The sequence below is a fragment of the Rutidosis leptorrhynchoides genome, chromosome 3 (assembly GCF_046630445.1).
Source record: "Rutidosis leptorrhynchoides isolate AG116_Rl617_1_P2 chromosome 3, CSIRO_AGI_Rlap_v1, whole genome shotgun sequence".
Classification (NCBI taxonomy): domain Eukaryota; kingdom Viridiplantae; phylum Streptophyta; class Magnoliopsida; order Asterales; family Asteraceae; genus Rutidosis; species Rutidosis leptorrhynchoides.
Genome location: NC_092335.1, coordinates 545,385,050 through 545,457,138, shown reverse-complemented (window position 1 = coordinate 545,457,138; position 72,089 = coordinate 545,385,050). Strand labels below are relative to the sequence as shown.

The 72,089-nt window shown below is 31.2% G+C and overlaps 2 protein-coding genes across 2 annotated transcripts; one reads left to right on the top strand and one right to left on the bottom strand.

Annotated features, from left to right (window-relative positions):
- The first annotated feature begins 37,703 nt into the window (after positions 1-37,703).
- LOC139902006 (uncharacterized) lies at positions 37,704-46,127 on the top strand. Its single transcript, XM_071884665.1, has 5 exons — positions 37,704-37,821; positions 41,565-41,897; positions 42,422-42,765; positions 43,756-43,881; positions 45,921-46,127. The coding sequence occupies exons 1-5, from the start codon at positions 37,704-37,706 to the stop codon at positions 46,125-46,127; spliced, it is 1,128 nt and encodes a 375-aa protein (XP_071740766.1).
- An 18,709-nt stretch (positions 46,128-64,836) lies between these two features.
- Positions 64,837-65,340, bottom strand: LOC139902005 (uncharacterized). The gene has a single exon (XM_071884664.1). It carries the CDS (start codon positions 65,338-65,340, stop codon positions 64,837-64,839), a length of 504 nt encoding a protein of 167 aa, XP_071740765.1.
- Between the last annotated feature and the right edge of the window lie 6,749 nt (positions 65,341-72,089).

The window sequence follows — 72,089 nt, the reverse complement described above, 5'->3', positions numbered from 1 at the left end:
AGAATGCGTAATCAAATTTGGGTGAGAATGGTTATTTTGATTTCTATACAAGAATGTATATTGTTGTGAGATTTTGAGAGTATAGTTGATGATTTGCTTAATCAGATTCGAAAAATGTAATATATTAATTGTGAATTTATATATCTCTCGGGTATTACCTACCCGTTAAAAATTTTTCACAATTAATATTTTGTACAAAAGAAGTTTATTACAGTCTTTATGAAAATATATGTGTATATTTTCTTTAGATGTAATATAGATTTAATGAGTTAATATTAAATTAAACTCATTTGATTTACGGTTGAAACTAGAACTGAATAATCCCTAAAGACTTTAGAAATTACATAACTTTTACGGAGTATTTATTCAATAAAATTGAAATTATGAATTAATACTTCGTTATTTGTTGGTGTTTGTAACCCTTACACCATATTCTCTAAAGCCACTACTCGAGCGCAAGCTCGTTGACTTCTTCTATTACATCGGGGTGATTGTCGGTTCGGACGAGCGGATAAATAAAATCTAGAATTTGATGTAGTATATAATCGTGACGAGATACTCTGAAAATGAGAGAGAAAATGGTGTTTCAGACCGGTTCGCTGGTAAGTGCTTCAGGTTCATCACCAAGAGGGCAATGTGGTGGATGGAAGGGATCACCTTCTTCTTGTCTCCAATGATTAAGGAGGCTACGAACCCATCCTCAATTCATCCAGAATAGATGATGACTAATTGGTTGATCCATTCCGGTCACACTGCTTTCGGAACTTGAGTGGGATTCCATATCAGAATTCGAGGGACTTGAACTAATGACGAATTCCATTTTGTTCGATTGAATAAAGAATTTTTCGATATGAAATGATTTTTCGGCTATCGGGTGGTATTCTAATTATATAGAGCAAAAGGTTTCGTAGATTACGGAGGAATTTACGGAATATGTCAGGCAAAGTTTACAGTAACAGATATGCTAAGATATGAATTAGCAGATACGCTAAGATATGAATTTTGTCTATACACTATTCATGCAATCAATGCAATAAGATGTGTCTAGACTAAGAATGATAAGCAGGTAATTTTTGACAAGAATGATGAGCAAAACTTTTGAAATGCAGACACGGTTGAAGTCCAGACTCACTAATGCATCCTAACGACTATCAGTTAGACACACTAATGCAGACCTGGTTCGCTAAGACCACCGCTCTGATACCAACTGAAAGGACCCATTCATATATATTATAAACGATTCACAATAGTTGATTACATCGCGAGGTATTTTGACCTCTATATGATACATTTTACAAACATTGCATTCATTTTTAAAAGACAAACTTTCTTTACAACGAAAGTTGACGGAATGCACACCATTTCATAATACATCCAACTATAATTGACATAATAATAATCTTGATGAACTCAATGACTCGAATGCAACGTCTTTCAAAATATGCCATGAATGACTCCAAGTAATATCCTTAAAATGAGCTAATGCACAGCGGAAGATTTCTTTAATACCTGAGAATAAACATGCTTTAAAGTGTCAACCAAAAGGTTGGCGAGTTCATAGGTTTATCATAACAATCATTTCAATATATTAATAGACCACAAGATTTCTGTTTATAAATATATGTACACTCGCAAGTGTATAAAAGTATTCTATAAGTTGTAGGCACCTGGTAACAAGCCTTAACGTTCATGTTTTACCCTCTGAAGTACACCAGATCAGGTGTGTTTAAAATAACCTCGAAGTACTAAAGCATCCCATAGTCAGGATGGGGTTTGTCAGGCCCAATAGATCTATCTTTAGGATTCGTGCCTACCGTACATAGACAAGTAGTTTAATGTTACCAAGCTAAGGGTATATTTCTGGTTTAAACCCACGTAGAATTAGTTTTAGTACTTGTGTCTAATTCGTAAAACATTTATAAAAACAGCGCATGTATTCTCAGTCCCAAAAATATATATAAAAGGGAGCAAATGAAACTCACAATACTGTATTTCGTAGTAAAAATACATATAACATCATTTAACAAGTGCAAGGTTGGCCTCGGATTCACGAACGTATCAATATTGAGATTCAATATTGCAGGAAAGTACGTAGACGCAACGGAGATGATAAACACTAGATTGACCTCACGAGCATACCCATGAACCATACCCATCACCTCCATAGCTATAACCCATAATTTCCTTAGCTTCGACTCATTCAAAAAAACTATTTTGAAATCACTCGGACATCACTCCGTCGTAATATTTTATGTATACTAATAATATCTTGAAATAATATAGAGCAAATATATATATATATATATATATATATATATATATATATATATATATATATATATATATATATATATATATATATATATATATATATATATATATATATATATATATATATATATATAAATCGATTGAGAGAGTTTAGAGAAATATATTTTCAAGTTTCTATGAAATAATGAAACCTATTGAATTCTATTTATAATAGATTTTTGAATTATTAAAGTGAATTATTAAAGTATAAATTATTAAAGTGAATTATTAAAGTATGAATTATTAAAGTGAATTATTAAAGTATGAATTATTAAAGTGAATTATTAAAGTATGAATTATTAAAGTGAATTATTAAAGTATGAATTATTAAAGTATGAATTATTAAAGTGAATTATTAAATTTAAAGTAAAGTAAAAGTAAAAGTAAAATAAAGGTATACTTAAAGTATAGTAAAAGTATAAAAACTATGTATGTATAATACGCGTATAAATATATATAATATTAATTTAAATCATTATATATATTTAATGAAATAAAATATAAATATCGTTATATTTATTATACTGGTTAAGTAATGAGTTGTCAAAAGTGATTCTAGATATTTATAAAAGTTATATACGTTTTAATAATAAAGTTCTTTTTAAACTGAAAATGTTTTTGTACGTTTGAAAATAGATTAATAGAATATTATGGAAACCAATTCTCCAATAGCTTTTGTCTAACTTTCGTAAATGACACTTTTTATTTTTATTTATAAATAGCTTTACAAATTATTCCGAATATCGTTAAGAGGAATAGATTTCTCAAATCATAGTGGACCTCTCAACAGAGACTTGTAATCATAATTCGATGTTTCTGATAATTCAATCATTTAATATATTTTTTTTTAATTTCGTCGATAATCATATTGAAACAAATACATTCATATAAAGCATTATACTTTTAAATACTTTGTTGACATTTTCAATTTATAACATATACACATATACATACATATTCATATATGTTCATTTAATGGTTCGTGAATCATTGGAATTTGGTCGAGGTTTAAATGAATGTATAAACATAGTTTAAAATCCTTGAGATTTAACTTAACAAACATTGCTTATCGTGTCAGAATAATATAAAGATAAAGTTTAAATTTAGTCAAAAATTTTCGGGTCGTCACACCCGACATCCACCTGATATATGATTTTTGATAAAATACTTCCACTTTGTCTAAAATCATGAAAAAATTACTGGAAGTCTTAATTACATATATTAACATATTTCCAAAGTCTTAGGCTCGAACTCAAAGTCTAAGATAGGTTTTTAATTCCCAACCCAAAACAGCCGCTTTTTACCGAATGGAGATTAAACGATATATGTTAAGTTTCAAGGTGTTCTTCATATCTAAAAGTTACAAGTTCTTATATTAACTTAATATAACATCATAATACATATAAATAAGTGTTATTAGAGTTAAGTTAGAAAGATTAGATTAGTTTTTCAAACAAGTTTAGAATCAACTAAACTATGTTCTAGTTTATAAACTCTTATATAGATAGCTATAAACATATGAATTGAACAAGAGTTTAGGCAAGGTTAATACCTTAATTTTGAAGCTTGAACTTGCTAAAATTAGATGAAGAACAAAGAAAGGGATACTAGAACTAGAGAGAATATATGTGTGTAAGTAAACTTAAAGTAAAAATTAGAAAATGGAATGGTAAAATTTTGATCAAATATGGTGTCTTTATATACTAGTTGTAATTTTGTTGTTTTGTAAAAAATATCTAGTATAAGTTAAAATCCATTAGGTCATGCATGACATAATACATCAATAATTGTAGATTTCTATTCGTATATACCAATAGTAAATACTTCTAGAAGCTGCGTATAATACGCGTATAAATACCGTATAAATACATAATTTGTAGATTTCTATTGGTATATACCAATAGTAAATACTTCTAGAAGCTGCGTATAATACGCATACAAATACCATATAAATACCGTATAAAGACGAGTAGAATTCTTGAGAAAAATGAATGGAAATACGAGTATAGCTATCCCTTATCTGTATTTGTATATTATTAAGTGTATTCAATACTTTTAAGGATGTATTTATACTCATAATACATTGTATGTAAATACATTTTAACATAAGTTAATTACGTCGTTTAAAAAGTAAAATATATATTGTCCGAAAACTCTTTAAATTAGTAGTATGAAAATGTATATATAATACCTTGTTAATATAATTAATGAGATATTTAATTATCATATTTTCAAGTTAAATATATATATATATATATATATATATATATATATATATATATATATATATATATATATATATATATATATATATATATATATATATATATACATACATACATACATATATATAATTAATACAAGTTACGACGTTCGTGAATCGTAGGAATAAAAGGGTGACCAAAAGCTTGTGTAAAACTCTTTTCGGAGGTTCAAGACTTATTAAAATTCATTGCTTATCAAGTCGGAATTATTAAATCAGGTAGATAGTATAATCAAGTAGTCGAAAAAATCTGGGTCGTCACAGTACCTACCCGTTAAAGAAATTTCGTCCCAAAATTCAATAGAGGTTGTAATGGCTGATAATAAGAATGTTTTCATGACGAATATGAGGTGATAAATAGAGTTTTATCATCATTGAGTAATATGGATAAAATAATTCGATTACTCGAGGCGTATGAGAGAAGCTATCGCAATGTGTGAAATAAAGAAATAGGGATTCGTCTTAACTTTTGACGTAGTCACGGTGGATTTTCGGAATTCAAGGAATTTAAAGAAAATCTTCGTAATCTATATAAGATCTGATTCTTCGAGATTTAAGGAAATTAGGATCCTCTTTAATTAAATGCGATAATCTGCCTTGATTGCTCTGTCTGATATTTCCACTATAAATTAACCTCTTCCGTTCCATTATTTTTCACTACTCCTACATTCTCTTCCTCAATTTATACTTCTAAAAGATTGTGAAAATGCTCAATCCAGCTGTGGTTCTTGACATTATTCTGACTATTGCCACAATCATCCTTCTTTTTCAACTCCCACCGGAGGAATATGTTTACTTCTACTATGCTCTAGGGATTATTGTTTTTTATCATTCTCCCGTATCTTTATATCGCTATACTTATTGATATACACGGTTTGTAATCTCTATGTTGTTGTTGTGTTTATATTTTCCTTTAATTTTAGGAGTTCCATGCTTTTGTTTTCTCTTCTCTACTTTAAGTAAAGCAGGTAATAGTCCAGAATTCGTAGGTATGAAATTCGGAATGAACATAACTAATGTTCTAAGGAAGAAATTGTAATAGCACGATGTGATTTGTTAAATTACCAGAAATCACGGAATAAATAGAAATATCAAGAAAATATTTTCTTGGTATGTTTAGAGGTTAAATAGAATGAAAGAATCGTGTTACATGGTACATGATGAGGGTATGATCTGTGAATCATCACGTTCCATTAGAAATTCAGCATGACTTACTGTAATATAACCACGTTGATCAGGCGTCATTATATTATACTAACTCATGCTTCAATTCCCAACACTACTTCAATAACATTCATAATTTAACCTCGAATTTTATAGAATGTAGAAACTAAATTAGTTTCCTTTATGATGTATTACAGATAGCAAGAAGTGATAAATAATTTCAGACAAGGATAGTCATGGAGATATCTTCAGAAATATCGAAGATATTTATAATGAAAGATACGACGATATCTTAGAATATCTAAAGTTGAAGGATAATGAGGAAAATTCTTCCGTAAGGGTTTAGAATGCGTAGAGAGATCTTTTATGATTTCTATCAGAAATCGAATATCAAGATTCTTTAGGTATAGGTTTAGTTCTTGTGATTTGTCCACAGCCTCCTTCACGATTGGCTCAATCCGCTTTTCTGAGCTTTTCCACCACATCATTATTTTTTATTTTTTTTATCATCAAACTTTTGACTATTAAGGTCGTTTACAGTTTTTGCTGCTTCTTCCGTATTTTCAAAATTCAGAGAACTAGTTCGCAGGTTGGGGTGCTTTTCAGAATTCCAGAATTGAAGTACGTAAGTTCAGGAGATAGACGTTATATGTATATATATATAACCATTGACGTAGAAATGCTGCGAAATTTGAGAATAATGATTGATGCTTCTCGATAGTTGGTATGGCAATTGTCGTTACATGATGCAGATGAGTACATAATAGGGTTTCAATGAATGAATATCGTGATTTTTTCGGAGAGACTTACGCCAAAGAGTAATGAAGCTGCTGATACATTTATTGTTAATATGGTGGAATATAAAAGGTTCCCCGGTAACAAAAGCAAAAAGGCAAACGTATATATCAAGATTATAATAGGGCTAATCCAAACGAGAAGTCGAAGTTGACTTGTTGGAAGTGTGATAAAACTGAATACTTTGAAAAAGGATTGTAAGGTTATTTTTGGTAATAACAATGTCAAAAGATCTAGTACAGATACGTGATAGGCTGTTATTTAGTTACGAGAGTTTTCCAGGTGTATGAATATATGTGTAAATCTTTTTTGTAGATAACGTGTGGTTGGTTCATCCTCTTAATTGTTCATTAGTTGAAGTGTTTTCAAGAATCACGAAGGGTTTGAACGCAGGTTGTAATCGTCAATAAACACATGATGTTCAAGATGAAATCATTTAGAATTTTGAATGAAATGAATATATTTATGGGTTTTATGAATAAGAGTGACGTTCTATTGCAGTTTTGAATTCAAAGTATGGTTTTGGAAAGATGTAAGGATCTAAGAGTGATGTTATCTGTTATATCTTGACTTGAATTCTGATCTGTCAAAATCAGAATATGTAATTGAATTTGGATGGGAATGGTTGTTCTGATTTCTATGGAAGAATATATATATCGTTGTGGAAGTAGTGAGTATAGATAATGATTATCGAATAATTGAAAAGTATACAGTGTAACATATTAATTGTGAACTTAAATATTTCTCGGGTATTACCTACCGGTTAAATTTTTTTTTTCACAAATAACATTTTGTACAAGAGAATTTTTATTACAGCCTTTATGAAAATATATGTATGTATATTTTCTTCAGATGTAATACAAATTTAATGAGTTAATATTAAACTCATTTGATTTTTGACTGGAACTAAAAATGAATAATCTCTAAAACTTTAGATAATCTTCGTAGAGTATTTTGCTAATGTAATCAATACTTCGTTATTTAATCTTATTGACATTCCTCAGTGAAAGATGTTTATACTCGTGGAATTTTTGTGAACTTCGCAAGGCACGAATGATGTTTTCTAGAAGGTTTCAAGTACATCGGAAATGAAAGTGTAAAATAAAACACATAATTGAATAATACACTTGGTTTATCATGAAATAGAATTTATTGAGCTGAAGCAGAGATTATAGTTAATGATTGTTAAGTTGTTAAAGAATGATGTACATCATAGCATATTAGTAATATGAATTAACCGAGTAGTATCTACCCTTTAAAAATTCATACGTAATAGTTTAGTACAAAAAGATAAATTATGGTTTCAAAATTTATATATATAAAATATACATATAAATTCCTTGAAAAGAATGAGTTAATATTTCAAAACTCGGTAATACAATATACTTAATAATGATTGAGGTGTTGATATCTGCTGTAGCGACCCGACAAAATCGTCATTGACGGTGCCGACTACTTAGGTCCCGTTACGTGGTCGTAAGTCTTTAAAAATAACGTTTGACCAAAAATATGTCGCATTCATTTCAAAAGTAAAGATTGTTCCCAAGTTTACAAGAATTGTTCATCCAAAAGTTACGTTACAAAGTTATAAGTACAAATGAAACCTATGCGACACAATTTAAAAGTAGCCAAAATACGCTCCATGTATGCATGTATACTCGACATCCAAGCAAGTATCAAAAGTAATGATCGGAAGCATGTATCACAAAACGTTCAATGACCTGAGAAAAACATAGAAATCTGTCAACGAAAACGTTGGTGAAATCATAGGTTTAAGTAAGTAAGTACTAATGAACCACAAGATTTATAACATTTCAATAATAGTAAACCATTCCAAAAATTGTTATCACGAGCACCCAATTATCAAGGCTTAACTTTCCTTTCATAGAACCCCATCACACACTGTTTCTCGAAAATACATTTCATCCGATATAACGGTAGCGAACCGTTCGAATGAGGGTTTGTCAAACCCATATGGCCATATAACATAAGTTCTCGCTTACACCCGGCAAGTGTAACTAATGATAATCGAATTGAGGATTTTGTTCTAAACTCGCATGTAGAATGTTTGTTTTCCTGTACTTGTGTTCACTTAGTTAAAAAGAAACGTTTGTGTTTTCTCATCCCAAATGTAAGTTTAAAAGAGTAAAAGTGGGACTATTATCTCACCTTGAGTGCACGTATGCAAAAGTACTTCAACAAGTAAACGTGTGCAAAGAACAATGCTAGTCTTGACCTAAACAATAGGTTGTATCAATAACGGTAAACATGATAAGTCAAAGATGTTTAATTAGTCCTATGGCTCGTTACAACTCGATTATGTAGCATGTGAATGAATTTGTCAAGTTTCATGTAAGATACAAGTATAGAAACAATTTAGAAAGGTTACATAAGTATTCGGTTAAGTTTGATTAAAAGTCAAACTTGGTCGGGTCAAAGTCAACGAAAAAGTCAACACGTTCGGGTCGGGTCCCGAACTATTTCACTGAGGTTTTTAATCATATATGAGCATGTTAGAATAAGTTACATGTGAATCGGAGGTGCGTAGTATACTTAGAATTAAACGAAAAATGACCAAATCAAACAGAACCTGTCAGTTCATCTGGACGGCGTCCAGATTTGCTGGACGGCGTCCAGTATTGAAGGACTGGACGGTGTCCCAATATCTGGACGGCGTCCAGTATTGAATGACTAGACGGCGTCCAAGAATCTGGACGATGTCCAGATCAGTATGCAGGCCCTGTTTTGCTGCAACACACAAATGCACGAACCAAACTTCAAACATTCACAATTTATGATTTGTAAACAATCAAAACATGTATCATATATCATCGGAAAGGTATTTTGACGAGGAAAACGACTAAACACGTTTCATCAATCACTTTGACACTTACAACAACTAAAATCACATTAAATGCTCAACATTTATTACATTCAAGTTCATAAATGCGGTTTGGTGATTTGGGAACTTACTACCTACATACAATACGCCGTTTCGTAGGTAATCAAGCATACAATCCAACTAACCACTTACTAACAACAATTCATGGCATGCAATACATCAAATGTTCACATTTAGGTCTATCAAACCCTAACCAACATCATCAAAATCAATAACCAAGTTTATGAAGTTTTCTAAGGCAACCTACACATCAAATTGAAGCTAGTGATACTAGTAACACAATTAAAACATGAACTTTTAACATCTAACAACATATGATCATCCAAAACTCAAGAACAACACACCAAAATTCAAGTTCATGCTAGTTACTTTAAAACAACAAGATCGAGCATACAAATCATATATTCATGTTAGACTTGAGCCATAGACACTAATTAACACTTTTATAAGTTAAAAACATCAAGAACACAAATCGAGTGATTTTAGAAGGTTACCCAAATGAGATGTAATCGGTATGGATTCGAAGAGGAAGATGCAAGGATTACAAATATGTAATTTGTTTTGAAGAACGCTTGCTAGATTTAAAATGGATGATGATTCTTTGTTTGGTTGTTTGAGAGAAAAAGAATGAAAGAATTAGAGAAGAGGGGATGAATGAATGAAGGAGGAAGGGTTTGACCCCTTTGACCTAGTCACCAAATTGGCATCTTGGCAAGTTTAGTCCCTCAAGTTTGAATCGGGTGCGTGAATTACCTAAACGAGATAATTTAAAACGCGTATTAACGAAAGATGTTATAAACATATAACGGACTTTAAAATAGTTAAACAGAAAGTAAACGGAAAAAGGCGGGATGTTACATTACCTACTCCTTAAAAGAAATTTCGTCCCGAAATTTAAGTAGGCGTAGTAGTCGTTGTTTCTTCCTCAGGGTCTTGCATTTCTGAATTTGCGAATAGATGAGGATATTTCTTTTGCATTTGATCTTGTCTTTCCCAAGTAAACTCGAGTCCCCTTTTGGCATTCTAACGGACCTTGACAATTGGAATTCTACTTTGTTTTAGTGTCTTGATGGAGGTGTCCACAATTTCAACCGGTTCCTCCACAAAATGAAGTTTGTCATCAATGGTAAGCTCCTCGAGAGGGATGACGACATCGGGTTCGGCAAGGCACTTTTTCAAGTTGGATACATGGAAAGTAGGATGAACGGAGCTCAGTTGAGGTGGAAGATCTAAACGATAAGCAACGGTTCCAACACGCTCCAAGATTTCGAAAGGACCAAAATACCCCGGATTTAGCTTCTCGCGTTTCCCGAATCGAATTACACCTCTCCAAGGTGCGACTTTTAACATTACACGGTCACCGACTTGAAATTCAAGGTCGTTGCATCGTTTGTCGGTATAGCTCTTTTGACGACTTCGGGCCATCCTAAGCCTATCTCGGATTTAAACGACTTTCTCGGTTGTTTCATGAATAAGTTCGGGTCCGGTGATTTGCTTATCTCCTACTTCGGCCCAATAAAGAGGTGAACGACATTTTTGGCCATATAAAGCTTCGAATGGTGCGGCGTTAATACTCGCGTAACTATTGTTGTAGGAGAATTCGGCGAGGGGCAAGTGCTTATCCCAAGCTTTTCCAAAGTCGATAACACAAGCTCGTAGCATGTCTTCCAAAGTTTGAATTGTGCATTCGCTTTTTCCGTCGGTTTGTGGATGATATGCGGTGCTCATGTCTAAACGCGTTCCCAACGCTTCTTGTAAAGTACGCCAAAATCTAGAAACAAAACGGCCATCTCGGTCAGAAATAATCGATAAAGGCACACCGTGACGGGCAACGATCTCTTTAATATAAAGTTGTGCAAGTTTTTCCATGTTGTCGGTTTCCTTCATGGCTAGGAAGTGCGCGGATTTGGTGAGTCGGTCAACAATGACCCAAATAGTATCATAACCGCCAACCGTCTTTGGTAGTTTGGTGATAAAATCCATCGTTATCCTTTTCCACTTCCATTGCGGGATTTTAGGTTGTTGAAGTAGTCCGGACGGTCTTTGATGTTCGGCTTTGACTTTGGAGCAAGTTAAGCACTTTCCAACATAAGTAGCGACGTCCCTTTTAATGTTTGGCTACCAATATTGTTCTTTGAGGTCGTGGTACATCTTATTGGCACCGGGGTGAATCGAATATCTTGACTTATGGGCTTCGTCTAAAATAAGGCTTCGTAGGTCCCCATAACTAGGTACCCAAATTCTTCTGGCGAAAAATCGAAGTCCGGTCTCCTTAACTTCGAATCGAGAGGTGAGGACGTTCAAGTGTTCGAGAGAGATGTTTTCATCCTTGAGAGCCTCGTCTTGGGCTACACGAATTTGACTATTGAGGTTGGTGTGAATGGTGATGTTTAAAGCTCGGACACGAAGAGGCACTGCTCTTTCCTTTCGACTTAAGGCATCGGCTACTACGTTTGCCTTCCCGGGATGGTAATGAAGCTCGCAATCGTAATCGTTCAAAGTTTCAATCCACCGTCTTTGTCTCATGTTTAGTTACTTTTGATCGAAGATGTGTTGAAGGCTTTTGTGATCGGTGAAGATAGTACTCTTGGTTCCATAAAGATAGTGTCTCCACATTTTAAGTGCAAAGATAACGGCTCCGAGTTCGAGATCATGAGTCGTGTAATTCCGTTCATGAATTTTTAGTTGTCGGGAGGCATAAGCAATGACTTTCTTTCGTTGCATCAATACACACCCAAAACCATGTTTGGAGGCATCGCAATATACAACAAAATCATCATTGCCTTCGAGAAGTGACAAGATAGGAGCGGTGGTTAGCTTTGTCTTCAAGATTTGAAATTCGGATTCTTGTTCGGTTGCCCAAATGAATTTCTTTCCCTTGTGAGTTAATGCGGTTAGAGGACGTGCAACCAAAGAGAAGTTTTCGATGAATCTACGATAGTACCCGGCGAGACCCAAGAATTGACGAATGTGAGTAGGAGTAGTAGGAGTCTCCCATTTACTAATGGCTTCGATTTTTGATGGATCGACCTTAATACCTTGATCACTTACAACATGACCAAGAAATTGAACTTCCTTCAACCAAAATTCACAGTTGGAGAATTTGGCATAAAGTCGTTCTTGTCTCAAGAGTTCAAGCACAAGTCGGAGATGTTGTTCGTGCTCTTCTTCATTTTTAGAATAGACCAAGATGTCATCGATGAACACAATAATGAATTTATCGAGATACGGTTTGCACATGCTGTTCATAAGATCCATGAACATCGCCGGTGCGTTAGTGAGACCAAATGGCATAACAAGAAATTCATAACTACTATAACGAGTCCGGAAAGCATTTTTGGAGACATTTTCCCCCTTAACCCTTAATTGATGATAACCCGAGCGGAGATCGATTTTCGAATATACACAAGACCCTTGTAGTTGATCAAAGAGGTCATCGATGCGAGGAAGAGGATATCGGTTCTTAACCGTCAATTTATTTAGTTCACGATAATCAATGCACATTCGTAGGGATCCATCTTTCTTCTTAACGAACAAAATCGGAGCGCCCCACGGTGAATGGCTAGGTTGGATAAAACCACAGTCAAGTAGTTCTTGGATTTGACTTTGCAATTCTTGCATTTTGGATGGAGCAAGTCTATACGTTGCACGTGCTATGGGTGCGGCTCCCGAAATAAGATCGATTTGGAATTCTACCGGTCGATGAGGTGGAAGACCCGGCAATTCGTCGGGAAATACATCGAAAAAGTCACTAACAATTGGCACATCATCGATATGCTTCTCATCGGACTCAACTTTCTTAATGTGGGCAAGGATCGCAAAACAACCCTTACGGAGTAGTTTTCTAACTTTAAGGCACGAGACGAGGTTGAGTCCGGTGCAACTCTTATCGCCATAAACAATCAAAGGTTCACCATTCTCGATAGGAATTCGGATTGCGTTAAGATCGCAAAGGATGTGAGATTTCGTTTTGACTAACCAATTCATACCGATTATTACATCGAAGCTTCCTAGTTCCATGGGTATCAAGTCAATTTCAAACTCATTACCCAAAATGTTTAACGTACACCCCGGTAATATATGTCGGCACTTAGTAGGTTTCCGTTGGCCACCTCAATGGCATAAGTAGTATCTAGGGGTAGTGATGGAGTGTAAAGAGTATGAGCCAAATACTTGGATACAAAGCATTTCTCGGCACCCGAATCAAATAAGCAAGAGACATAAGAATTGTTGAGAAGAAACGTACCCGTGACTAGTTCATTGTCATCCCGGGCTTCCTCGGTGTTGATGTTGAAAGCTCGGCCGCGTGTATTGGGATTTTCTTTCTTCTTTTGGCATGCATTTCTATAATGGCCCGTTTGGCCACATTCGTAACAAGTGCCCGTCTTTGGTGCATTGGGCCACTTTCGAGCGACGGGAGTGGCACTTTTACAATCGTTGGCCTTATGACCAATTCCTTGGCACCGATGGCAAATTAGCTTACTACATTCGCCAAAGTGATGTTTGCTGCATTTGTTGCAAAGAGGTAGATTTTCGGCATAACCCTTCTTGCCGTCGGAGGTGAAAGATTTCTTGGCAAAGTTGTTGTAGCTTGATTGGGGAGCTTCCCATTTTCTCTTGTTGTTACCCGACTTGTCCTCAGCTTTAGGTGCCGGTACTACGATTTCGTCCACCGTTTCTATCAATTTGCGGCCATGTTTAAAGCTTCTTGATGATTAGGGGGTTTGGATGACATTACTCCATGTTTGATGCTCTTTGGAAGACCATCTATGTAAAGTTCAACCTTTAAAGACTCGGTGTTCACAAGGTTTGGGCACATCAAGGCTAGTTCAGAAAATCGTTGATTATAAGCCTTGAGGTCGTTTCCTACCGCTTTTAGAGTTCTTAGCTCTTGTTCGAGCTTTTGGGTTTCCTCGCGCGGAAAGTATTCGGTGATCATCTTTCCTTTCAAATTGGACCAAGAGAGAGAGCGTGGGTTTCATCGGTACCGACCGATTGTACATAGGTGTTCCACCAAGTGAGAGTGACGCCGGCGAAAGTGTGAGTGGAGTACTTGACCTTGTCTTGGTCCCGGCAACCGCTTATGCTAAAAACGGCTTCCGTTTGCTCAAACCATCGAGTGAGAGCAACCGGTCCTCCGGTTCCATCGAAAGTGTGAGGTTTACATCCCATGAAAGCTTTATAGGAGCATCCCTCGTTTGAATTACAGGCTCCATTGTTTTTGTTGTTGTTGTTGTTGTTGTTGTTGTTGTGGTTGTTGTTGAAAGGACACGTCCTAATCTATCCGGACGAAGTCCATATCGATTATAAACGATTCACAACAGTTGATTACATCGCGAGGTATTTGACCTCTATATGATACATTTTACAAACATTGCATTCCATTTTAAAAGACAAACTTTCTTTACAACGAACATTGACGGCATGCATACCATTTCAGAATATATATCCAACTATAATTGACTTAATAATAATCTTGATGAACTCAATGACTCGAATGCAACGTCTTTTGAAACATGTCATGAATGACTCCAAGTAATATCTCTAAATTGAGCAAATGCACAGCGGAAGATTTATTGCATACCTGAGAATAAACATGCTTTCAAGTGTCAACCAAAAGGTTGGTGAGTTCATTAGTTTAACATAAATAATCATTTCATAATTTTAATAGACCACAAGATTTCATATTTCCATTTCTCATAACACATACGTCCCATGCATAGAGACAAAAAATATCATTTATATGGATTGAACACCTGGTAACTGACATTCACAATATGCATATAAGAATATCCCCATCATTCCGGGATCCTCCTTCGGACATGATATAAATTTCGAAGTACTAAAGCATCCGGTACTTTGGATGGGGCTTGTTGGGCTCGATAGATCTATCTTTAGAGTTCGCGTCAATTAGGGTGTCTGTTCCCTAATTCTTAGATTATCAGACTTAATAAAAAGGGGCATATTCGATTTCGATAATTTAACCATATAATGTAGTTTCAGTTACTTGTGTCTATTTCGTAAAACATTTATAAAAATTGTGCATGTATTCTCAGCCCAAAAATATAAAGGGTAAAAAAGGCAAATGAAACTCACCTAATGTATTTTGTAGTAAAAATACATATAACGTCATTGAACAACTAAACAATGCAGGGTTGGCCTCGGATTCACGAACCTATATCATTTGTATATATATTAATACACATAATTGCGATCGAACAAATATATTATTATTATTAGTGATGTAATTCATTTATATAGTAGATTAATAAATTTTATTATATATATTTTCATTTTATATATAGATATATTAATATAGTTAAGTTGTGTGTATTAAAATATATTTATATATATATAATCTTTATTCCTATGCTTATAACTTTAATAATATCATTAATGCTTTTATTTTCATAATCGTAATTATTCTAATAATAATGATATTGCTAATACTAATTGTTATATTAATGATAATAATAATACTAAAGTTTACGACGATGATATTAATACTAATATTAGTGAAAATAATAATAACTCGTATTATTTTTGTAATAAAAATAATAATAATAATCCTAATCATAATCATAATAATAATAATAGTGTTAGAATGATAAATTAGTACTCATAATAATAATAATAATAATAATAATAATAATAATATTTATAATTGTAATTATGATTATAATACCAATAATAAATGATAATCTTAATAATAACAATAATAATTTTAATACTTCATGATAATAATAATAATAACAAAAATGATAAATGTCATAATATCAATAATAATAATAATCATAATAACAATACTAATACTAATAATAATAATAATAATATTAATAATAACAATAATGATTATGATATCATTAATAATCATGGTAATTATAATACTAACACTAATATTAATTATAATACTTATAAATATAAATGTGATATTAGTTATAATAATAACACTAACAAAAATAATAGTAATCATAACAATAATAACAATAATAAGGTTTATACATAAAAGGATGAGAAAATAAACAAAATGGCGCCTCCATGTCTCGAACCCGCTACCACTTGCACACCGGAACCAACACCCAACCAACTGAGCTACCCATTTTATTCTGAATAAACCCATTTCCAAATTTATATAATCCCATTTTTATATTTAATTCCTCTTCTTCTTAATTTCATACTAACAAATAAATCTTCAATAATCATAACAGCAACACAAGAAAAATTTGAATATAAGAATTGTGATTAAAACGGGAACGTTCGATTATACCTGAATTGGTCCAACATAACAGAAAAGAAATAAAAAATAAAAAAAAATTATTATTACTGTCGCTGTAGCAACGAATAACATGAATCTTGATTTTTGAGTTTCAGGCCGTTTCAGAAAAAAGTTTATACATGAAATCGATTGTAATTTGTTTTTAGAAGCTTTAGGAACCATCAATTTAACTGAAGAGATCAATACAAATTCGAATTTCGCGAAAAATGATTCGGTTGACTTTTTAGACATAACCTTGACTCTCAAAATTTGAATTCGATAGTAAAAATTGGAGATTGAGGTTTTGTAGAAAGCTTGAGCAATAGATTCCTAACATAACTACATTAATGGATTTTTAAAACTGATTCAATTTTTGATTCTTGCCATAAAGTAGAAAATACAGAGGACTGAAGAAAGAAGAAAAAAAATAAATAAAAAAATGTATCTGTTTTGTTTTCATCGATTACAGAGGATAAGGTATCCGAATATACAGCCGACCATTCCAACAGATTAGTCCAAAAAAAATAAAAGTGGAAAATGAAAGGTAACAAAATTTTCGTACATTGATTCTGCTATCTTTATTTTTTGTTTGATTCTTTTATAGTTTAGTAATAAATGTAATTAATTAATAAATCTATTATTAATAATAATTATTATAATAAAAATGAATTATAATAATACTAATAATTATAATTATAATAATAATAATCAAAATTTCTAGTAATACTCATAATAATATTAATGTTATCAAATAAAAAAAATGATATTAATAATATTATCATTGATAATATTAAATTGTACCATTTTCTAATAATTAAGATGATAATGATAGTAATAATTTATAATAATTATTATTATTATTAATAATAATGATATTCAATAATAATACTAATATTTATCAAAATGACTACAATTATAATTACTAACTATCATAGTAAGGATATTGACAATGATAACTATATTATTAATAATAATAACTTGACAATTTTTATGTAACAAATTTTATAAAATAACTTTTAGGTATAAAAATTAATAATAATAATAATAATAATAATAATAATAATAATAATAATAATAATAATAATAATAATAATAATAATAATAATAATAATAATAATAATAATAATAATAACGAATGTTATAATAATCTTATAATAACCATAATTAACTTGTAAATTTTATTTAATATATTTATACTACAATTTATGTTATATGAATGTATCTATTAAATATTTAATATTTATATATTTTATAAATGTTACAATATAATAGTTATTACTAGAATTCTTTTATATTTATATATATATACATATATATATCTATATAATTTCATACTAATATCGTGTATATATTTATATATATAATTATTTAAAAATACAACTTTGTTATGTCGTTTATTATTTTACAATTTAGTTCTTACAATTAAATCATATATTATTTCAAATCATATTTCAAATTAATATTGTATATTTATATATGTATTTATTTACAATTAGTGGTTCGTGAATCGTCGAGCACAGTCAAAGGTAATTCCATAAATGAAAACTCTTCAAAACATAAGAGATTCTACAATACAAACTTTGGTTATCGTGTCGAAACTTATAAGATTAAGTTTAAATTTGGTCGAAAATCTCCGGGTCGTCACAGTACCTACCCGTTAAAGAAATTTCGTCCCCGAAATTTGATAGAGGTCGTCATGGCTAACAATAAGAATGTTTTTATGACGAATATGAGTTGATAAATAGAGTTTTATCACTGTTGAGTAATATGTATAAAATAATTCGATTATTGGAAGAGTACAAGTGAAACTATCACAAAAGATTGAGATAAGATAATAGATATTCGTCTTTACTTTTGACATAGGCATGGTTGAATTTAGAAAATAAAGTTTGTCTTAACTTTTGACGTCGTCTTGATTGAATTCCGGAATTCAAGGGATTTAAAGAAAATCTTTGAAATCTGAGAGATTTGATTCTTCGGCGAAAAGAAATTTTTTTTTAAGATCTTTATAATTAAATACGGTGATCTGCTTTGATTTCTCTATCAGATATTTCACTATAAATTACTTCTCCCGTTCTGTTACTTTTTCCATTCCTATACCTAATTCCCTAAATTTCCAAAGTTTTATGGAAATGCTTAATCCAGTTCTAATCCTTGTCCTTATCCTTATTATCGCAACAATTATTCTCCTTTTCCAACTTCCACCAGATGAATCTGCTTACTTCTACTTTGCCCTTGGGGTTATAGTACTTATAATTCTCCCGTATCTTTATGTTGCGATAAACATTGATATACATGGTTTGTAATTTATGCGTTGTGATCGGGCTTTATATCTCTCCTTATATTTCAATGTCCCTATTTCTGTTTCCTACAATCATTGTCGTCCATAGTTAATACTCCCTCCTATTTGCTGCGATTTATACCCCAATTTCTATTTCGGAGCTTTGTCCCTTCGTTTCTTCTTCTTGCGATTTGGCATCTCTTGTAATGGTCCAGAATTCATAGATATAAGTTTCAGAATGAACATTGTTAATGTTTAAAGAAGGAAATGGTAATAGCACAATATGACTTGTCAAATTACCAGAATTCAAGGAAAAAGATGGGACTATCAAGAATATATTTTCTTGATATGTTCGGAAGTTAATCAGAATGAAAGAGTTATGTAACATGACACATGTTGACGTTATAATCTGTGAATCATCATGTTCCATTTAGAAACTCAGCATGACTTACTGTAATATAATCACGTTGATCAAGTGTCATTATATTATACTAACTCATGCATCACTTTCCAACATTACTTCAATAACATTCATATTTTAAGCTCGAAAGTTTACAAAATATAGAAACTAACATTTTCTATATGATGTAACACTGATAGCACTAATAGATTAATGATTCTAATAAGAATAGTTATGAAAATATCTTCAGAAATATGGAGGATATTTATAATGAAAGATGCTATGATATCTTGGAATTTCTAATATCGAAGGATGGTGAAGAAAATTTGTCCGCAAGAGTTTGGAGTCAGAAGCAAGGTATTCGCTAAAGATTTAATCAGAAACAGAATCATCGGGATTCTTAATGTACAAGTTTAGTCCTTGTGATTTGTCCTTGGTCCCTTCGTGATTAGCTCAATCTTTTTTTTTTCAGTACCAAATTTTCTATCGAGCGTTCCAAACACTCCTTTCTTTATCATCAACTTTTGGCTGTTGAGGTCGTTTACGTTTTTGGTTGTTTCATTCAACTTTTTCAGCATTTTGAGTATTGATTCGTAGATTGGGTGCTTTTCCGAATGGATAATCATAATTCTAAGAGGTAAATGTTATATATATCGGTTGATGTAGAAACGCTGCGAGATTCAAAATATGGATTGCTGATTTCTGATAATTGGTATGGCAACTCTCGTTACAAGGTGCGGATGGGTATATGATAGAGTTTTAGTGAATAAATATAATGATTTTTCAGAGAGATTTAAGCCAAAAAGCAACGAGGTTGCTGGTACGTCTGCTGGTAATATGGTGGAATATAAAAGAATTCTCCGGTATCAAAAGGGTAATTGTATATATCAGGATTATAGTAAGGCTACTTTGAATGAAAATTCGAAGTTGACTTGTTAGAGCTGTGACAAAATTGGCTACTTTGAAAAGGGATCACAAAGTTATTTTTGCTAATAAATGCCAAAGGATCTGACGCAGCTACCTGTTAAACTTTTACTCAGTTGCCGAGAGTTTCTCAGGTGCAGTACTATATACATAAATCTTTCCTTCCCTAGATGAAGTGCAGTTGTTTCATCCTTTTGATTGAGGTGTTTTCAAGAATCACGAAAGGTTTGAACACAGATTGTAATCGTCGAGATACAATAAGGTTTAAGATGAGATCAAGTGGCAAACTTGAAGAATTATTTCGTTTCATATGTTATAATCAATATTTTAATTCATTTTAATTGTCCAATGTCATTAGTCCACAATCGATAGTCCACAGTTAACAGTCCAATAATTCATATATAATTTAATATATAATATTCGAATTAATTAATACGTATCGTGACCCGTGTGCATCTCTCAGACTCGATCACAACTCAAACTATATTTATTATTGTAGAATCAACCTCAACCCTGTATAGAGAACTCGATCATTACTGCATATAGAGTGTCTATGGTTATTCCAAATAATATATATAGATGCGTCGATATGATATGTCAAAACCTTGTATACATGTCCCAATATTTAAAGTGCGTAAAAATAAATAACAGAAATTTAAATGACGATAAATAAAGTGCGTAAAGTAAATAACAGAAATTAAATGACGATAAATAAAATTGCGAGAATATAAATTGCGATAGATAAACTGCGATAAATAAATTGCGATAATTAAATGGTAATACGGAATTAACAGTTAGCTAGGAACAGTTAGCTAGGATTTTGTTAGCGTCGATTCTTAATAGAATTTCATATTGTTAATTAATCTGTTTCTAATCAATTTTTATTGTGTCCATTATTTCTTCATTATGCCACTTGTTGGATTCTGATAGGTCAAAATCCAAATATGAAATTGAATTTGAATGAAAATAGTTATTCTTTGGTGAACGGATACGTATATCGGTGATTGTAAATAGGATAGTAAATGATCGTTGAATCAAATTCGAAAAATGTATAGTGTAACTTATTAATGTGAAATCTAAATATTCCTCGGGTATTACCTACCCGTTAAAATATTTTCACCATTAACAGTTTGTACAAAAGAATTTTTAATTACAATCTTTATGAAAACATATATACATATATATTTTCTTCAGATGTAATCATAGATTTAATGAGTCAATATGATATTAAACTCATTTGATTTACCGTTAGAACAAGAATATATAATATCTAAAATATTAGAGATTACATAATCGCCATGTCGAACGAAGATAAATGATGTATAACGATTCGTAGAACGATGATTATACTCGAGGTACAGAATGAGATGTTGAGGCATGGATTGTTGAAACTTGGGTTGTTGGTGGTACTGGTGCCATTGGTGCTGAGGCTGGTGATGTTACTGGTGTTGGTGATACTGCTGGTGCTTGCAAATTGTATACCGTGCTCTCTAAAGTTAATACTCGAGCTCGGAGTTCTCTAACTTCTTCTACTAACCCTTGTTGGTTATCAGTGTGAGGTAGAGGTCGGATATCTTCTCTAGTTCCGTTAATGGTAGTCTCAAGACGAAAAATTATTGCAAAAAGGGTATAAACGGTGTTGCGAACAGGTTCGCTGGTGAGCGGGTCGAGTACTCCAAGGTTAGGTGGTAGATTCGGTTCATGATATGGAGTACCTTCTTCCTTTCTCCATAGGGTGAGTATGTCGCGAACCTACCCCCATTTTCTCCAGTAATCACGGTAGTTGATTGGTTGGTGTGCTCCTGTCACGCTGTCTTTGGAGTTAGATGAACTTGGTCGATTCGTAGAGGCCATCTAATGCGATCTCAGGAAAGATTTTTGGTATGAAAAGTTTAGTGACAGCAATTGATAGTTGGATGGTATTTTCAATGCATAATTTGTATAGATATATATAGTACCAGGATCCCTTAAATTAAGGAGAAATTTACGAGAGATATCAGGCAAGGTCTACAGTAATAGATACGCTAAGATATGAATTGCCAGATACGCTAAGATATGAATTTTATCTATACACTATTCATGCAGTCAATGCAATAAAACGTGTCTAGACTAAGGATAATGAGCAGGTAATTTCCTAAGGATGATAATCAGATGATTTCTGACAAAAATGATAAGCAAAACTTTTGACATGCAGACACGGTCGAAGTCCAGACTCACTAATGCATCCTAACGACTATCAGTTAGACACACTAATGCAAGACCTGGTTCGCTAAGACCATCGCTCTGATACCAACTGAAAGGACCCATCCTAATCCATCCGGACGAAGTCCATATCGATTATAAACGATTCACAACAGTTGATTACATCGCGAGGTATTTGACCTCTATATGATACATTTTACAAACATTGCATTCCATTTTAAAAGACAAACTTTCTTTACAACGAACATTGACGGCATGCATACCATTTCAGAATATATATCCAACTATAATTGACTTAATAAAAATCTTGATGAACTCAATGACTCGAATGCAACGTCTTTTGAAACATGTCATGAATGACTCCAAGTAATATCTCTAAAATGAGCAAATGCACAGCGGAAGATTTATTGCATACCTGAGAATAAATATGCTTTCAAGTGTCAACCAAAAGGTTGGTGAGTTCATTAGTTTAACATAAATAATCATTTCATAATTTTAATAGACCACAAGATTTCATATTTCCATTTCTCATAACACATACGTCCCATGCATAGAGACAAAAAATATCATTCATATGGATTGAACACCTGGTAACCGACATTCACAATATGCATATAAGAATATCCCCATCATTCCGGGATCCTCCTTCGGACATGATATAAATTTCGAAGTACTAAAGCATCCAGTACTTTGGATGGGGCTTGTTGGGCCTGATAGATCTATCTTTAGAGTTCGCGTCAATTAGGGTATCTGTTCCCTAATTCATAGATTACCAGACTTAATAAAAAGGGGCATATTCGATTTCGATAATTCAACCATATAATGTAGTTTCAGTTACTTGTGTCTATTTCGTAAAACATTTATAAAAATTGTGCATGTATTCTCAGCTCAAAAATATAAAGGGTAAAAAAGGCAAATGAAACTCACCTAATGTATTTTGTAGTAAAAATACATATAACGTCATTGAACAACTAAACAATGCAGGGTGGGCCTCGAATTCACGAACCTATATCGTTTGTATATATATTAATACACATAATTGCAATCGAACAAATATATTATTATTATTATTATTATTAGTGATGTAATTCATTTATATAGTAGATTAATAAATTTTATTATATATATTTTCATTTTATATATAGATATATTAATATAGTTAAGTTGTGTGTATTAAAATATATATATATATATATATATATATATATATATATATATATATATATATATATATATATATATATATATATATATATATATATATATATATATATATATATATATATATATATATATATATATATATATATATATATAATCTTTATTCCTATGCTTATAACTTTAATAATATCATTAATGCTTTTATTTTCATAATCGTAATTATTCTAATAATAATGATATTACTAATACTAATTCTTATGTTAATGATAATAATAATACTAATGTTTACGACGATGATATTAATACTAATATTAGTGAAAATAATAATAACTCATATTATTTTTGTAATAACAATAATAATAATAATCCTAATCATAATCATAATAATAATAATAGTGTTAGAATGATAAATTAGTACTCATAATAATAATAATAATAATATTCATAATTGTAATTATGATTATAATACCAATAATAAATGATAATCTTAATAATAACAATAATAATTTTAATACTTCATGATAATAATAATAATAACAAAAATGATAAATGTCATAATATCAATAATAATAATAATAATCATAATAACAATACTAATACTAATAATAATAATAATATTAATAATAACAATAATGATTATGATATCATTAATAATCATGGTAATTATAATACTAACACTAATATTAATTATAATACTTATAAATATAAATGTGATATTAGTTATAACAATAACACTAACAAAAATAATAGTAATCATAACAATAATAACAATAATAAGGTTTATACCTAAAAGGATGAGAAAATAAACAAAATGGCGCCTCCATGTCTCGAACCCGCGACCACTTGCACACCAGAACCAACACCCAACCAACTGAGCTACCCATTTTATTCTGAATAAACCCATTTCCAAATTTATATAATCCCATTTTTATATTTAATTCCTCTTCTTCTTGATTTCATACTAACAAATAAATCTTCAATAATCATAACAGCAACACAAAAAAATTTTGAATATAAGAATTGTGATTAAAACGGGAACGTTCGATTATACCTGAATTGGTCCAGCATAACAGAAAAGAAAAAAAAATTATTATTACTGTCGCTATAGCAACGAATAACATGAATCTTGATTTTTGAGTTTCAGGCCATTTCAGAAGAAAGTTTATACATGAAATCGATTGTAATTTGTTTTTAGAAGCTTTAGGAACCATCAATTTAACTGAAGAGATCAATACAAATTCGAATTTCGCGAAAAATGATTCGGTTGACTTTTTAGACATAACCTTGACTCTCAAAATTTGAATTCGATAGTAAAAATTGGAGATTGAGGTTTTGTAGAAAGCTTGAGCAATAGATTCCTAACATAACTACATTAATGGATTTTTAAAACTGATTCAATTTTTGATTCTTGCCATAAAGTAGAAAATACAGAGGACCGAAGAAAGAAGAAAAAAAATAAATAAATAAATGTATCTTTTTTGTTTTCATCGATTACAGAGGATAAGGTATCCGAATATACAGCCGACCATTCCAACAGATTAATCCAAAAAAATAAAAGTGGAAAATGAAAGGTAACAAAATTTTCGTACATTGATTCTGCTATCTTTATTTTTTGTTTGATTCTTTTATAGTTTAGTAATAAATGTAATTAATTAATAAATCTATTATTAATAATAATAATTATAATCAAAATAAATTATAATAATACAAATAATTATAATTATAATAATAATCAAAATTTCTAGTAATACTCATAATAATATTAATGTTATCAAATAAAAAAAATGATATTAATAATATTGTCAATGATAATATTAAATTGTACCATTTTCTAATAATTAAGATGATAATGATAGTAATAATTTATAATAATAATTATTATTATTAATAATAATGATATTCAATAATAATACTAATATTTATCAAAATGACTACAATTATAATTACTAACTATCATAGTAAGGATATTGACAATGATAACTATATTATTAATAATAATAACTTGACAATTTTTATGTAACAAATTTTATAAAATAACTTTTAGGTATAAAAATTATTAATAATAATAATAATAATAATAATATTAACAATAATAATAATGAATGTAATAATAATCTTATAATAACCATAATTAACTTGTAAATTTTATTTAATATATTTATACTACAATTTATGTTATATGAATGTATCTATTAAATATTTAATATTTATATATTTTATAAATGTTACAATATAATAGTTATTACTAGAATTCTTTTATATTTATATATATACATATATATATCTATATAATTTCATACTAATATCATGTATATATTTATATATATAATTATTTAAAAATACAACTTTGTTATGTCATTTATTATTTTACAATTTAGTTCTTACAATTAAATCATATATTATTTCAAATCATATTTCAAATTAATATTGTATATTTATATATGTATTTATTTACAATTAGTGGTTCGTGAATCGTCGAGCACAGTCAAAGGTAATTCCATAAATGAAAACTCTTCAAAACATAAGAGATTCTACAATACAGACTTTGGTTATCATGTCAAAACTTATAAGATTAAGTTTAAATTTGGTCGGAAATCTCCGGGTCGTCACAGTTGTTATTGTTATTGTTGTTGTTGGATGAGTGTTCGGCTATGGCCGCATCTACGGCGGTGGTTATCATTCATTGTAGAGCTTGTTCAGGTGTTTCACGGCATGGTACACGACGAGGAGGCATTGTACCTTCAAAACACAAGAATACCGTTGATTAGTATTTTTCATAATACTAACCATGATGTAATGACCTGGATTTTTTCGATCGTTTTATACATATAAGATTAATATTTACATAAATTAAACATTACCAACATGATAAGCAATCCAAATTGTTGAGTCTTGTGTTTTTGAAAAGAGTTTTACACAACGTTTGACCGTCCAATTTGATCGATGATATCACGAACTATATAACATACAATAATTATACGATTGTATACATATACGTATTTATACATATTTAACATGATCTAAGGATGGTTTAACATCTCATTGTGTACTAATAACAATGAGTTATAAGTATACTTTGAGACTACTAACTTAAGTTTTCAAAACGGTAACTATACGTAACGTTCTTTGACATATATACCTATAACCTATAATGCTTATACAAGTATCGTATAAATACGTATTTAATCACTTTTAAAGGGCTTAAATACATAAAACAATATAAGTATATTCACAAAAGATAGTTATAATTGAATTCTCGTTCCGTTTCCTCAAGATTTCTACACGTATACCTAGGGTATATGTAACCGTATTGTACGCAGCTTCTAGATGTATATACTATTGGTATATACACATCAATTATCATCCTTAGCAGACTTAAATGATTAAGAAACATGTGGAACCAACCATTTGTCAAGTAGCATGAATTATTTAGCAAGAAAACAAAATTAGGAATCTTTTCTTTCTTTATAACCTAAAAACGTTTTTATGCATGAACACCATTTCTTCATTCCATTTTCTCATACTTACACTCCCATTTCTCTCTCAAAACACTCCTAAAATCATACTTGATCATCTCCAAGCATTTTCCCCATCATTTAGCTTCAATTACAAGCTTTAATCATCATAAAAACAATCTAGAATCAAGAAGTTGCAATATTACTTCCAATCTTTCAATCCAACTTCACCACTCTTTAGGATCAAGAGTTATACTTCCTTTCCAGTAGCTTTATCCAAGTAACTTGAGGTAGTAACCTTGTTCATAATCTTATTCAATTCATATTCATATAGCTATCTTATTTTGGGTTATAAATTATAATAACAAGAACATAGTTTGAATGATTTCAAACTTGTTCGCAAACTAAATAGATCCTTCTAACTTGACTTTTAAAACACTTCAAGACCTGTAATATATCATAATGATATGCTAACTTAACAAGATACAACTTGTTTTTACAAAGAACACCTTAAAACTGAATCTACGTCGTCGGAGTGCAACCGGGGACTGTTTTGGGTTGGATACTTAAAAACCATCTTAAACTTTGATTTGGAAGTTTATATTCTGGAAAAATGATATTTCTTATGAATATGTTAATATATAAAAATCTCATGGTATAACTCAAAGTGTAAGTATTTTTATAAAAATGATCATCTAGATGTTGTTTTTATGACGGAAATGATCACTTTCATAAGATTCACCAAAGTTTGACCTATAACCTGTGATTTTGAATGCAAACTAAGGTATTTACAGTTCATATTCAAAAATAATGACTCGATCCAAGGAATTGGCAAGTTGAACCAACAAAAACGGAGTTATATTGAAGAAACTACGGCTAAAACAAAATTGGGTATCCGAAGCTAGTTTAGCTACAAAATTAATTGGAGTAAAACTAAACTAATCATATCTTTGCTAATTAATATGATATTTTATATATATTTACTTATGATTTGATTTTATATATTTCAGGACCACCCGTAAACAACACGAGAAGATTAATTATAAGACCTCATGATTGTACGCAACACGTCATTTGACAACACGGTACTTTATGTAAGCAACACGTCATTTGACAACATGGTACCATGGGTCGAGATTAATTCTGATCAATACGAATACGATGGGGTCTTTATTTATTTTATTAAGCAACTAATTGTGGACCACTAATATCGGACTGCTAACTACGGATTAATAGATATTAAAAGTATTATAAGTATATATGTAACGATTATTTGAAAAGAAAATATGTTAATATATTATATATATGGTTAGGTTCGTGATATCTATCGGAGACCAAGTCGTGTTAAATATCTTCAAGGCAAAAGTGAGTATATAGTCCCACTTTTAAACTCTAAATATTTCGGGATGAGAATACATGCATTTTATGAATTACGTTATGGACACAAGTGATTAAAAATATATATTCTACGTTAAGTTGTACCACTGGCATACTTCCCTGTAACTTGGTAACTACTATTTACATGCGGTATTGTAAACGCGAATCCTGTTGATAGATCTATCGGGCCTAACAACCCCAACCGGACTGGATGACCAGTATTCAACGGTTGCACAGTACTTCGTTTCGGTGACTACACTTGGTACGGTGTAGTGAGATTTCATAATAAAGGGAATATGCGACGTTGATTAAATGTTAAGTATGGTTATCAAGTGCTCAACCACTTAGAATATTTTTATTAAAACGTTTATGTATATTAAATCTTGTGGTCTATATTTATAACGCTGCTAGCATTAAACCTATATCTCACCAACTTTATGTTGACTTTTTAAGCATGTTTATTCTCTGGTGATAATTAAAAGTTTCCACTACATTATGCCAAATTTAAGCAGGATTTGGAGTATGCATATTTGTGTCAAAAATAAAACTGCATATCGGAAGTTTTGTAATGTAAAATATGTTGGAAATCGTATTGTTATTATCAAATGTAAAATTTGTAAAACTAAGATTATCGCTAAATGGTAATCATTATTATGCTGTTTGAATCTTTGATTATAATAAAGGTTATGGTTTGTATTATAAAAATGAATGCAGATTTTGAAAAATGTCACATATAGAGGTCAATACCTCGCAATGACACCAATGAGTACGTGACGTTTATATTCGATATGATCGGGACGCTTCAGGTGGTATCAGAGCATTGGTCTTAGAGAACCAGAAAATTTGCATTAGTGTCTCTTATCGAGTTTGTTAGGATGCATTAGTTAGTCTGGACTTTGACCGTGTCTGATTTCGAAAACTATTGCTTATCCTTGTTGGTTAAAAATTAATATGTAAATATTATGTGGTACTAACGTACTAGTTGTTGTGTGATAGATGTCTGGCTTAAAACTTGTTATCACATTCAGCGACTCCGAACCAGAATCCTCAGATAGTGTTCCAGTCATTAACCTATCTGACGATGAAAACGACACCTTTGGGGAAGACTCACAATTTCTGGATGAATCAATTGAAGAGGAACTGGAAAGTGATCCTGAGGAGGAAGAAATACAGGAAATTATGAAAGACAAGTTCGAACGAGGAAAGAAACGAAAGGCTACTGAATTGGAAAATCCAAATCCCGAGTTTAGTGAGGATGTTGTGGCACCAACTCCACCAGACACTTCAACCCCTATTCCTGCTATTCCTATTAGTTCTATCTCGACATCCAGTTCTTCGGCCCCTTATCCAAAACGCAGGGAGACAGCCAGGATAAGCGTTAAGCGATTTTTTTGAACACAAACGTTTTGGGTTAAATGATGCGCTGTTGTTTTAAACCATGGGATCATATAACGTTTTGTATAATATTACTAGTGTGGTTTGCTTAATGTTTGATTTAAGATAAGCATATGTAAAATAGTGAAGTGTGAAATGCAATAATTTTCCATGGTTGAGTATTATTTGGGTGGTAGTAATTGATTTTCGTACTAAGCTATTAAGTATGAACTTTAACGGGTAGGTACTACCCTAGATATAATTATAAAACGCTAATAAGAAGAAAAGGCTTTTATAATAATAACTGGTTCATATTATTAATAGGCTACGATGTACTGTAAATACACACTACATCTATAATATTCCATGTGAATAATTATTTTTTTTCATTCTTATTGAAGATTATGGCGCGATTGAACCGAATGATGGAACAAGAAATCAAGGAACTCATCAATCAATGAGTGAACGACAGAATGTTATGGGTCGAGGCTGCAAGAGGTGCTGCAGTTAACCCAAATCCTCGTGTCGGATGCACCTACAAAACTTTTCAAGGTTGCAAGCCCTCATCATTCAGTGGAACAGAAGGACTGGTCAGTTTAACCCGGTGGATCGAAAAGATTGAGTCTGTGTTTAAAATCAGTGGTTGTATTGAGAAGGACATGACCAAGTATGCATCGTGCACCCTACAAGATAGTGCACTCACGTGGTGGAAAAACTATGTGAAGGCCGTAGGAGGAGATGTAGCTTATGATACTCCATGGGAAGAATTCAAAACAATGCTAATCAACGAGTATTGTCCAAGGAACGAGGTTAGGAAGTTGGAAGCTGAATTACGAAGCCTGAAAGTTGTTGGTATTGAATCACCAACTACAATCAGCGATTCATGGAATTAGCTTTGCTATGTCCCGAATTGGTACCAACCGAAGAACGGAAGATAGAACTGTACAAATATGGTTTGCCTAAAAATGTCAAGGTAAATGTTACAGCATCGAAACCCAAGACTATTCACGAAGCCATCACCACGGCAAACGAGTTGATGGACCAGATTATTCTGGATAAGAACACTGATCTCAAGACATCGGAAAATAAAAGAAAGTGGGAAGGTAATCATCAACAATCCAACAAGAAACAAGAAACCACGCAAGGTGGGGGTAGTGGTTCAAGCTCAGGTTACAAGGGACGAAATCCTTTATGTAACAGATGCTACAAACATCACTCTGGTTATTGTAATGTGGTATGCAACAATTGTAATCGAAGGGGTCATCTTACTGAAGATTGTAGGGTTCCCGTTACAATTACAAATGACACCAAGACTTCTGCCACCAATGCAAATAGAATTGCCTTGGCCACTGTTACTTGTTATGGGTGTGGAAAATAGGGTCATTATAAGAGCCAGTGCCCGAATCTAGAGAAGAATAATGGATCTGCACGTGGAAGAGCATTTATTATTAATGCTAGAGAGGCGTGTGAAGACCCAGAGCTTGTTACGGGTACGTTTACCATTAATAACTTATCAGCATCTATTATATTTGATACTGCTGCTGATAGAAGTTATATGTGTAGAGACTTTTACGCTAAATTGAATTGTTCATCATTACCTCTAGATGCTAAGTACATGATTGAGTTAGCTAATGGTAAACTAATTAAAGCCGATAAAATTTGCCGTGATTGTAAAATAAATTTAGCCGGAGAAACGTTTAAAATTGATTTGATACCCATAGAATTAGGAAGTTTTGATGTAATAGTCGGCATGAACTGGATGTCCAAAATAGGAGCTGAAGTTGTGTGTGCCAAGAAGGCAATTCGCATTCCTCGTAAGGATAAAACGCCAGTAATGATTTATGGAGAGAAGGGTAATTCAAAGCTAAAACTCATTAGTTGTTTGAAAGCCCAAAAGTGCTTGAAGTAAGGGTGCTATGCAATCTTAGCACATGTTAATAAAGTCAAAACGAAGGAAAAAGAGAAGAGCATCAACGACGTGCCTGTAGCAAAAGATTTTCCTGAAGTCTTTCCGGAAGAGTTGCCGGGATTACCTCCATTTAGATCTATAGAATTTCAAATAGATCTAGTACCAGGAGCTGCACCAGTGGCTCGTGCTCCATACAGACTTGCACCATCTGAGATGAAAGAGTTACAAAGCCAGTTACAAGAATTACTGGACCGTGGTTTCATTCGACCGAGCACTTCACCGTGGGGAGCTCCGATTTTATTTGTCAAGAAGAAAGATAGATCCTTCCGAATGTGTATAGATTACCGTGAATTAAATAAGTTAACTATCAAGAATCGGTATCCACTACCGAGAATTGACGACTTATTTGATCAACTGCAAGGATCATGTGTTTATTCGAAAATCGATCTAAGATCGGGCTATCATCAACTACGCGTCCAAGAAGAAGATATTCCGAAAACTGCTTTCCGGACACGCTATGGTCATTACGAATTTTTGGTCATGCCATTTGGATTAACGAATGCGCTAGCTGTATTCATGGACCTCATGAATTGAGTTTGTAGTCCGTATCTAGATAAGTTTGTTATCGTTTTCATTGACGATATTCTCATCTATTCCAAAAATGAGCAAGAGCATGAGCAGCATTTAAGGTTGGTATTAGAATTGTTAAGAAAATAACAGTTATACGCTAAATTTTCTAAGTGTGCGTTTTGGTTGAAAGAAGTGCAATTTCTTGGTCATGTTGTTAGTAGCAAAGGAATTCAGGTTGATCCAGCTAAAATTGAGGCCATTGAAAAGTGGGAGACTCCTAAGACACCAACACAAATACGTCAATTTTTTGGGTTTAGCCGGTTATTATAGAAGGTTTATTCACGATTTTTCCCGAATAGCTAAACCATTAACAGCGTTAACGCAAAAAGGGGAGAAGTACGAATGGACTTCTGAGCAGGAGAGTGCATTTCAATTACTAAAGAAGAAGTTGACTACGGCACCTATTTTATCGTTACCTGAAGGGAGCGATGATTTTGAGATATATTGTGACGCTTCGCAACAAGGTTTTGGTTGCGTCCTTATGCAACGAAAGAAAGTTATTGCGTACGCAGCCCGACAATTGAAGATTCACGAGCGAAATTATACGACGCATGATTTAGAACTTGGAGCAGTAGTGTTTGCATTGAAGATACGGAGACACTACTTATATGGGGTTAAATGCACTGTGTTTACCGATCATAAAAGCCTTCAACATATTTTCGATCAAAAACAGCTGAACATGAGGAAACGTAGGTGGGTCGAGCTGATAAACGACTATGATTGTGAGATTCACTATCATCTTGGGAAAGCGAATGTAGTGGTCGACGCTCTAAGCAGAAAGGAATGAGAGCCAATTCGAGTACGAGCGATGAACATAAAAATTCGCATGAATCTCAACTCACAAATCAAAGAGGCTCAACGAGAAGCTCTTACTAAAGAAAACATAGGAAATGAAATAATGAAGAAGTATGAGAAGCAACTCGTTATACGGGAAGATGGAATTCGATATTTTGCAAAACGTATTTGGGTACCAAAGTTGGGTGGATTAAGGAAGTTGATATTGAATGAGGCACATAAGACAAGATACTCGATACATCCTGGAGTTGGAAAGATGTATCAAGATCTTAAGACGCATTATTGGTGGCCTAATTTAAAGACAGACGTTGCAACATATGTCAGGGAATGTTTAACTTGTTCCAAAGTCAAAGCAGAACACCAGAAGCCGTCAGGGTTACTTCAACAACCAGAAATCTCAGAATGGAAGTGGGACGGTATTACCATGGATTTTATCACGAAGTTACCCAATACTGCATGGGGTTATGACACCATTTGGGTAATAGTTGATCGTCTCACCAAATCTGCACATTTCTTGCCTATAAAAGAAACGGATAGAATGGAGAAACTATTACGATTTTACATAAAGGAAATTGTTTCAAGGCATGGAATACCTATTTCCATTATATCCGATCGTGATAGTAGATTTACATCAAAGTTCTGGCAATCACTACAGGAGGCCCTGGGAACTCATTTGGATATGAGCACTGCATATCATCTGCAAACTGACGGGTAGAGTGAAAGAATAATTCAGAGTCTTGAAGACATGCTCAGGGCATGTGTGATCGATTTTGGAAACGGATGGGATAAATATCTACCATTAGAAGAATTCTCGTATAATAATAGTTATCATGCGAGCATTAAAGCTGCACCATTTGAAGCACTTTATTTAAGGAAGTGTAGATCCCCTATCTGTTGGAATGATGTAGGAGATCGACGATTAACTGGTCCCGAAATCATACACGAAACTACTGAGAAGATAGTACAAATCAAGGAGAGATTGAAAACAGCCCGTAGTCGCCAAAAGAGCTACACCGATGTCTGAAGGAAACCATTAGAGTTTCAGATCGGTGACATGGTTATGCTAAAGGTGTCACCTTGGAAAGGTGTAATACATTTCGGCAAAAGGGGTAAACTGAACCCAAGGTATGTAGGCCCGTTCAAGATCATCGAACGCATTGGACCGGTAGCTTATCGACTCGAGTTACCACAACAACTCGCCGGAGTACATAATACGTTTCACGTTTCAAACCTTAAGAAGTGTCTTTCAAAGGAAGACGTCACCATTCCTCTTGAAGAAATCCAAGTCGACGAGAAACTACAATTCATAGAAGAACCAGTCGAAATCATGGACCATGAAGTTAAACAGCTCAAGCAGAGCAACATACCAATCGTTAAGGTTCGTTGGAATGCTCGAAGGGAGCCCAAGTTTACTTGGGAATGAGAGGATCAGATGAAACAAAAGTACCCACATTTGTTTCCCGAGAACGCAAAATAGGTACAACTTTAAAATTTCGGGACGAAATTTATTTAACGGGTAGGTACTGTAACGACCCGGATTTTTCCAATCGTTTTATACATATAAGATTAATATATACATAAATTACACATTACCAACATGATAAGCAATCTAAATTGTTGAGTCTTGTGTTTTTGAAAAGAGTTTTACACAACGTTTGACCGTCCAATTTGATAGATGATATCACGAACTATATAACATACAATAATTATACGATTGTGTACATATACGTATTTATACATATTTAAAATGATCTAAGGATGGTTTAACATCTCATTGTGTACTAATAACAATTAGTTATAAGTATACTTTGAGACTACTAACTTAAGTTTTCAAAACGGTAACTATACGTAACGTTCTTTGACATATATACCTATAACCTATAATGCTTATACAAGTATCGTATAAATACGTATTTAATCACTTTTAAAGGGCTTAAATACATAAAACAATATAAGAATATTCACAAAAGATAGTTATAATTGAATTCTCGTTCTGTTTCCTCAAGATTTCTACACGTATACCTAGGGTATATGTAACCGTATTGTACGCAGCTTCTAGATGTATATATTATTGGTATATACACATCAATTATCATCCTTAGTAGCCTTAAATGATTAAGGAACATGTGGAACCAACCATTTGTCAAGTAGCATGAATTATTTAGCAAGAAAACAAAATTAGGAATATTTTCTTTCTTTATAACCTAAAAACGTTTTTATGCATGAACACCATTTCTTCATTCCATTTTCTCATACTTACACTCCCATTTCTCTCTCAAAACACTCCTAACTTCATACTTGATCATCTCCAAGCATTTTCCCCATCATTTAGCTTCAATTACAAGCTTTAATCATCATAAAAACAACCTAGAATCAAGAAGTTGCAATATTACTTCCAATCTTTCAATCCAACTTCACCACTCTTTAGGATCAAGAATTATACTTCCTTTCTAGTAGCTTTATCCAAGTAACTTGAGGTAGTAACCTTGTTCATAATCTTATTCGATTCATATTCATATAGCTATCTTATTTTGGGTTATAAATTATAACAACAAGAACATAGTTTGAATGATTTTAAACTTATTTGCAAACTAAATAGATCCTTCTAACTTGACTTTTAAAAAACTTCAAGACCTGTAATATATCATAAACATATGCTAACTTAACAAGATACAACTTGTTTTTACAAAGAACACCTTAAAACTGCATCTACGTCGTCGGAGTGCAACCGGGGGCTGTTTTGGGTTGGATAATTAAAAATCATCTTAAACTTTGAATTGGAAGTTTATATTCTGGAAAAATGATATTTCTTATGAATATGTTAATATATAAAAATTTCATGGTATAACTCAAAGTGTAAGTATTTTTATAAAAATGATCATCTAGATGTTTTTTTTATGACGGAAATGATCACTTTCATAAGATTTACCAAAGTTTGACCTATAACCTGTGATTTTGAATACAAACTAAGGTATTTACAATTTATATTCATAAATAATGACTTGATCCAAGGAAGTGGCAAGTTGAACCAACAAAAACGGAGTTATATTGAAGAAACTACGGCTAAAACAAAATTGGGTATCCGAAGCTAGTTTAGCTACGAAATTAATTGGAGTAAAACTAAACTAATCATATCCTTTCTAACTAATATGATATTTTATATATATTTACTTATGATTTGATTTTATATATTTCAAGATCACCCGTAAACAACCCGAGAAGATTAATTATAAGACCTCATGATTGTACGCAACACGTCATTTGACAACACGGTACTTTATGTACGCAACACGTCATTTGACAACATGGTACCATGGGTCGAGATTAATTCTGATCAATACAAATACAATGGGGTCTTTATTTATTTTATTGAGCAACTAATTGTGGACCACTAACATCGGACTGCTAACTACGGACTAATAGATATTAAAAGTATTATAAGTATATATGTAACAATTATTTGGAAAAAAAAATATGTTAATATATTATATATATGGTTAGGTTCGTGATATCTATCGGAGACCAAGTCGTGTTAAATATCTTCAAGGCAAAAGTGAGTATATAGTCCCACTTTTAAACTCTAAATATTTCTGGATGAGAATACATGCATTTTATGAATTACGTTATGGACACAAGTGATTAAAAATATATATTCTACGTTGAGTTGTACCACTGGAATACTTCCCTGTAACTTGGTAACTACTATTTACATGCGGTATTGTAAACGCGAATCCTGTTGATAGATCTATCGGGCCTGACACCCCAACCGGACTGGACGACCAGTATTCAACGGTTGCACAGTACTTCGTTTTGGTGACTACACTTGGTACAGTGTAGTGAGATTTCATAATAAAGGGAATATGCGACGTTGATTAAATGTTAAGTATGGTTATCAAGTGCTCAACCACTTAGAATATTTTTATTAAAACATTTATGTATATTAAATCTTGTGGTCTATATTTATAACGCTGCTAGCATTAAACCTATATCTCACCAACTTTATGTTGACGTTTTAAGCATGTTTATTCTCAGGTGATAATTAAAAGCTTCCGCTGCATTATGCCGAATTTAAGCAGGATTTGGAGTATGCATATTTGTATCAAAAATAAAATTGCATATCGGAAGATTTGTAATGTAAAATATGTTGGAAATCGTATTGTTATTATCAAATGTAAAGTTTGTAAAACTAACATTATCGCTGAACGGTAATCATTATTATGCTGTTTGAACCTTTGATTATAATAAAGGTTATGGTTTGTATTATAAAAACGAATGCAGATTTTGAAAAATGTCACATATAGAGATCAATAACTGGCAATGACACCAATGAGTACGTGACATTTATATTCGATATGAATGGGACGCTTCATATGATATGAACGATAATCGCCGCGAAATATTTCTCCAATGAAGTTATGAATCAATACTTCATCGTTTGTTGTTTTCCTTGGTGTCTTCGAGGCGTATGATGTTGATGTAGAACGATATACAGAACAAAAATGAGAGATGTTGGACGAAGATTATGCTCGAGGTACGGATTGTTATGTTGAGGCGAGTGATGCGGATGTTTTTGTTGGTGGTATAGGTGCTGTTGGTACTGATGCTGGTGATGTCTGTGATGCCTGCAAGTTGTGCATCATACTCTCCAAAGTCACTACTCGAGGGCGAAGCTCGTTGACTTCTTATATTACTCCGGGATGATTGGCGGTTGGAACGAGCGGATGAAAAAGGTTTATAATAGTAAGTGCTTCAGGTTCTTCGCCAAGAGGGAAATTTGGTTGATGGAAAGGATCGCCTTCTTCTTGTCTCTATTGATTGAGTCGGCTACGAACCCATCCCCAATTCATCTAGAATTGATGATGGCTAATTGGTTGATCCATTTCGGTTACACTGCTTTCAGAGCTCAGGTAGAAATCCATATCGAAATAGCTGTCAGAATCCGAGAAACTCGAACTAGTAGCGGAATTCATCTTACACGGTTAGATAAGGTATTTTTGATATGAAAAGATTTTCGGATATTGGATGATATTCTAATTACATAGAATTCCTATATATAGTACAAGGGATTCCGCAGATTACAGAGGAACTTTCGGAACCTGTCAGGCAAAGTTTACAGTAACATATACTCTAAGATATGAATTTGTCTATACATTATCCATGCAATCAATGCATTAAGACATGTCTAGACTAAGAATGATAAGCAGGTAATTTCCGACAAGAAATGATAAGCAAAACTCTTGACATGCAGACACGGTCGAAGTCCAGACTCACTAATGCATCTTAACAACTATTAGTTAGACACACTAATGCAAAACCTGGTTCGCTAAGACCAACGCTCTGATACCAATTGAAACGACCCGTTCATATTACTCTAACGAGGTACGTTATTCATTGATCTCAATAGCGAGGTATTTGACCTCTATATGATGTATTTTATAAAATATTGCATCCTTATTTCATAACGACCAAACCTTTCATATATAAATGAAAGTTTTAAACATGTGGGCGATCATTTGAGAAATGATCCCCGAATACATAAGTTTTGGAATATTACAACGTGGGCATAATAGCCAAATATATTACATGACAAAGATAATGTTTATTAGAATGCAACTTTCTTTAAACACAAGCATGAACGACGCCATGCAACACCATGAGCAAGCAATCAGCGGAAGACTTTTAAAGACCAGAGAATAAACATGCCTAAACTATCAACATAAAGGTTGGTGAGATATAGGTTTTAAAGCCAGTATAAGATATAATAATAGACCACAAGATTTCATGTTATAAACGTTTCTGCAAAGATATTCTATATGTTGCTGAGCGCCCAGTAACTATACTTAACAGATGTTTTCCGTGCATATTCCCTTTTCAAAGTTATCTCTACACCGTACCAAGTGTAGTAAAATGAAGTACTAAACACCCGTTATGAACTAGTACTAACTAGCCCGAGTGGGGTTGTCAAACCCAATAGATCTATCAATAGGATTCGCGCTTACATGTTAACCACATGTAACAAATAGTTACCAGACTATTAGGGATATATACAAAGGTACAACTCAACATAGAATATATATTTAAGTACTTGTGTCTATTTCGAAAAACAAAAGATGCATGTATTCTCATCCCAAAATATTTGAAGAGTTTAAAAATGGGACTATATACTCACTGTCGTAAAAGTGTAGTTTTAACAAGTTTTCAACTTATTAAAATATAGCCGACGTCCTTGGATTCACAAACCTATATCAATAATAATGATTTGGATAATAATACATGCGAACAAAATTAATATAGCAAGTTCATAGAATACTTATAAAATAATTTTTAACATTTTATGTTAGTAGTCCATTGTTAGTAGTCCTTTGTTAGTAGTTCAAAATAGTCCGAAAAGTCCGACAGTCCAATAATCGGTATATATATATATATATATATATATATATATATATATATATATATATATATATATATATATATATATATATATATATATATATATATATATATATATATAATCTTAGAATTAACCCACGAAGTATTGTGTACATATTGTCTTGCATCAATCCAGAGACGTGTTGACTTAGGATTTATTAAAACGTATTGTATATGTATTGTCATGGAACGTACCAAGATTATTATATATATACAATCTCGGAATCAACCAAGATTATAATATTTTGTTATACTAATGATAACATGTCCAAATATATATAGGATATGGGAAAAGTTAGCAAGAATATGGTTAATATAGTTTTTATAAGATAAATTTCGTCCATATAAAGTTAATTTTAGTAGATTTTGTTTTGCTCGCCAAATAATCATTACAACTCCGTTTAAAGTGAATCAAATTGCTATGGATTCCTTAAGAAGTTAATTTTTCAAAACTAATTTGAAAAGTTCAGCCCAAGTAGTAATCTTTAGATTTTTACCCTCTTTTTGTGTCGGTGGTCAGATTTGGAAGAATCCCGACATCCACCCAATATATGATTTTTGATAAAATACTTTCACTTTGTCTAAAATCATGAAAAAATTACTGGAAGTCTTAATTACATATATTAACATATTTCCTAAGTCTTAGCCTCGAACTCAAAGTCTAAGATAGGTTTTTAATTCCCAACCTAAAACAACCCGCTTTTTACCGAATGGAGATTAAACGATATGTGTTAAGTTTCAAGGTGTTCTTCATATGTACAAGTTATAAGTTCTTATATTAACTTAATATAACATCATAATACATATAAATAAGTGTTATTAGAGTTAAGTTAGAAAGATTAGATTAGTTTTTCAAACTAGTTTAGAATCAACTAAACTATGTTCTAGTTTATAAACTCTTATATAGATAGCTATAAACATATGAATTGAACAATAGTTTAGAGAAGGTTAATACCTTAATTTTGAAGCTTGAACTTGCTAGAAATATATGAAGAACAAAGAAAGGGATACCAGAACTAGAGAGAGTATATGTGTGTAAGTAAACTTGAAGTAAAAATTAGAAAATGGAATGGTAAAATTTTGATCAAACATGGTGTCTTTATATACTAGTTGTAATTTTTTTGTTTTGTGAAAAATATCTAGTATAAGTTAAAATCCATTAGGTCATGCATGACATAATACATCAATAATTGTAGATTTCTATTCGTATATACCAATAGTAAATACTTCTAGAAGTTGCGTATAATACGCGTATAAATACCATATAAATACGTAATTATAGATTTCAATTAGTATATACCAATAGTAAATACTTCTAGAAGCTGCGTATAATACGCGTATAAATACGAGTAGAATTCTTGAGAAAAATGAATGGAAATATGAATATAGCTATCCCTTATCTGTATTTGTATATTATTAAGTGTATTCAATACTTTTAAGGATGTATTTATACTCATAATACATTGTATGTAAATACATTTTAACATAAGTTAATTACGTCGTTTAAAAAGTAAAATATATATTGTTCGAAAACTCTTTAAATTAGTAGTATAAAAATGTATATATAATACCATGTTAATATACTTAATGAGATATTTAATTATCATATTTTCAAGATATATATATATATATATATATATATATATATATATATATATATATATATATATACATATATATATACATACATATATAATTAATACAAGTTATGATGTTCGTGAATCGTAGGAATAAAAGGGTGACCAAAATCTTGTGTAAAACTCTTTCCGGAGGTTCAAGACTTATTAAAATTCATTGCTTATCAATTCGGAATTATTAAATCATGTAGATAGTATAATCAAGTAGTCGGAAAAATCCGGGTCATCACACTATACAACTTCCCTGATTTGATCTTGAGTGAGTCTCAACTTAGAAACTATTGTTTATTGGAAATTCAAGGTATCTTGAACAAAAATGGTAAATCATTAGGAGATTTCCTGGATGTACCCCAACCTGACCCTGACCTCCTAACGCAACTCGACAATCGTCTAATTCGCGAAGAGTTAAACTACAATCTAGCAGAATTGAAGAATGAGCATCAGACCCTTTACGCCTCCCTCAACCCAGAACAACTTAACATTTATAATCAAGTCATTTTAGCTGTAACACAGCAAGCAGGCGGCCTTTTTTTCTTATATGGTCCCGGAGGTACCGGGAAAACTTTTGTCTACAATACCATTCTTACAAAGTTAAGGTCCGAAAAACTGATAGCCCTAGCAGTGGCATCCTCAGGTAATTTCCCTTTAAACTCAAATAAGTTGAATTATAAGTCATAAATATGATTTATCCTCTAATACTCTAACTCTCTTCAACTTTTTTCATTTATTAGATCAAACTCCTTATAATAATAAAATAATGATCTTATATTACTAATTTACTTTTCAAATACATTTTGTTGGTTTCTAAAAAAATCACTATAAATATGATTTACACTTTAATGCTCTTAATCTTTTTTTTCAATTATTAGATAAAACCTCTTTACATTACAAAAAATAATGATACATGAAAAACTAAAAAAATTATCAATTATATATATAAAACTAACTAATTTTTGTGCGTTTGACGCCTCACCATCATTAACAGTAGAAACACCAAATGCATTTTTGGATCATATGCAAAAAATAACAATCTATATATGCAGGCATCGCTTCACTACTTTTACCGGAAGGCCGGACTGCCCACGGTAGATTCGTCATCCCTCTTGACCTTATGGAGAACAGCATGTGTGGTATAAAACAAAAAAACCCATCTTGCAGAACTGATGCAACAAGTCAGGTTAATCATTTGGGACGAAGCCCCCATGACTCAGAGGTTTGGATTTGAGGCTTTGGACAAAACCCTAAAGGATATTTTGGGTGCTAAGAATGAGGTAAACAGAGGTAAGCTATTTGGCGAAATGCCTATTCTACTTGGGGGTGATTTCAGACAAATATTACCCGTGATACCGAAAGGAAAAAGACAGGAAGTTGTACAAGCTTGCATTAACCGATTTGATTTATGGCAACACTGTCAACTCCACACCCTCTCCCGCATTATGTGGGTCAACGAATACACAGCAGATGGTCACGTAGATCCTCGAAAACAGCAATTCAATAAATGGGTACTAGATATTGGAGACGGTTAGGTTCCAGCGGTATGTAAAGATGGAGAAGAGGAACCAACATGGATAGAGATTCCAGACCAATTCATAGTAAAATCAGAGAAACCTCCAATTGACGCGATCGTAGATACCATTTTCCCTGATTTTATTCAAAGGCATAAAAACGAAGACTACTTGCGTGAAAGAGCAATTTTAACACCCCGCAATGATGATGCAGACCAGATAAACAAGCATATGTTTAAGAAGCTACAGGGATAAACTATGATATACAAAAGCTCGGATGAAATATGCAAAGGCTCAACCGATGCAATCGATCAGCACCAATCGTACCCGGTTGAATATTTAAATAAATTGAATTTCCCCGGGGTACCTCCTCACAAGCTGAAACTCAAGATAGGTCAACCAATAATGTTGTTGCAAAATTTATATCCCAGTGCTGACATGTGTAACGGGACCCGTCTAATCATAACAGACTTCCAAAAATTAGTTATTCAAACGCGCATCATTACCGGATCCCATGTAGGTAATATGGTCATTATACCCAGAATTGTGCTAACTTCTGCCCAAACAAAGTGGCCTTTTGTTATGCAGCGCATTCAATTTCCTGTTAGGCCATGCTATGCCATGACGATTAACAAGAGCTAGGGCCAATCACTAGACTTTGTCGACATCTACTTGCCGAAACTAGCTTTCAGCCACGGACAACTATAAGTCGCACTATCAAGAGTCACTAACCCCGATGGTATAAAAATAGTCATGGTTGGTGATAATGAAAGGCGGCTTCCTAATCACACAAGAAACGTCGTTTACAAGGAAACCTTCCACAACCTTAAACAAAATATCTAAAGGTTTGCCCTGTCTTTTGCCTTTTATATTAACTGATCCTATTACCTATTTATTTCAAATGCATTTCCCCCAGCTACCCTAACATACATACTATTCCTCAGGTGGCACTGTTATCTGACCCTCACGGTATACAGACATCTGCAGGTGCTGGCATTATCAACAAAATCAACTCCTGATTCGCGGGTTTGCTTTTTGGTCCCTAATACAATCTGTGTAATCCCATTAGCTTCATTTCATTGCTTAGCTATTTGTATCCAATTACTCAATCCTGTATATTTAATAATTATATTCTTTGAATGCCCATATGTCCCCATTATAGAGTCGACCCATTTTAGGATAACGAAACTGTATTTTTCCCACTTTGTATATCTTTAGGCCCCAATCCCCTCACACCAGACAGTAAATGTTTAGCCTGACTGTCTTTTAAAGATTACACCCTTGAAAGTCTCTATACAAAGAGTATATGATCTTTGCCTCTGTTAGGGAAAACTAACAATTACATGTTTAAATTTACTCATTAATCTGCTGTATAAATGTTCCTGGTTTTTTAAAAGTATACAATAACATGTATATGATGTGACTGTTCCCCAAGGTTACATATCGTCTATACCAGTTAACCGACTAAAGTGAACAGCCTCGTGACTCTTCTATAGTATGCGGGTCATCATGTAATGTGTACCAGCTATAGTTGTTCTTATTGTTTATGCTGATTATACTTTTATTTGTGGGTAAACTTCTGTGTTTATATTCCGTTGATGCTTCATAATTCATACAATGTGTTGCCCACCCTATTTGTAGTTCTACACCTCTTAAATATATTCATTGGTTATGGTTACTGTATAGCCTTTTAACACAGCACTGGGAAACATACAATTAACCATTTATTAGTGCAGGTCTCCGGTCCATCTTCGTCCAGAGGATCAACTAAAAAAATACACATTCTATTCCTGCAGCATATCTGTGATAGATCAGGAGTGCTATCACTTAATCGGCCTACTTTCCAATCACAATCAGTCTATATAGGCATAACGTTGCCGCTCAACACACTTGAATGCTGGTGATCTGCTTTGTTCTGAAGACTATGCTGCATATTCAATTAAACTGTTAGAGTCTCTTGAATCACGTCTCTAACATGCCTCATAGGTTTATCTTAGCACAAATGTCATTTGTAATTGTTGGAATACACATTTACTCTGTCCTTCATTACTATGTCAAACTAATATGGAAAAAACAATGAAACCAAATATTTTGGCAGCTCATCGACCCCCGGCACTTTGTGCCTATTAGACATTGTTTGAAGGTACCGTTAACGTCAACCAATGTGTCCTCCATCAAACATGCCCCGTGCAACGCACGGGCATTGACCACTAGTTTTTACTTACAAGTTAACTTTAACTATTAACTATAAGTGTATAAGTATACGATTTCATATTATTTTCTTGTATAGTTATTTTGTTTTTATTAATTTTGTTATTGTGCATAGGACAATTTGAGGAGGTTATGTATGAAAACCGTCCCCATAACCTATACTTCAGTTAATGAAAAACTTTAACAGTTTAGCGCGGTAAATAACGGTTTGGTTAATTCGGCTAAACTGGTTAATCACTAAGTAAAAACGGTGAATTTGGTTAACCATTTATGGGTAAAAAAAGAATCATGAGTTTGTGTATAATCAGATAAAAACATATACAATATTTAAATAGAATTTTTTTCAATTACATTAATACACATCATACAATGTTGCATGAACAATAAATCTTAAAACTATGAATAGAGTATAAACATATGCTTCACATGCAAAATGCCATGAACATTAATTTATGAATCTAAAAAAAATCGACTCAGTTCATATTTTTCCTTAAAAGATAGAACTCGACTGTTAGAAGTGCGAATTGAATTAAACAAGGAAATAAAAAGTCGACAATTGTTGCACAAGGTTTAAGATCTCGAGTTCCAAATTCGCTAGTGGAGTTTCTGTTCGACATGAATCTCGCAATCACGAGATTGGTTGTGCATGGAGACTCGGGATCGCGAGTCGAGACTGGATGGGAGAATTTTCTAGAAAATGCGTTTTCTTGCTCTCAAAGCTATTTCCTTATATTTTTTTGCCTATTTAAGCATCCTATTGTTACCCATTCATGTATGCACAAAAATTATCAATAAAAGCACTCTCTTTGGTGGCCGAGGATTAAAGTAAGCATTCGTGATTACATATAACCTCGTTAAATTATCGTGTTTTATTGTTTTTGCTATTTTTATTCGTGTTCTTCACTTAAATCCGTTTGTTGTCAGTGAGTTTGATAACGTAGGGTTATCAAGTGTCATTAGGCCTCATATGCTTTATTTCTAACAATCGGTATCAAGAGCCTCGGTTCGGTTTTACGGGAACAATGAAGGAAACGAGTGATGTTAAAATTGATATGTTTGATGGGAATGATTTTAGCTTTTGGAAGATGCAAATTGAAGATGCACTCTATCAAAAGAAACTTTATGAACCGTTAAAGGGTGTTAAATAGGAAGAGATGGCTCAAGGCAAGTGGGAGTTGTTGGATAGGCAAGCCCCCGGGGTTGTTCGGCTTTCTCTGGCTAAGAATGTTGCATACAACATTGTGGGTCAAACCACAACCGCGGGATTGATTGCGGTGTTATTCAACATGTATGAAAATCCATCCACTTTGAACAAAGTTTTCTTGATTCGGCAACTGTTCAACGGTAGGTTGATTGAGGGTTCCTCGGCGGAGGGTTATCTTAACGAATTTAATTCGATTTTAACTCGGTTGAAATCGGTGAATATTAAATTTGATGATGAGCTTGAAGTATTGTTTTTGCTATCTTCATTGCCCGATAGTTGGGCCGGTATAGTTACGGCGGTTAGTGGTTCATCCAGAACTACTGAAATCATTTTTGAAGGAATCCTTGATTTGATTTATAGTGAAGGTATTCGTAGGAAATATTCGAATGGGGTTTCGGGTTCGGTTCTAAGTGTTAATCGGGGAAGAGATAGGTCAAGAAATCCATCAAAGATCAAAAACGTGGTGTGTTGGAATTGACAATAAGTTGGTCACTATAAGTTAAAGTGCCCGATTCTTAAGTCGGGTGGGGGGCATGGTGACTACGGTGATCGAAGATGCGTTGATGTGCTAAGAATAGGTTCTTGACGAATCTTGGATTTGAAATTCGGGAGCCTCGTATCATGTTACCCAATACATGAATGAGATGGCGAACTTCAAGGAATACTCCAGTAAAATTTGAGTTGCGAATGAAAGTACACTTGATATTGAGGGTATTGGTGATCTCATGGTTAGACACTTGAATTATGCTTGGATCTTGATAAACATGAGATGCACCCCAAAGCTCAAGAGTCATTTGATTTTGGTTGAGCAATTAGATGACGATAATTGTGATGTCCTATTTGGAGATCAAAAGTGGGTAGTGTTAACTGGGTCGCTTGGTAGGATGATATTGTGTACTGGTGGATTGGGCGATGGATTAACTGGGTTGGGTCGGACTCAAACGACCCGTTATCTCCAAAACTAAGGAGGTAGGTGTGAGGGCCCGTCCTAATCCACCTGGACGAACACTTCAACATCTGGTCCCATTGGAGGTACTGACCTCTATATGATACATTTTACAAACATTGCATTCAGTTTAAAAGACAAACTCATTTCAAAATATAACCTTTTGATACAAATGATATATGAATCCCACAATTTGAATGACTAATATGTCATTGACTTAATAAACGTCTTTTTAAACTTGAATGACTTGAATGCAACTTCTTTTGAAATATGCCATTAATGACTCCAAGTAATGTCTTTAAAATGAGCAAATGCACATCGGAAGATTTCTTTCATACCTGAGAATAAACATGCTTAAAAGTGTCAACCAAAAGGTTGGTGAGTTCACAGGTTTAACATAACAATCATTTCAATATTTTTAATATACCACAAGATTTCATTTTCATAAACATCATACATGCATTTCGCAATCTGCATAAAAATATCATTCATTATGGTGAACGCCTGGTAACCGACATTAACAAGATGCATATAGAATATCCCCCATCATTATGGGACTCTCATCGGATATGATATACAAGTCGAAGTACTAAAGCATCCGTAACCCGGATGGGACTTGTTAGGTCCAATAGATCTATCTTTAGAATTCGCGTCAATTAGGGGCCATTTCCCTAATTCTTAGGCTACCAAGCTAAAAAGGGGCGATATTCGGTATTCATAATCCAACCATAGAATGTAGTTTTAAGTACTTGTGTCTATTTCGTAAAACAGTTATAAAAGCAGGGAATGTATTCTCAGCCCAAAAATATATTGTAAAAGCATTTAAAAGGGGAGCAAGTGAAACTCACGATACGATATTTTTTAGTAAAAATATGCATACGACTGAACTGAACAATTGCAGGGTTGGCCTCGGATTCAAGAACCTATATCAATTATATATATTAAAACATATAATCGTAATCGAACAAGTTTATATATTTATATTATTAATATTCTTATTATATTAATAATTTATTAACTATATTCATTTATATATTTTTAATACTTAAAATTTATATATATATGTATATATATATATATATATATATATATATATATATATATATATATATATATATATATATATATATATATATATATATATATATATATATATATATATATATATATATATATATATATATATATATATATATATATCAGATTTAAAGTATATGATAAGTCATTTATTATAAATATCCTATTTTGATGTTTATAAATTTCATATCATGTAATAAACTTAATATATATTTATTTTCAATATTTGAAATAAGTATTTAATGCTAATTTAAAAAGGTAAATTAAAATATTTTAGTATTAGTAATAATAATCATAAAAATAATGATATTAGTATTAATGTTAATAACTTTAATAATAATTGTAGTGATAATAAGGTTACTAAAAATAATAGTGATAATGATAATTCTAATAATAATGATGATAGTTTTTATTGATAACAAAATGATAATTTTAGTAAAATGTTACTTTAAATGATAATGCTAATTTTTAATAAAATGATAGATTTAAAAATAATGATACTTTTAGTAATAATGTTAACAATAATAATACTGATAATAATAATAACTATAAAAATAACCCTTTTACTACTAATGATAATAATGATAATAAATTTAATAATAACAATACTAATAATGATAATATTAATAATAATACTTATGTTATTAATAATAATAATAATACTAATAATTAATAAATGATACTAATACTAATATTAATGAAAATAATAATAAATTTTATTATTTTCATAATAATAATAATAATAATAATAATAATAATAATCATAATAATGATAATAATACGAAAATTATAAAATTAATAATAATAATAATAATATTAATAATACTTATAATAATAATAATAGTGATAATGATAATAAAAATAAAAATAAAATAACTACCATTAAAAACTAAGCTTTAAAAAAAATGTCACCAGCAGGGCTCGAATCCGCGACCTCACGCTAACCCGAACCTCACACAAACCATCCAACTAAACCCATTTTTCTGATCTTATATTCACCTTAAATTTATTTAAACCATTTATATTTCTATTTTCTTTTTCTCCTTCTTCTTCAAATTTCAAGTCGACCAGGGATGAATCAAATTAATAACCACGAGTAATAAGTTTGGTTTTAGGACTTTCAAATGAAATATAATCGACCTATTTTGGTTCTTGAATTAATTAAAAAAAATCGAAAATAACTGCAGTTTAAAAAAAAACGCGATGAACACTTTAAACTTGATTATGAATTTAAGACTATTTTAGACTATGGTTTCTTCATAAAAAAGGTTCTAAATCAGACCTATAAACTTTCTGGATCCTCAATTGATCCAAAAACTTCAACACGATTACGAATTTCGTGATGAACAATATTGTTAACTTTTGAAATTAGAACTTTGACTCGTAAATTCGGATTCGATAATGGAAATTGAAGGCTGTAACTTTACAAGAAGTTTGAGTATAAGATTCCTAACAACACTACATTTATAGATTTTTAAATTAAATTCGAATTCAAGCATTTAAAAAAAATAACACGCGAACATAGCAGAACCTGTGTTCTTGAATTTTTCTTGTTAAATTCGATCAAATTAAAAGCTATAAAAGGTATTTGTAATTTAGTTGATAATGTAAGGTCGACTGGTATCACTCAACACTGGATTTAATCGAGTTTTATAGTAATTAAAGGTCGACAAGATAATAAATCAAGAACAGAAATAAATGAATAAAAAAAATAAAAGTTGAAGTTGATTTTTAACAGAATTTGTTTGTATCAGTGAATGGAGATCGGTTGGTAACCAGTTTAGAGATAAGAAACAAAATTATCTACAGATTGATATATACTTGAAACTGAATCTAATCCCTTATTCAGATTTTTATAAATTGTATAATTAATATTAATATTAATAAATATATTAGTAACAATACTAATTAATAATAGTTATATTAATAATAATAATAATATTATTATTGATAAGATACTAATAATAATAAATTTAAAAATAATGATAATAATAATAATATGATGATATTAAAAATAACAAAAATGATAATTTTAATAAGTTTAATAATTAATAATAATGATAATAATATTAAAAATGATAATAATAATATTATTAGTGATACTAATAATAATACTAAATATAATAATATTGATATTATTAATGATAATAATAATATTAGTAATTATATTATTGATAATAATAATTAATAATATTAATAATACTGATAATAATAATTATTAATGATAATAATTAATGATTTTATTTTTAATAATGATATTAATAATAATAATAATATTAATAATAATAGTAATAGTTATAACATTAATATAACAATTTAATATTAACATACATATATTTTCATAGGTTGAAATATTCTAATTTCTTCATATAATATTTATAAATTATATATATATACATATATATCTATAATATACCTATAATAATTATGTATAGAAATAATGTAAATATATTATATAATAACTTACAATTATATATTGTATTTTTATAAGTATTCTTTTTTAACTTCGTTTAATATCAATCGACTAACAATTGAGTGTTTCTATTGTTTAATAACTAACTTCGAAGCCATATACATATATATTCAATATACTATACATATATGAATACATTTTAATTATCAAGCTTTATTACATAAATGAATATACTAATTATATATTTTTAATCATATAAGTTTAATATCATTATATATATTTACAAGTAATATATATATATATATATATATATATATATATATATATATAAAATAATAATTTCATTACTTAATATATTATTTTACATAATTATTTATAACACAGTTTCATACTATAGTTTAATAACCTTTCAAATTATAATAAATATATATATATATATATATATATATATATATATATATATATATATATATATACATATATATATATATATATATGTATATATATATATATATCCATATCAATTTTACAATTAGTTGTTCGTGAATCGTCGGAAAGGGTCGAAGGTTAAATGAATTCATGAAAACAGTTCAAAAATTTTGAGACTCGGCTTAACAGACTTTGTTTATCGTGTCGAAATCATATAAAGATTAAGTTTAAATTTGGTCAGAAATTTCCGAGTCGTCACAGTACCTACCCATTAAAGAAATTTCGTCCCGAAATTTGAGTGAGGTCGTCATGGTCTACAACTAGAATATTTTCATGACGAATACAAGTTGAAAATAGAATTTTATCAACATTAAGCAACATGGATAAAATAATTCGATTACTCAAAGAGTACGAGTGAAGCTATCACAAAAGAGTGAAATGTGTATAATAAAGATTCGTCTTAACTTTTGACATAGTCAGGGTTGAATTCCGGAATTTAAGGGATTTAAAGAAAATCTTCGTAATCTATATCAGATTTGATTCTTCGGTAATCAAGGAAATTAGGATCTCTTTAATTAAATGCGGTGATCTACCTCGATTGTTATGTCTGATATTTCCTTTATAAATTAACCTCTTCCGTTCCATTATTTTCACCACTCTTATACTTTCTTTCTCTGTTCATACATCCAAAAAATTGTGAAAATGCTTAATCCTGTTCTTATCTTTTATATTTTCCTGACTATCGTATCTGTCATTCTTCTTTTTCAACTACCACCGGAGGAATCTGTATACTTTTACTTCGCCCTTGGGGTTATAGTATTTCTAATTCTCCCGTGTCTTTATGTTGCTATACGCATTGATAATCACGGTTTGTAATTTCAATGTTGTTATCGGGCTTTATATTTTCCCTTATAATTCGGAGTTCCATGCTTTTGTTTTCTCTTCTCGGCTTTCAGTGAAGCTAGTAATGGTCCAGAATTCGTAGGTATGGAGTTTCGAATGATCATAATATACTATGCAGAAAGGAAAGGTAATAGCACGATTTGATTTGTCAAATTACCAGAATCGCTGAGGATAGAACTATCAAGAATATATTTTCTTGATATGTTCAGAGGTTAAGTAGAATGAAAGAGTTATGTAACATGGAACATGATGACGGTATGATCTGTGAACCATCATTATGTTCCATTAGAAATTCAGCATGACTTACTGTAATATAACCACGTTGGCCAGGCGCCATTGTATTATACTAACTCATGCTTTTCATTCCCAACACTTCTCCAAAAAATCATTCATAATTTAAACTCGAAGGTTAGAGAATTTAGAAACTAAAATAGTTTCCTTATAATTTAATACTGATAGCACGAAGAGATAAATAATTTTGAACAAGAATATTTATGAAAATATCCTCAGAAATATCGAAGATATTTATGATGATATTTTGGAACTTCTGAGTTCGATGGATAATGTAGAAAATTCTTTCGCAGGAATTTAGAATAAGTAAGGAGCAAGGTATTCGCTAAAGATGCCGTCAGATACCGAATCATCTAGATTCTATAAGTACAGGTTTAGTCTTTGTGCTTTGTTCACAGTCTCCTTCATAATTTTGCTTAATCCGCTTTCCAGTATCAAATTTTCTATTGAGCGTTTCCAACACTCCATTTTTTATCATCAAACTTTTGGCCATTAAGACCATCCACAACTTTTGCTGCTTCATCAGCATTCAATGTTACCATATCTGAATCATTGGTTATCAATCTGAGATGTGTTTCAAGAATTTCGAAGGGTTTGAACAGAGATTGTAATCGTCAAGATACAAATGATGTTTAAGATGAAATCAAGTGGCAAACTCGAATAAATGTTTAGTTTCATATATTATAATCAATATTTTAATACCTTTTAATTGTCCAATGTTAGTGGTCCACTGTTATTAGTCCAAATATAGTCCAATAGTCCAATAGTTCAATATATAATTTAATTAATCAAGACGTATTGTATACGTATTGCCTAAGACGCAATCGTGACCCATTGTACAACTATTGTCTTAGAATTAATCTAAATGTATTGTGTACATGTGCCTTACGATTTATCCGACGTATTGTATAACTATTGTCTTAATAGTCAAGATTATATTATATTCTCTCAGGTTTAACCAAGACTACTATATTACAAGGAAATAGTCATTACGGATATAGGAACAGTTAGCTAGGATATTGTTAGCGTGGATTCATAACAGAATTTCACATACATAATTAGTTTGTTTATAATAAGTTTTATTTTGTCCAATATTTTCTTCATTATGCCACCTGTTAAAACTTGACTTGAATTCTGATCGGTCAAAATTTGAATATGAAATTTGAATTTGAATGAAAATGGTTGTGCTTTGAATGAACGGATACGTATATCTGTGGTTGTAAGTAGGATAGTTAAAGGCTGTTGAATCAGAATTGAAGAATGTACAGTTTAACATATAAATGTGAAATCTAAATATTTCTCGGGTATTACCTACCCGTTGAAATATTTCCACAATTAACAGTTTGTACGTAAGAATTTTTAATTACAATCTTTATGAAAATATACTTACATATATATTTTCTCCTGATGTAATCATGGATTTAATGAGTCAATATGATATTAAGCTCATTTGATTTACCGTTAGAACTAGAATACATAATCTCTAAAACTTTAGAGGTTACATAATCGCTGTGTAGAACTAAGATAAATGATGTAGAACGATATTTAGAACGAAGATAATCGATGTAGAATGATACGTAGAACGCTGATTATGCTCAAGGTATATATTGTGATGTTGAGACGTGTGGTGTTGAGGCTTGTGTTGTTGGTGGTACAACGGTTGATACTGGTGGTACTGTTGTTGGTGGTACTGCTGGTGCTTGTAAAGTTTGCACCATATTCTCCAAAACTACAACTCGAGCGTGAAACTCGTTGACTTCTTCTATTACTCCAGGATGATTGGCGGTTGGAACAAGCGGATGAATAAGGTTTAGAATTGTAGATATTATGTAATCGTTGCTAGCTATCCTGGCAATGAGAGTGAAAATGGTGTTTCGAACTGGTTCGCCGGTAAGTGCTTCAGGTTCTTCGCCAAGAGGGCTATTTGGTTGATGGAAAGGATCGCCTTCTTCTTGTCTCCATTGATTAAGTCTACTATGAAATCATCTCCAATTCATCCAGAATAGATGATGGCTAATTGGTTGATCCATTCTGGTTACACTGCTTTCGGAGCTCGAGTGGAAATCCATGTCGGAATAGCTGTCGGAATCCGAGGAACTTGAACTGGTTGCAGAATTCATCTTACACGGTTAGATAAAGGATTTTCGCTATGAAATGATTTTTGATATAAAATAGATTATAGGACGTAGATTAGTACCCTGCAATACATAATTTACATATGCATATATAATACCAAAATCCCATAAGTTACGGAGGAATATTCGGAAGATGTCAGGCAGAGTTTATAGTAACAGATACGCTAAGATATGAATTTATCTATACACTATCTATGCAATAAATGCAATAAGACGTGTCTAGACTTAGAATGTTAAGCAGAAAATTTTTCGACAAGAATTGATAAGCAAAACTTTTGACATGCAGACACGGTCAGAGTCCAGACTCACTAATGTATCTTAACAACTATCAGTTAGACACACTAATGAAAGACCTAGTTCGCTAATACCTACGCTCTGATACCAACTGTGAGGGCCCATCCTAATCTACCTGGACGAACACTTCAACATCTGGTCCCAATGCGAGGTACTGACCTCTATATGATATGTTTTACAAACATTGCATTCAGTTTAAAAGACAAACTCATTTCAAAATATAACCTTTTGATACAAATGATATATGAATCCCACAATATGAATGACTAATCTGTCATTAACTTAATAAGCGTCTTTTTGAACTCGAATGACTTGAATGCAACGTCTTTTGAAATACGCCATGAATGACTCCTAGTAATGTCTTTAAAATGAGCAAATGCACAGCGAAAGATTTTTTTCATACCTGAGAATAAACATGCTTAAAAGTGTCAATCAAAAGGTTGGTGAGTTCACAGGTTTAACATAACAATCATTTCAATATTTTTAATAGACCACAAGATTTCATTTTCATAAACATCATACAGGAATTTCGCAATCTGCATAAAAATATCATTCATTATGGTGAACGCCTGGTAACTGACATTAACAAGATGCATATAGAATATCCCCCATCATTCCGGGACTCTCATCGGATATGATATACAAGTCGAAGTACTAAAGCATCCGTAACCCGGATGGGACTTGTTAGGTCTAATATATCTATCTTTAGGATTCGCGTCAATTAGGGGCCATTTCCCTAATTCTTAGGCTACCGAGCTAAAAAGGGGCGATATTCGGTATTCATAATCCAACCATAGAATGTAGTTTTAAGTACTTGTGTCTATTTCGTAAAACAGTTATAAAAGCAGCGCATGTATTCTCAGCCTAAAAATATATTGTAAAAGCATTTAAAAAGGGAGTAAGTGAAACTCACGATACGATATTTTTTAGTAAAAATATGCATACGACTGAACTGAACAATTGCAGGGTTGGCCTCGGATTCACGAACCTATATCAATTATATATATTAAAACATATAATCGTAATCGAACAAGTTTATATATTTATATTATTAATATTCTTATTATATTAATAATTTATAAACTATATTCATTTATATATTTTTTATACTTAAAATTTATATATATATATATATATATATATATATATATATATATATATATATATATATATATATATATATATATATATATATATATATATATATATATATCAGATTTAAATATATGATAAGTCATTTATTATAAATATCCTATTTTGATGTTTAGAAATTTCATATCATGTATTAAAACTTAATATATATTTATTTTCAATATTTGAAATAAGTATTTAATGCTAATTTAAAAAGGTAAATTAAAATATTTTAGTATTAGTAATAATAATCATAAAAATAATGATATTAGTATTAATGTTAATAACTTTAATAATAATTGTAGTGATAATAAGGTTACTAAAAATAATAGTGATAATGATAATTCTAATAATAATAATGATAGTTTTTATTGATAACAAAATGATAATTTTAGTAAAATGTTACTTTAAATGATAATGCTAATTTTTAATAAAATGATAGATTTAAAAATAATGGTACTTTTAGTAATAATGATAACAATAATAATACTGATAATAATAATAACTATAAAAATAACCCTTTTACTACTAATGATAATAATGATAATAAGTTTAATAATAACAATACTAATAATCATATTAATACAAATAATGATAATATTAATAATAATAGTTATGTTATTAATAATAATAATAATAATACTAATAATTAATAAATGATACTAATACTAATATTAATGAAAATAATAATAAATTTTATTATTTTAATAATAATAATAATAATAATAATAATCATAATAATAATAATAATCATAATAATGATAATAATACGAAAATGATAAAATTAATAATAATAGTAATATTAATAATACTTATAATAATAATAATGATAATAATGACAATAAAAATAAAAATAAAATAACTACCTTTAAAAACTAAGCTTTTGAAAGAAAAAAAATGTCACCAGCAGGGCTCGAACCCGCAACCTCACGCTAACCCGAACCACACACAATCCATCCAGCTGTGACACCCGTTTTCAGTTACGAGTTATTTCGAACGACATTCAAAATACGAGGCATGTAAGTGTATATTTGGATCCCAAATAAAGTTGGAGTTGATGTTCTAAAACCTTACCATTTGATAGTAAATCTCATTACGTTCCCAACGATATTTGGTTCATCAAAAACGGAGCTACGGTTTGAAAGTTACGACCAAAACAAGTTCAGTTTCAGACTCAGTTCATTGGGACTCCGTCCAGACTTTAGGACGCCGTCCAAGAATGAAGGATGGGACGCCGTTCAGCCATTTTGGACACCGTCCAAAGTGCCTGACAGGCCAGCAGCTGTATTTTAAAGGTTTTAAAAGAGGGTATTTGAGTCTTTTCACTTGGGGGTCGGTTTTGAGCCATTAAAACTGATCCACTCTCATTCTTATCCCCATTTCACCTTCTCAAACACTCTCATCAAACCCTAGTGAGAGAGAGAGGTTCTAGCGAGAGAGAGTTGGGGATTTGGAGAAGAAGAAGTGTGATTCGGGTCGGGTCTCAAGAGTTAAAGTTGTTCACCTCGTTCACGGCTACGTGGTGGTAGTGTTGGTAAGCTCTAAATCCGAATTTCTTTGTTAAGATTATTGTTTGAGTTAAAGTTTGTGCTAGTTAGAGTTATAACCCATTTATTGTGAAGTTTGGGGGTTTTTGGGGAAGATTCATGTATGTAAACCCGAATTGGTGACTTAGGGTTTCAATTGATGGAATTGTTAGTTTGGACCTTGCATGTGTTAGTTAAACCTTAGAACACTTGTGTTGACTTGATTTTTGGGTGTAAACCCTAATCTAGGTCAAATGGGTCGAATGGGTATTTTGGGTCAAGTAAGCTTGATTCGGTGTCAAACTAAGTTATGGGTCAAGATTTGATGAACCAAGTATATAAATGTTTGATTCAAGTGTTAAATGGTATTTTGGAAAGTTAGTCACTAGCCGTTAGTGATTAAAGATGTTTTTGGGACTTATGTCAAAATGGGTTGACTTAGATGGGTTAAATTTGGTAATGACTTTAATTTTGGATTAATTGGATGATAAGCAATTTTGGTTAAATTGTACTTGTTGGATGGGTCGGAATTACCACCCGTAGTGGTAATTGGTGAAGTCCACTTTATGTGTCTAAATGGGCGGTTTGTGGTGATAGGTGTAAACCCTTGGTTAAGGGTGTTGAAGTCGAATTCTCTCGTAGAGAATGTATGTTGATTGTCTGTATATCTATATGCGTATTATAGGTAAAATGTTTGCTCGGTTGCTTTTGGAGGCGATTTATGTTTATGACTTGTGCGGGCAATTCGAGGTGAGTGGAATAATTATATGCGTAGGTATATAATGTATCTATTTGTTGTAGCGTGAAATGTGTAGTGTCGAGGTGTTAAGACACCATGTTTCACGTGAAGAGTGTAGCATCGAGGTGTTAAGATGCCACTCGGGTGTAGCATCGAGGTGTTAAGATGCCACCTAGGAGTGTAGTGTCGAGGTGTTAAGACACCACTCCGTAAAATAATGAGTGTTGCATCGAGGTGTTAAGATGCCACTCGGGGTGATGTGCCGAGGTGTTAAGGTGCCACCCTAGGGGTTAGTGGTGCGAGGTGTTAAGTGCCCTAACGGATGTTATGAACACCGATGGCGTTTTCGCGAGCGCCGTTCCCTTGTACTATTGGTTAACCATGGTTATTTGTGTTGTAGCGTAAGCATATTATATTTGTTCATATTATATATGCTTTTGTTATGCTAGCTTGATTATTGGAGGTTATAGCTTGTAATTGTGATGATAAGCTAATTGTGTTGCTAGCATGTATGCGGTATGTGAGTAAGTGTTTGCAAGTAGGTATATTATATATGTATGTGTATAATTATTGCATTCACTAAGCCTCGGCTTACCCCTCTCGTTGTTTACCTTTTTACAGGTATTGTGTTATTGATGCTAGCTAGTTGTTAGACTAGACGTGCAGGAGCGGTTGGGCTTGATGGGGTAGCTTTCGGATAATTGGACGCGGATGGGGGTTTTGGTAGTCCCCGGGATTATGCTCTTGGTATCGGGTTGGGTTGTAGAGTTCTAATCCGTCTAAAGAGATAAATGGGTCGAAACTGCTACTTTATTTGTAAAACGGGTCATTGTGAGCCCGGGGTTGTAAAACTTGTTTTTATGGTGGCAATATGTTAGTTTTACTTAATATGTCATACTGTGAAAATGGTTTCGTTGAAAAGTGTCGGGGAGCGAGTTTTTCGCTCGCGTGTAAACAAAAACTGATCAGTACTTTTTAGTTCATTGGGACGCCGTCCCAAATCCTTGGACGCCGTCCCAGTTGTAAAGGCTGGACGCCGTCCCGATTTCTGGACGCCGTCCCGATGGGCAGTCACATAAATTTTTTTTTTGGGTCGTGTTTTTGGTAAATCAATGTTGGGTTGTTACACCAGCCAAACCCGTTTTTCTGATCTTATATTCACCTTAAATTTATTTAAAACATTTATATTTCTGTTTTCTTTTTCTCCTTCTTCTTCAAATTTCAAGTCGACCAGGGATGAATCAAATTAATAACCACGAGTAATAAGTTTGGTTTTAGGACTTTCAAACAAAATATAATCGACCTATTTTGGTTCTTGAATTAATTAAAACAAAAAAAATTCTAAAACAGCTGCAGTTTAAAAATAACGCGATGAACACTTTAAACTTGATTACGAATTGAAGACTATTTTAGACTATGGTTTCTTCATGAAAAAGGTTCTAAATCAGACCTATAAACTTTCTGGATCCTCAATTGATCCAAAAACTTCAACACGATTACGAATTTCGTGATGAACAATATTGTTGACTTTTGAAATTAGAACTTTGACTCGTAAATTCGGATTCGATAATGGAAATTGAAGGCTGTAACTTTACAGGAAAATTGAGTGGAAGATTCCTAACAACACTACATTTATAGATTTTGAAATTAAATTCGAATTCGAGCTTTTTAAAAAAATGACACGCGAACATAGCAGAACCTGTGTTCTTGAATTTTTCTTGTTAAATTCGATCAAATTAAAAGCTGTAAAAGGTATTTGTAATTCAGTTGATAATGTAAGGTCGACTGGTATCACTCAACACTAGATTTGATCGAGTTTTATAGCAATTAAAGGTCGACAAGATAATAAATCAAGAACATAAATAAATGAATAAAAAAATAAAAGTTGAAGTTGATTTTTAACAGAATTTGTTTGTATCAGTGAATGGAGATCGATTGGTAACCAGTTTAGAGACAGGAAACAAAATTATCTACAGATTGATAGATACTTGAAACTGAATCTAATCCCTTTTTCTGATTTTTATAAATTATATAATTAATATTAATATTAATAAATATATTAGTAACAATACTAATTAATAATAATTATATTAATAATAATAATATTATTATTATTGATAAGATACTGATAATAATAAATTTAAAAATAATGATAATAATAATAATATGATGATATTAAAAATAATAAAAATGATAAATTTAATAGGTTTAATAATTAATAATAATGATAATAATAATAATAAAAATGATAATAATAATATTATTAGTGATACTAATAATAATACTAATTATAATAATATTGATATTATTAATGATAATAATAATATTAGTAATTATATTATTGATAATAATAATTATTAATATTAATAATACTGATAATAATAATTATTAATGATAATAATTATTGATTATATTGTTAATAGTGATATTAATAATAATATTAATAATAATAGTAATACTTATAACATTAATATAACAATTTAATATTAACATACTAATATTTTCATAGGTTGAAATATTCTAATTTCTTCATATAATATATATATATATATATATATATATATATATATATATATATATATATATATATATATATATATATATATATATATATATATACATATATCTATAATATACCCATAATAATTATGTATAGAAATTATGTAAATATATTATATATATATATATATATATATATATATATATATATATATATATATATATATATATATATATATATATATATATATATATGTATATATAATATATATATATACCCATAATAATTATGTATAGAAATTATGTAAATATATTATATAATAACTTACAATTATATATTTTATTTTTATAAGTATTCATTTTTAACTTCGTTTAATATCAATCGACTAACAATTAAGTGTTTCTATTGTTTAATAACTAACTTCGAAGCCATATACATATATATTCAATATACTATACATATATGAATACATTTTAATTATCAAGTTTTATTACATAAATGAATATACTAATTATATATTTTTAATCATATAAATTTAATATCATTATATATATTTACAAGTAATATTCTTATATATATATATATATATATATATATATATATATATATATATATATCTAAAATAATAATTTCATTACTTAATATATTATTTTACATAATTATTTATAACAACAGTTTCATACTATAGTTTAATAACCTTTCAAATTATAATAATATATATATATATATATATATATATATATATATATATATATATATATATATATATATATATATATATATATATATATATATATATATCCATATCAATTTTACAATTAGTTATTCGTGAATCATCGGAAAGGGTCAAAGGTTAAATGAATTTATGAAAACAGTTCAAAAATTTTGAGACTCAGCTTAACAGACTTTGCTTATCGTGTCGAAATCATATAAAGATTAAGTTTAAATTTGGTCGGAAATTTTCGGGTCGTCCCAGTAGGATCGAATTATAGCTCAGTGGTATTGTTTGATGTCGGAAATTTCCGGGTTGAACGTAAAGACTTTACTGAGTTTTGAACGTAAAGTAACAAAACTCTCTTTGGTGGCCGAGGATTAAAGTAATCATTCATGATTACTTAAAACTCGTTAAATTCCCGTGTTTTATCGTTTTTTCTATTTTTCTCCGTGTTTTTCACTTAAATCCGTTTGTTGTCAGTGGTTTGATAACCTAGGGTTATCAAGTCTTGTTAGGGCTTACTTGCTTTATTCCTAAATCGAGCATATATGTATTTACAAATTATATAATAAACAAGGTATATATAATGTATGTATTATTTCATTATTTATTATACGATTAAAATGGGGTGATTGCGTTTAAATTCAGGCGATTATCACTTATTTTCATAACCGACCCATAAACTTTAGTTAATCCGACCCATAAACTTCAGTTAATCCAAAACGTTAACCATAACCGTGGTTATGGGTTCAGTTTGGTTAATTCGGTCCGACTCAGAATACGGTTATAGTTCGTTTAATTTGATTCTTTGCACACCCCTATAACTAGTAGTTGGGTCAGTCCGCTTCGCTTGATCAAAACAGTAAAAAAGAAAAATATAGACAGGGAGGACTTTAAAGAATCTGACAATGAACCAAAAAGTTTTATCGGGTGTAACATAGAGTTAAAATGTGATTCTAATAAAGAGATAAGTAATTCAAGAATGATAAAATAGGATTAAAAAATCTTGTCGTTTAGTTAACCATCATTTGAGTAATTTTATCCAGCGAAATATATGAAATACAATCAACATCGGGTTCATTATAAATGAGTTGAACGGTGTAGGCAAGCTAGGTGTTGGAGAATGATGAGGAGGATGAAGATGTTATTGGCGAAGAAATCGAATGTTCTTTCACTGTGCCGGATTCATAAGCGTCTAGCAAGAGTTGGCAATTTATTTGATGGCGAAGACTTGGTTGCAAACCGTGGTTGATCGTTTTGTCTCGAGTCATGTATGGCTAAGTTTTGTCACGGATAACTCGGTTTTGTTGAAACAATAGCTTCGTTTAGGTTAGTGTTCCATGGGGGCTTTTCATATCTTTTTGGGAAGTTGTCGTTGGGTATATTTGTTGAGAATGTCGTTTTGTGAGTGAATTTTAGGTATTTTTGGGAGTCTTTTATTATTCGGTTTATCTCTAGCTGTTTGCTATTTTATTTTATTTTTAAATTCTTTAGCCTTTAAAAAAAATGAATGAAAGAAAGAAAAAAAACAACAACGAGGGTCGGATAAAAAAACACAAACAAAGCGTAGCCGTAATTGATAACGAAACGACATGCACATTTAACAAATGACCATATTTTGGACGCCTAATATTATATAGGTAAATTATAGAGCCAAAATAGCATAAAGGATCTACACCCACTTCAGTTCTCAAGTCGTTGAAAGATACACTTTTCATTAGGAGAGAACGTTTAGAAAAAGAATAGAATAGCGAATATTAAATAAAAAATCCAAGCTTTGTAAAGACTATTAATTATTAAATATATTTTTGCATAGATCTTTTTTTACTAAAATAACGAATATGTAATACAAGAACTTACAACGGTGCTACACAAAGCGTACATAAACAATGCAAAACATAATAGACTAGCCTACATAACCGGGAAACAAAGCTTCAAACAAAACCAGGAAACAAATATTTTTTTTTTTTAAATAGTAATTTTAATCAAATTTCTTGCAAAAATAGATTTTTTTTTTTTTTTACAGAAATGGTAATACCGAAGTTCGAAACTTCGGTTTTTGCCAAATCCGAAATTTCAAACTTCGGTTTTAAGGTAGATTGTCAGATAAACCCTAATCCGAAGTTTGAAACTTCGGTTTTGTCCAAATCCGAAGTTTCAAACTTCGGTTTTGTGATGCACTATTTAAACCCTAATTTACTCTAATTTACTTATTAACGCTTACATTTGATAGTTATTTTACAGTTATTTACGCTACTATCTTAAATTCAATAATAACATTACAAACAATAAAATATTAATAGTAGTAATATGCAAATACAAATTTTTTGAACAACACTTTTATTAATAACAATAACACGGTTACATTTTTTTGAAAATAAAAATACATAACTAAAAATAACACATAGAAATTTAACACATGATTAAATTAGATGCAAGGAAAGAGGTTGATTTTTCACAATTGCTTCGTTTTTGATTAAATTCCATTCCTCTTCCTCGCAAAGATGCTCGAATTTTCCTTTAGCTTCATTCCAAAACGTCACGCCCGAGTGTTCTACCGAAGTGTTTTCTTTGATCCACTCAAACACCTTTGAAATTGTCATCTGACTAACATCCATATTCTGAAAGTACTTATATTTGTACCTAGAGTAAAACGTGAATCGTGGTGAAAACTTACCATTCCAATAGACATTAATCTGAACAAGAATTGGTGCCGTGTTTACAAATTTAAAATTGATGTTTGGAGAAGAGAGTGATACATTCGTTTCTTCTAATAGATGTCGGTTTATATAGAGTAGTTTAAAATTGAAAAACCGGCATTTCAAAATCCGGTTTCAGTAAACGCTGACGAACAGTAAAAGGTAACAATAACATATCTTTTAATTGCTTTTTATGACATGTCTAGTACCTGACAAACCGAAGTTTCAAACACCGATTTTGCATGCTTTTTCTGTTAGGTCTGAAACCGTTGTTTAAAACTTCGGATTATTTGTAGATGTACGCTTATAAAAGTGAATTTTGATTATTTCATAAACACATAACAAAAAATGGATCCGAAATACGTTTCAATTGACGTGTATCAAGGTTGTGATTTTGAATGGAATGATGAAAACATGGAACTCTCTAAAGGGCATAAAATGACGTTTGATAATGTAGATGTTTGGGGCTTTAATATGGAGAAGTTGATAGAGTTCATTCGAGAAAAGCTACAAGAGAATCCAACATCAATGGACATTTACTATTACAAACCAGGAGTTGCTGAACCCGAAGTAATGTGCTATGATGAAGAGTTGTATATATTTGTAGGGAAAGCGTGTATACTTTCAGAAAATATTGAGTTGTATGTTTTATTTGGAGTTTTTGAAGACACACTTGAGTTTGATACAATGTATGATAGTCATGGTGAATACTATTATGCACCTAGACCTTTTATAAACTAAATTTACTTGTAATAGATTACTAACGTGCAATTTCATTATTTCAACAACACTTTTTATTCATAAACATAAAAAATGATTACAACAAACATGGTATAGCAAATTACTACTAAAAACCTATGACATTCTAGTAGTTGGACAGGTATTCATGTTGTGACATTCAGCCCTGCATATACCATACTTTGGTTTTTGCTTTTCACGTTCATCCATCTGGTTCTTAATACGCTTTGATTTCTTACTCCCCCTGTGCTTAATCATTGTTGATGGATCGGCCATAATGTCCCATTCTATATTTGCCCAATAACTCTCGTCTCTTAGTGGATTAAAATGATGTCTATATTGCTCTCTCCATACAGTAGTTGTGTACTTTTTATTAATGCATTTATTTATATCATCGTTTAGATGGCTACACACGAAAATGGCATGAGAGCAAGGTAATCTTTGGTGTTGCCAAATTCCACATGAACACTTTTTCGGTTTAAACTCCATAGTGTAATCGGTGCCACCTTCACCACTTTTTCGATAAGTTGATTGAACCTTAAACACACCTTGTTGTTCGTTATAAGATGTTGTTTTGTATCGTTGAGCTCTTTTTTCCCGTTCATTAAAGATGTTAAACATGTTCTTGGACAGTGGTGAATTACATTTCCTTGCCTCTCGACTTTGATTGTAAAAGTGTTGTCTGGTGTAATCTGTGACGAACTGGATTTTTCCGAATACTTGATTATACTATCTGTGACGACCGGAAATTTCTGACCAAATTTAAACTTAATCTTTAAATGAATTAATGTTTCCGACATGATAAACAAAGTCTGTTAAGTTGAAATTCAAAAATTTGGAACTGTGTTCATGTAACCTTCGACTTTTCCGGACGATTCACGAACCACTATTTGTAAATAAGATATGTATATAAATATATGTATATATTTGAGATTGATATTTACATATATATAAATGTTTCCAACATGTTAAGAAATCAAACTTGTTAAGACTTGATTAATTGAAACGGATTTTACATAAACGTTTGACCACCCAGTTTGTCCGACGATTCACGAACGTTAAAACTTGTAAAAACGACATGATGATATATATATATATGGACATATATATATATATATATATATATATATATATATATATATATATATATATATATATATATATATATATATATATATATATATATATATATATATATATATATATATATATATATATATATATAACATGGTATTATGATAAGTAAGTGTGACAACCCGGAAATTTTCGACCAAATTTAAACTTAATCTTTATATGATTCCGACACGATAAGCAAAGTTTGTAATGTTGAGTCTCGAAAATTTTGGAACTATGTTCATACATTCAATTACCCTTTTGACTATGCTCGACGATTCACGAACGAATATATAAATGGATATGAATGTATATATGTATATATATATTATAACTTGAAAACGTTAACAAAGTATTAAATGTATAATATTTTACATTAAACGTATTTTTCTCAATATATGCTTAATATATTCATCTACGGAATTAGAAGATAATACCAACAATTGGATTAGTAGATATTTCAATAATTATAAATCCCGTAAATATTGTGATAAGTCTTTGTTGAGAGGTTCACCTTGATTTAAGAAATTTTTCCTTTTTAAACTGTATTTGATATATAAATAACTTGCAACGTGTATAGAAAAAGTATTTATATATATTGTATATATATTAAGGTTCGAAATTATTTTTGTAAACAATAGTAACACCCATTTATTGTTCCGTTTGATAAATAAATATTATATACAAAATTTATATTTTTCTAAACCAAAATATATATTTTACAATGTGATAATGCATAGAATTGAATTAGATATAAAATGTTTCGATATTATTAAATATATTTTAATAAACAACGAGGAGTTGATTTATAGAAGCAAATGACCAAATTACTAAAATGTGTAAGTTATACTTTGAGTAATATAGTTTATTGATAATTTAAGATTATATTTTGAAAAAGGTACGAATCATGAAACGTAAAGTACAAGTTTTCTAAGCATACGAAAATGCATTCGAGAAACCGAAACTGAGACATTAGTCGAGCGTAAACGTACGAGTCATCGGACCAAAAATTAAAAGTCAACTATGCATGTGAATATAATATAATATATAATTAATTAATATATATTATAAAAATATGTCGACAAACAAAACAACAAAAAATTGTGAGCTGGATTTTGGGGTCATGCGATCGCATGAGAAATAGGCATAAAACTCATGCGATCGCATGGGCATCAGATTCCAAAAATTTACCTATAAAAGGTCAGTTTCTGCTCGAGTTCTTTTACACAAATACATCTATATCTCTCTGTAAACATATATATATATTTATATTATTATTATTATTATTATTATTATTATTATTATTATTATTATTATTATTATTATTATTATTATTATTATTATTATTATTATTTATATTATTATTAAGATTAATATTATTATTAATCTTATCATTATTAGTAGTATTAGTATTATTATTATTTATACATAAAATACTACTACGAGGTCATGAGCGTGTCACTTTCAAAATGGATTTTCAAACGGGATAGAGCTAAGGAAATTATGTGTTATAACTATGGAAGTTATGGGTAATATTCATGGGTATTGTTTGCAAATCAAACCTAGTGTTTATCATCTCTGTTGCGTCTACGTACTTTCATGCAATATTGAATCACAATATTGATACGTTGAGATCTACGATTACTTGATATTCCGAGTTTCGGTCACATTACGATGAACAACTTTATGTGCTGCTAAGGTGAGTTTCATTGATCCCTTTTTAATTGCTTTTGCATTATATTTTTGGGCTGATAATACATGCAATTTATTTTAAACGCAATGGACATAAGTACATACTAAATTCTACACCGAGTTTGAACCGAAAATCCCTTAGCTTTGGTAACTAGTAACTGTCGGTTATAAGAACCGATGGGCGCGAATAGAGGTATATGGATCCATAGGGCTTGATACCCCCGTCCGAGCTAGAGCACTAGCCTTTTAACGGACGTATGCTATTTGAGAAGCGTACACGTTGGTTTGCGTGTATTAATAAGATGATTATACAAAGGGTACAAATTATATATACGTTAAGTTTAGTTACCAGGGTGCTCAATTTCGTAGAATATTTTGATAAACGTTTCTGGATTGAACAACTGAAATCTTGTGATCCACCTTTATATACAGATTATATAAAACAATAAAACTATGAACTCACCAACCTTTGTGTTGAAACTTGTTAGCATGTTTATTCTCAGGTTTCCTAGAAGTCTTCCGCTGTTTGCTTATATGTTAGACAAGCTATGTGCATGGAGTCTTACATGGCATATTTTTCAAGGAAACGTTGCATTCACCAAATCATCATCATGTATCTTATTTTGACTGCATTTTCAACGGAAGTACTATTGTAAACTATTATATTACGGTAATGGTCTATATGTAGAAATCATCAGATTTCGAAAACCTTTGATTTAAATATTCATTTATGGTGTGCCTTTTCAAAATAATGCAATATTTACAAAACGTATCATATAGAGGTCAAATACCTCGCAATGAAATCGATGAATGACGTGTTCGTCCATATGGATTTGGAGCGATCGTCACAGTTGGTATCAGAGCGTTGGTCCTAGCGAACCAGGTCTTGCATGAATGTGTCTAACTGATAGTTGTTAAGATGCATTAGTAAGTCTGGACTTCGACCGTGTCTGCATGTTAAAAGTTTTGCTTATCATTTCTTGTCGGAAATTACATGCTTATCATTCTTAAGTCTAGACATGTTTTCCTGTATTTATTGCATAAATAGTGTATAGACAAAAATTCATATCATAGCGTATCTGTTACTGTAAACTTTTCCTGACATCTTTCGAAAATTTCTCCGTGATTTATGGAATTTGGTATTATATATACATATGTAAATTATGTATTGAAGAATACCAAACTAAATTCTATAATCTAATTCATATCAAAAATCATCTCCCTAATTATACAAGATGGATCCCATATCTAGTTCAAATTCCTTAAACTCTGACAGCTATTCCGATATGGATATTCACCTGAATTCCGAAGACAGTGTAACCGGAATGGATCAACCAATCAGCCATCACCTATTCTGGATGAACTGGGGATGGGTTCGTAGCCTACTTAATCATTAGAGACAAGAAGAAGGTGATCCCTTCCATCCACCACATTCCCCTCTTGGCGAAGAACCTGAAGCACTTACCGACGAACCTGTTCGTAATACCATTTTCTCTCTCATTTACAGAGTATCTCGTCACGATAATATACTATCTCAAATTCTGAATCTTATTCATCCGCTCGTCCGAACCAACAATCATCCCGGTGTAATAGAAGAAGTCAACGAGCTTCGCGCTCGGGTAGTGGCTTTGGAGAATATGGTGCAAAGGTTACAAGCACCAGCAGCATCACCGGCATCAACAGTACCGCCGACATCAACACCAACAGTATCATTATCACCACCAACAACAACATCCGCATCTCACACCTCAACATCATAATCTGTACCTCAAACATCAACGTCATACGCACCATAGATACCAAGGAATACCAACAACAACAAACGATGAAGTATTGATTCATAACTTCATCGAAGAAATATTCTGCAGAGAATATGTAGTTTCTAAAAGTTTTAGAGATTATATATTCTAGTCCTAGTCAAAAACTAGATGAGATTAATATTATGTTAACTCATTAAATCCATGATTACACCTAAAGAAAATATATATGTAGGTATATTTTCATAAAGATTGTAATTAAGAAAATTCTTTTGTACAAACTGTTAATGGTGAGAATATTTTAACGGGTAGGTAATACCCGATAGATATATAAATTCATAATTAATATGTTACATTCTCCGATTCTGATTCAACAAATCATCAACTATACTCACTACTTTCAAAATAATATATATATTTGATAATGCTAAAAACGAACATATATTTCATAGCATTATCCCTCAAGAAAGACAAGCTTTTAGTTGCAATTGTTCTATTTACAAGTGATATTCATTTAAATAATAAAAGGTGAAGACAAAAGACAGATTCGACGAATTAAAGACGCAAACGACCAAAAAGCTCAAAAGTACAAAATACAATCAAAGAGGTTCCAATTATTGATGAGAAACGTCTCAAAATTACAAAGAGTACAAGATTCAAAACGTAAAGTACAAGATATTAAATTATACGCAAGGACGTTCGAAAATCCGGAACCGGGACCAGAGTCAACTCTCAACGCTCGACGAAACGGACTAAAAATTACAAGTCAACGGAGTACAAGAATATAATATAATATATATATATATATATATATATATATATATATATATATATATATATATATATATATATATATATATTTAATTAATTTAATTATATATATTATATTATATAATAAATAAATAAGCAGCCCACGTTTTTGTAGACTTTTGAGCCTCCCCAGCTGGCCATGCGATCGCATGAGCCTGAAGGGCAAAGCTCATGCGATCGCATGAGCACCTTTTCCAGCCCACATGCCCTATAAAAACGAGTGTTTGGTTCATCAAAATCATATTTCAATCTCTCTATCTAAACGTATATATATATATATATATATATATATTTATATTTTAATTTTAATTTTAATTTTAATTTCTAATAATAAGGGTATGTTAGCGCATATTGTAAGGGTGTAAGTCGAAATTCTGTCCGTGTAACGCTACGCTATTTTTAATCATTGTAAGTTATGTTCAACCCTTTTAATTTAATGTCTCGTAGCTAAGTTATTATTATGCTTATTTAAATCGAAGTAATCATGATGTTGGGCTAATTACTAAAATTGGGTAATTGGGCTTTGTACCATAATTGGGGTTTGGACAAAAGAACGACACTTGTGGAAATTAGACTATGGACTATTAATGGGCTTTATATTTGTTTAACTAAATGATAGTTTGTTAATTTTAATATAAAGATTTACAATTGGATGTCCCTATAAATAACCATATACACTCGATCGAACACGATGGGCGGGGTATTTATATGTACGAATAATCGTTCATTTAACCGGATACGGAAATGGATTAATAGTCTATGGAATTATTAAAACAGGGGTAAAATTATGTACAAGGACACTTGGCATAATTGATAACAAAGTATTAAAACCTTGGGTTACACGCAGTCGATATCCAGGTGTAATTATTAAACAAAGTAATAAAACCTTGTTACAGTTTAAGTCCCCAATTAGTTGGAATATTTGACTTCGGGTATAAGGATAATTTGACGAGGATACTCGCACTTTATATTTATGACTGATGGACTGTTATGGACAAAAACCAGACGGACATATTAAATAATCCAGGACAAAGGACAATTAACCCATGGGCATAAAACTAAAATCAACACGTCAAACATCATGATTACGGAAGTTTAAATAAGCATAATTATTTTATTTCATATTTAATTTCCTTTATTTTACATTTAATTGCACTTCTAATTATCGCACTTTTATTTATTGTTATTGTATTTAATTGCACTTTTATTTATTGTCATTGTATTTAATTGCACTTTTAATTATCGTACTTTTTAGTTATCGCAATTTTATTTTATCGCACTTTTATTTATCGCAATTTCCTTATCGTTATTTACTTTAGGCTTTAAATTAAGTTTTATTTATTTAAAATTTTATATTAGGTTTTAACTGCGACTAAAGTTTTTAAAATCGACAAACCGGTCATTAAACGGTAAAAAAACCCATTTTTATAATAATAATATTACTTATATATATTTGTATTTTTATAAATTAAAACTAATATAGCGTTAAGCTTTGGTTAAAGATTTTTCCCTATGGAACGAACCGGACTTACTAAAAACTACACTACTGTATGATTAGGTACACTGCCTATAAGTGTTGTAGCAATGTTTAAGTATATCCATTCTTTAAATAAATAAATATCTTGTGTAAAATTGTATCGTATTTAATAGTATTTTCTTGTAAAATTTAATAGTATTTCCTAGTAAAATATACAATATTTCATATACGCCTCGCATAACACCAAGTATTTTTGGTGCCGCTGCCGGGGATATCCAATTTCTTGCTTAAACGCCGGAAGCGCAACGCTAATATAAAAAAAAATATGCTTTTGTAAAACTACGTTTTAAATATTCGAAAATATAAAAAGAAAAACGAAAATATAAATATTTTTAAGAGTTTGTTAAATATTTAAGTTTTATAAAATTTCTTTATTTCTATTTTTAGTTTGTAAAAATATAATTTTTATTTAATTTATATAAATATATTATAAATATATAATACAGCAAAACAGAAAAAAA

What these genes read in the sequence shown, in the direction of transcription:
- LOC139902005 (XM_071884664.1), bottom strand. Translation starts at nt 65,340, where the DNA reads ATGTTTAACATCTTTAATGAACGGGAAAAAAGAGCTCAACGATACAAA.
- LOC139902006 (XM_071884665.1), top strand. Translation starts at nt 37,704, where the DNA reads ATGTTGGACGAAGATTATGCTCGAGGTACGGATTGTTATGTTGAGGCG. An exon ending in CCTAGCAGTGGCATCCTCAG is followed by an intron (nt 41,898 to 42,421) that starts GTAATTTCCCTT and finishes CCCATCTTGCAG; the next exon opens with AACTGATGCAACAAGTCAGG. An exon ending in GTATCCAATTACTCAATCCT is followed by an intron (nt 43,882 to 45,920) that starts GTATATTTAATA and finishes TTGATAACGTAG; the next exon opens with GGTTATCAAGTGTCATTAGG.